The sequence below is a fragment of the Lactuca sativa genome, chromosome 5 (assembly GCF_002870075.4).
Source record: "Lactuca sativa cultivar Salinas chromosome 5, Lsat_Salinas_v11, whole genome shotgun sequence".
NCBI classification, from domain to species: Eukaryota; Viridiplantae; Streptophyta; class Magnoliopsida; order Asterales; family Asteraceae; genus Lactuca; species Lactuca sativa.
This window is the reverse complement of record NC_056627.2, coordinates 198,743,538-198,815,626: the sequence shown is the minus strand read 5'-3', so window position 1 is coordinate 198,815,626 and position 72,089 is coordinate 198,743,538. Positions and strand designations below refer to the sequence as shown.

General features: G+C 40.4%; 4 protein-coding genes across 7 annotated transcripts; 3 read left to right on the top strand and 1 right to left on the bottom strand.

The window, feature by feature from the left end:
- Nucleotides 1-25,068: 25,068 nt before the first annotated feature.
- Nucleotides 25,069-28,318, top strand: LOC111880552 (protein SUPPRESSOR OF GENE SILENCING 3). Of its 4 annotated transcripts, none has more exons than XM_023876974.2 (6): nt 25,069-25,267; nt 25,946-26,965; nt 27,049-27,343; nt 27,439-27,683; nt 27,757-27,902; nt 27,997-28,318. In XM_023876974.2, the coding sequence occupies exons 2-6, from the start codon at nt 25,946-25,948 to the stop codon at nt 28,178-28,180; spliced, it is 1,890 nt and encodes a 629-aa protein (XP_023732742.1). In that variant the 5' UTR covers nt 25,069-25,267; the 3' UTR covers nt 28,181-28,318. The 4 variants fall into 4 exon arrangements, with proteins under 4 accessions (XP_023732742.1, XP_042758620.1, XP_042758619.1 ...); XM_042902686.2 differs by lacking the exon at nt 25,069-25,267 and adding an exon at nt 25,295-25,708; XM_042902685.2 differs by lacking the exon at nt 25,069-25,267 and adding an exon at nt 25,295-25,723.
- Nucleotides 28,319-29,580: 1,262 nt separating this feature from the next.
- On the bottom strand, nt 29,581-33,823 carry LOC111880601 (eukaryotic translation initiation factor 3 subunit C). The gene is made up of 4 exons (XM_023877030.3): nt 33,667-33,823; nt 33,383-33,457; nt 31,405-33,201; nt 29,581-30,785 (listed from the first exon to the last, which is right to left on the bottom strand). The coding sequence occupies exons 2-4, from the start codon at nt 33,407-33,409 to the stop codon at nt 29,823-29,825; spliced, it is 2,787 nt and encodes a 928-aa protein (XP_023732798.1). The 5' UTR covers nt 33,410-33,457; nt 33,667-33,823; the 3' UTR covers nt 29,581-29,822.
- A 24,844-nt stretch (nt 33,824-58,667) lies between these two features.
- Nucleotides 58,668-60,990, top strand: LOC111880559 (PHD finger protein ALFIN-LIKE 4). Its single transcript, XM_023876987.3, has 5 exons — nt 58,668-59,029; nt 59,164-59,196; nt 59,941-60,169; nt 60,241-60,373; nt 60,485-60,990. Exons 1-5 carry the CDS (start codon nt 58,933-58,935, stop codon nt 60,755-60,757), a joined length of 765 nt encoding a protein of 254 aa, XP_023732755.1. The 5' UTR covers nt 58,668-58,932; the 3' UTR covers nt 60,758-60,990.
- Nucleotides 60,991-62,281: 1,291 nt separating this feature from the next.
- On the top strand, nt 62,282-64,015 carry LOC111880554 (uncharacterized). The gene is made up of 2 exons (XM_023876978.3): nt 62,282-62,475; nt 62,769-64,015. The coding sequence occupies exons 1-2, from the start codon at nt 62,400-62,402 to the stop codon at nt 63,797-63,799; spliced, it is 1,107 nt and encodes a 368-aa protein (XP_023732746.1). The 5' UTR covers nt 62,282-62,399; the 3' UTR covers nt 63,800-64,015.
- Nucleotides 64,016-72,089: the final 8,074 nt, after the last annotated feature.

The following is a 72,089-nucleotide window of genomic DNA, read 5'->3' as shown; positions in this document are numbered from 1 at the left end:
TATGATGGTGAGATCCTTTACCATCCAGGGAAGGCCAACATAGTGGCCGACGCCCTAAGCCGCAAGGTAACAGCAGCCTCTATCAGAGACTTATGTCTAAGGATGACAGTGATTACTCCGTTGTTGGAACGGATCAGGGAGGCTCAGGTTGAAGGCCTTAAGGAGGAGAGGCAGAAGTGTGAGAGGATAGAGGGCCGAGTAGCTTCGTTTGATTATGATAGTCGGGGATTGCTGATCCTTCATGGGAGAGTGTGGGTACCGTACTGGGGCGGAGTACGACAGGTGTTGATGGACGAGGCTCATAAGTCTCGATTTTCCATCCACCCAGGGGCGACGAATATGTATAGAGATCTTCGACCCAATTATTGGTGGCCCTGCATGAAGCGGGATGTCGCCTGGTATGTTGAGAGGTGCCTGACCTGCAGGAAGGTCAAGGCGGAGCACCAGAGGCCTCATGGCAAGATGCAGCCATTAGACATCCCCGTGTGGAAATGGGAGGACATCACCATGGATTTTATCACCAAGCTTCCCAGGACCGCACGTGGGGTAGATTCGATATGGGTAGTAGTGGATCGATTGATGAAGAGTGCTCATTTTATACCGATCCAGGAGAGCATATCAGCGGAAAAATTAGCCGATATCTATGTCCGTGAGGTAGTGGCACGTCATGGAGTGCCGGTATCGGTGGTGTCAGACCGAGACGTCCGTTTTACATCCAGATTCTGGAAGCGGTTTCACGACGAGATGGGTACTCGTCTCCATTTCAGCACCGCTTTCCACCCTCAGACGGACGGGCAGAGCGAGAGGACGATTCAGACTCTCGAGGACATGCTCAGGGCATGTGTCCTAGACTTTGGTGGCAGTTGGGATACGTACCTTCCGTTAGCGGAATTTTCGTATAACAACAGTTATCATGCGAGCATTGATCGACCTCCCTTTGAGATGCTTTATGGGAGGAAGTGTAGGACCCCGATCTGTTGGGGTGAGGTCGGTCAGCGGGTCATTGGGAGCACAGAGGTGGTGCTCAAGACGACCGAGTTGATTCAGCAGGTCCGTAGTAGACTGCAGACTACGCAGAGTCGGCAGAAGAGCTACAGGAGGCGCTCAGACTTGGAGTTCCGGGTGGGCAATATGGTCCTTCTGAAGGTCTCACCTTGGAAGGGTGTCATCGGAAGAGGGGCAAGCTGGGTCCCAGGTTCATTGGTCCTTTCAGGGTTTTGGCTTGAGTGGGTCGGGTTGCTTATCGGTTGGATCTTCCAGTAGAGCTTAGCCATATCCACAACACTTTCCATGTGTCGCGGTTGAGGAAGTGTTTGGTGGATGAGTCAACAGTTGTTCCCTTAGAGGATATTCAGGTTGATAGCAGCCTGAATTACATCGAGAGGTCGGTCGCGATTCTGGACCGGAAGACAAAGACCTTGAGGAACAAGGTAATTCAGTTAGTGAAGGTGCAGTGGCAGCACCGGAAGGGGTCTGAGTGGACGTGGGAGGCCGAGGAGGAAATGAGAGAGCACTACCCGGAGTTATTTGCAGATTCAGTCGTAGCAGACTTCGAGGACAAAGTCTGAGACAAGTGGGGGAGAATTGTAACGACCCGTCTCCGGTATGTTGCTTCCATGGCATTTATTTAGAAGTTTTCAAGAGGGACTCGGTGAGTCTATAGCCCGACTCGTCGAGTAGGGACGGGATTTCGAGCACGTGTTAGTCGGCGACTCGGCGAGTCCATATTCGGGACTCGGCGAGTCTGCCTGCCAGGAAGAAACCCTAAATCCCCGGGTTTTCTCCCAATTTAAGCAGTGTTATGTGCCCCAAACTCGCCTCCTTCACCCTCATAGAGCTGTGAGAAACCCTAATCCATCCCTTGATTGATTAAAGTGCTTTTGTGTGGAATCTTGAAGGTTTGAAGAAGAAAAAGAAGGAACCAAAGAGAAGAGGTGTAGAGCAAAGATCCAAGGGCAAAATCAGAGTTCATTGAGTCGGGGAGATACCGGAGCAGCAGCAGATAGTTTCCAGAGCCATACACTCAGCAGCCAGATCACGAGGTGAGTTTCCTTCCAGTAGGAACAGGTCTAAGGCCACAATGTCGGCCCGTTCAGTTAGCAGTAGTTTCCGGACTTCGGTCCGATGCAGTAGTTAGTATGTTTGATGCCTTCGTGGCTCAGACAGGATTATGTGTTATGCGTTATGTGCAACGGCCCGATGCAGTATGCAGTATATGTGTTTATGCTAGTTGATATGTTATGCTATGCTATGTTCAGTCAGTTTCCGGACATCGGTCTGATGCAAAGGGCAAGGCCCCAGTTAGTCCGGACTTCGGTCCGATGCAGGGGACGGGGTCCCAGTCAGTTTTCGGACTTTGGTCCGATGCAGGGGGCAAGGCCCCAGTTAGTCCGGACTTCGGTCCGATGCAGGGGATGGGGTCCCAGTCAGTTTCCGGACTTCGGTCCGATGCAGGGGGCAAGGCCCCAGTTAGTCCGGACCTCGGTCCGATGCAGTGGGCAAGGCCCAGTATGTGCTTTATATGTATTGTATGGTATGTGGTATTTTGGGGGAGCTCACTAAGCTTCGTGCTTACGGTTTCAGTTTTGGTTTCAGGTACTTCCGCAAGTAAAGGGAAGAGCTCGGGATGATGGCATCGCACACACCACAACTTCAGTTTTTGTCCTGGGAGTTGATACAGTTTTCTTAGATATGTTTTGATACAGTTGTGACTCAGTTTTCTCACAGTATTTTAGTATGGTTTGAGATACGTAGCGTATGGTTTTACTATATGATACTCAGTTTTATGATTTTTGGTTAAATTAAAAATGAAATTTTCGGGTCGTATTTTTGGGATGTTTCACTTGGGGTCCTGATCCACACTAACTATTGTGCGTAATCTATCACCGCCCCATTAGGGCTCAACCAATCCATGCCTATAATCACCTTGTTCCCCCGCAAAGGGATGGGAACCAAATCCACTAAATAGCGCTTCTCAAATAACCTTAGGACACAATCCCAGAATACTGCTGACGCTCGCACCGATCGATCATCGGCGATCTCTACCTCTAAAGGGCAATCCAACATGCCCGAAGACTCAGTAAACCTCTTGCTAAGCGCAACGGAAACAAATGATCGGGTGGCACCCGAGTCAAACAACACATGAACAGCAATGTCGTTCACATGGAACGATCCTAACGCATATACACAGTGCACATATCAATATCATAACATCATAAAAATAAGATAGAGGGAAAGAATCATACCCGTCACCACATCGGGTGCGGCGCGAGCCTCCTCGGTAGTCAGCTGAAATGTCCGGCTCCTCACCACTGGAGCCTCTGCCTTGACCTGCCGGCCATCTTTAATCCGAAGGGTAGGTGGAGCTGGCGCCTTAGCCGGCACTGATGCTGTCAACTGGGGGCAATTGGCCTTCTTGTCGCCCCTCCTGTTGCAGTGGAAACACAGCAACTCCGATGTATGAATCACAGGTGCATGGACGGTACAATCCCTGCTGAAGTGCCCCATCTTGCCACACTTATAGCAGCCCGACGATCCCAGCCTACATGCCCCCTCATGAGGCCTGTCGCATTTCTTGCAGCGGCTCGGTCCTGACTGGCCTTTCGGCCTACCATCTGGTCCCTTGGGCTTCTTCCCCGAAGCCCCTCCTGCCTAACCCTCCTCTGTCTTCCTCTTCCGGATGTGCTCCAAATCTATCTCCCTCTCCCTTGCCCTGGAAATCAAAGAGTCCAGGGTAGGGCAAGCTGAAAAACTGACATGCTCCCAAATCTCAGCTCGTAGCATGTCATTATAGCGGGTCCTCCTCATATCCTTATCACCCACGTACTGGAGCACCAGCAAGCCCTCTCCCAGAACTTGGCGGTGATCTCCGCCACAGTCTCTGTCGTCTGTCTCATATCTAAGAACTCCCTGGCTAGCTACTGAAGCTCGACAGCCGGCGCAAACTCTGCCCTGAACCTGGTCGCGAAGTCCGACCAAGTCATAGCCTCGACAGCCGAGGCTCCCAACGAGTCACCTATGGACTCCCACCAATCCCTAGCTCGATCTCGTAAACACACTGCTCCAAACCTCACCTTCAACCCCTCAGGGCACACTTACTACAAGTTCCCTGGTCTTGTCTTGGCCTTCCTTAGTTCAGATACGGATCCTCTGCTTTCAGTAGTACGGGCTCATACTACCTTTCACATCTATCTGTACCTTTTCCAAGGACTGCCTTGACTCCACCAGGTCCCTTTCACTACCGCTGATCACTGCTATACTCATCCTAGGCTTGCCGCAGGAAATCTCTAAGTCCACCCTACCCGGTCCTAAGCTGCTGAAGGCCTCTTTGTAATGTCAATTAGTCATTACCTGAATACCATCACATGTGGTGAGGCTCAGATAATCCTTCGAGTAACAGACTCGACTCTACACGGTTAGACTCAGACAAAAGCCGTGCAGTAAGGCCAAATCCAGCACTCTAAGATTATTCAACCCTGATCACATGTGACGTGACGTATTCATCTAATGTCTAACTCCCATCACTCAGTGTCCCCACGAAGCACAAAGCAAGTAGCATTCAGGCACAAGGAAACAATCTCAGTCAAATCTGTCCTCATAGAGGAAAGTTGTACTAGCATACAATGCTAAACTCATACTATCAGGCATAACCCTAACAGGCTATCCTACTGCTGTCTACTCAATTCTAGCATGCAATTTTCATACACTGAAGCACATAAGGCATCACTCCTAGATCCTTAGTCCTATTCTAGCATGTTGTTCTACTGAAACTGATAAACATAACATAAGCTGGTATGGGTACTTTGGGGAATACTTACTTGAGCTCGGCCGGTCGCGCACATCACACACTTCTTTCCCTCTTAAAACTCTTTACTTAGCTTTTCGGAAAAATATTTTCTTCTTTAAAATCTTTTAAATCCCTTGATTTGAGTTCAGACACCCCCGAAGGCGTGTCCGAATCCCTCAAACCAGGGCTCTGATACCAACTTGTAACATCCCAAAAATAGGAGCCAAAATTTTCATTTTTAAAACATAAAATTTATAAAACATTAGAAATAAAACATTCAGGGATCATATCATTTCATAAAAGATGTTGCTTTTCTAGAAACCATTTTATAAAACATAATACTGTCAGAGTACAAAACCCTAGGAGGATCCCATAGTGCGCAATACAAAGCGTGTGTGTGATGTACCGCTACCGTGTCGGCTCCTTCCCCTTCGAAGAAGAGGTACCTGAAACCAAAACTGAAAACTGTAAGCACGAAGCTTAGTGAGTTCCCCCATCTTACCACATACCATACAATCACATATCATACACACTGCCGGGCAATTCTGGGGTGCCCGACCTACCCGGTACGGCCATTCTGGGGTGCCGACCTACCCGTGTCAATCCGTTCTGGGGTGCTGACTACTCATGTCAAGCCATTCTGGGGTGCTGACTACCCATCGGTCCTAACAACCGATCCTCGAGGACTATTTCACCCCCTACTGCTACTATCACATATATCATAACATAACATATTATCAGACATATCTGGGGCGTCCGATATACCCTTCGGTCCTAACGACCGGGCTTGGGGACTATTCCCCTCCTACTACCACTATCACATATAACATATCATGCCAGCATATAAACATATCATCACATACTATCAGACATATCTGGGGTGTCTGACCTACCCTTCGGTCCTAACAGCCGAACTCTACTACTATCACACATACATATCATGCCAGCATAGGAACATATCAGGTAGTAGCAAACCTACATGATATCACAAAGACAATCATCTAACGTATAACTCCTACTGGTGGGCCGGCATTGTGGTCGTAGACCCACCGCTACTGGAAGGTAACTCACCTCAAAGTAGCTGCTGATCTGCGTGGGATTTGACTGTCTTCTGCTGCTGCTGTCCTGGAAGTCCTCCGGCTAAAATCCCCACAAAACACCCAGTCAAATACTGCTAATCGACCTCAAGGTAAAATGACCATTTACCCCTGACCGAGCCAAGAGTCAAAGTCAAAGTCAACTTCCAGTTGACCCGACTCGCCGAGTTGGCCTGCCAACTCGCCGAGTCCCTATCATTTTGTCTGACCATAACCCCGTCTCTACTCGTCGAGTTAGGCGTTGACTCGACGAGTTTTCCTTTTAATCCGAGGTCCAATAGTCCTTCATCCTACTCGCCGAGTTGTATGAACAACTCGCCGAGTTCATATTCATCCGAAGAACATGCTATGCTGAGACTCGCCGAGTTGTATGAACAACTCGCCGAGTCTGTTCTTAAGTCAAGAATATTACCTTGGACTCACCGAGTCAGGGCATTGACTCGTCGAGTTCCTTCATGGGTGAGTTTGGCTTCGGACTCACTAAGTCACACCCCATGACTCACTACTCCACTCCGCAAACACAAAAAAAGGGAAACTCGGGGACTCGCGACTCGACTCGCCGAGTCTAATGAACGACTCACCGAGTCTGTCGCATGCAAACACTAAATATTCGATTTTGCTTGGATCCAGCTCATGCCATATATAGATCTGGGTTCCTAGGGCCTGGTTAACACGTAAAGTTTCCAACTTTACGTGTAAATAAACACCAATGAAGGATTTAGGGCTCAAAATGCACTAAAAGAGTAGATCTAAGGCTTTCATGCAATATGGCTCCATAAAGGCCGTAGATCTGAGCTCCTGGAAGCTTAATCATGCCTAGATCTAAGAGTTAATCAACTTATTACAAACCCTAATTCATAATCAAGCTTGGAAATGGCTCAAGAAGGACTTTAATGGAGCTATAAAGGTCTACAAGCATGAAAACAGAGGAAAACTGAGTTATACCTTAAGGGAATCACTTGAAATAACACCAAGATGTCTGGCCTCCTTCTTTTCTTCTTGATCTACTCTTCTCTTCTCTCAAAATCTTCAAGAAACACACCAAAACACTTCAATCTCTCAAGGAATAAGGGTTTGGACGATGGTAGGAGCTCTGAGGGTGAAGGGAGCGAGGTTGGGGCGCATAAGGTTGGTTTAAATAGGGTGCAAACCCTTGAAATTTAGGGTTTCATCAGACAGCGGGGACTCGCCGAGTCCAGAATGTGGACTCGCCGAGTCGCCAACTTAAACGTGCTCCCAAACCCGTCTCTACTCGGCAAGTCGGGCCTACAACTCGCCGAGTCCAAGGCCAAAATGCAAAATACATAGATAAATTTTTACGTACCAGGAACCAGGTGCTACAGGTAAAGGGAATAAGAGGAAGAGCCCTTCAAAGGGTACCAAGGGTAAGAACCTTCATGGCTCTTCTTCATGTGGAACCAAGAAAGGTTTCGTCACTCCTTCTTCTGACCCAAAAGAGGCTGAATGCTTCTATTTCCATGAAAAGTTGCATTGGAAGCGGAACTGCCCAAAGTACCAGCAAGATGTGAAGGATGGGAAAGTTAAACCCAACTATGCAAGTATTTACACTATTCTATCTAATAACTCACCCTAGTCTAACTCTTGGGTCCTTGATACCGGTTATGGTATTCATATATGTTCTGATTTGTAGGGACTAAGAAGAAGTGAGAATGTGGAGCATGGAAAGATAAACTTGATCATGGGGAATAGGTTAGCTTCACATGTCACCAAGATTGGAGTTTATTCTTTGTTGCTAAGTAGTGGGTTTACTTTAGATTTGAATAAATGTTGTTATTTGCAAGAAATGGCAAGAAATATTATTTCCTTTCATGCTTTGTACAAACAAGGGTTTACCTTTTCTTTTGATAATGAAATCGGTGGAATAAATGCTTTCTTTAATAATGTTCTTTATTTTAAAGCATTGCCTTGTGATGGTGTGTATGAAGCTATATCGGTTGTAGAAAATCTAGGAAATAATGTGTTGTGTATTGATTCTTATGATAATAATAACTTGGATAAAGCATCATTATGGCATTGTCGTATTGGACATGTGAGTAAGAAACGCATAGGCCAACTCCAAAAGGATGGAGTCTTGGAGTCATTTGACCTAAAGTCAGATGACAGTTGTGAATCATGCTCACTTGGAAAAATGACAAAGTCACCCTTCACTGGTTCTTGTGCTAGGGGTGAAGGTTTGTTGGATCTGGTACACACAGATGTGTGTGGACCCTTCAAATCTACCACAAGGGATGCTAATCGTTATTATTTGACTTTCACTGATGATTATAGTAGATATGGATATATCTATTTAATCAAGCATAAGTCAGAGACTTTTGAAAGGTTTAAAGAGTTTAATCAGGAAGTCGAGAATCAATTGGGCAGGAACATTAAGATGCTTAGATCCGATCATGGAGGTGAGTATCTTAGTACAGAGTTCCTCAACTACCTTAAGGAATGTGGGATTATCTCACAATTGACACCTCCCAGGACACCACAGCTTAATGGTGTGGCTGAGAGGCGCAATCGAACCTGGTTGGATATGGTTCGTTCCATGATGAGTCGAGCTTCGCTACCAATCTCATTTTAGGGGTATGCCTTAGAGACTGCCGCCCATATCCTTAATCTGGTCCCTACAAAGAAAGTTGCCAAACTAGACCACATCAAAATTTGGGGTTGCGAGGCTTTCGTGAGATGCGAGACTCATGATAAGCTCGAACCTCGAAGTGAGAGGTGTATTTTCATCGGCTACCCACAGAAATCCTTTGGTTACCTCTTCTACAAACCTAGTGACAATGTGGTCTTTGTAGCAAGGAGGGGTGTCTTTCGAGAAAGAGAGTTCATAAGTCAAGGAAACAGTGGGAGGCAAATTGACCTTGAAGAAATTCAAGAGTCAAGTGATGAAGGAACTTCAAACCCTAGCACTAAACCTGAGGAGGAAACTCCTGTTGAGCCAATCAACAAGTCTGTACCTATGAGGCGTTCCACAAGGGTTAGGAATGCACCTGAGCATTATTATGGTTTCCATATTACTGTGGAAGGTGAGAGACTTGTCAGTGATGAGACATTGGTAAGTCTGGATGAACCTAACAGTTACGCGGAAGCCATGACAGGCCCTGTGTCTGCCAAATGGAAAGAGGCAATGGACAGTGAGATACAGTCCATGTATGACAATCAAGTTTGGAACTTGGTTGACAATGTACCAGTTTGTAAGACAGTTGGGTGCAAATGGATCTTCAAGAAGAAGACTAACATGGATGGTAATGTACACACATATAAGGCGCGATTGGTTGCAAAGGGCTTTTCTCAAACTCCGGGAGTTGATTATGATGAGACCTTTTCACCAGTAGCAAAGATTAAGTCCATTAGGGTTCTGTTAGCCATCGCTGCATTTCATGATTATGAAATATGGCAAATGGATGTCAAAACCTCCCTCCTTAATGGAAGTTTGGCTGAGGATGTTTACATGAATCAGCCAGAGGGTTTTGTCAGTACAGAACACCCTAATAGAGTGTGTAAGCTCGAGAAATCCATTTATGCATTGAAACAGGCACCTCAGAGATGGAATCTTTGCTTTGATGAGAAAGTTAAAGAATTTGGCTTTTCAAGGAGTGAAGATGAATCTTGTATCTATGTCAAGGCTAGTGAGAGTATAGCCAGCTTTTTGGTACTGTATGTGGATGACATACTACTCATAGGAAATGATATCCCAACCCTGTAGGAAGTGAAGTCCTGGCTTGGGAAGTATTTCTCTATGAAAGACCTAAGAGAAGTTGCCTATATTCTGGGGATAAGGATTCTGAGAGACCGGAGTAAAAAGACTAATTGGACTTAGTCAGAGTACCTACTTGGATAAGGTGCTGAAGAGGTTCAGCATGCAGGACTCCAAGAAAGGAGAATTACTCATCCAGAGTAATGTCAGACTGAGTAAAACTCAGAGCCCGAGTACTGAGGCCGAGATAGCAGAAATAAGTCGAGTACCTTATGCTTCTGTTGTAGGCTCGATCATGTATATTATGACTTGCACTCGTCCTGATGTGGCTTTTGCCTTGAGCATGGTCAGTAGATATCAGGGGAACCCTGGCAAGTCTCATTAGACTGCGGTAAAGAACATCCTCATGTACATGCGGAGGACTAAGGATTGGGTCCTTACCCTCGGTGGGAGTGATGACTTGAGAGTTGTAGGGTATAGTGATGCTAGCTTTCAGAATGATAGGGATAATTTCCGCTCTCAGTCAGACTGGGTCTTTACCTTAAACGGAGGAGCAATCACTTGGAAGAGTTTCAAGCAGGAGACAGTGGCTGGATCAACTTGCGAATCAGAGTATATAGCAACAAGCGAGGCAGCAAAGGAGGCGATATGGATGAAGAACTTCATTGGAAACCTTAGAGTTGTACCAGCTATAAAGGAGCCAATGGAAATTTTCTGTGATAGTGAAAGTGTTGTTGCCTTAGCCAAGGAACCAAGGGATCAGGGGAGATCCAAACTAATCGACAGAAAATACTATTTTATCAGACATCGAATAGAATAAGGACTCCTCGTGGAAAAGAGGGTATCATCGGATGAGAACCCAGCAGATCCCCTCACGAAGGGATTGAGTCGGGTTAAGCATCTCCAGCATGCTCGGAGCATAGGGCTGAAGGATGATATTAGTTTTAGTAGTTAGATAATTTTGAAATTTGTAAAGTGTAATTGACATTTGATGATGAATAAAAGGTGTGTTTATTTATGGACAAAATTGTAAGAATGGTCCATGTGGTATGTCCAAAATTGCTACTTTGGGCCAAACAGGTTTGGACTAGCACTAATAGTCCCAAACTTTTCATTTTGTTGCGGTTTTGGTCCAAATCAGTTTAAAAAATCTAAAAATGACAGATTTGCCCTTTTCCATTTGTTTTTTGCTTTTTCTTTTTGTTATTTAATTGTTCTCTAACTAAAAAAATAAAATAATAAAAAATAAAATAAAATAAAATCTCTCTCTCTCTCTCTCTCTCCCCACTTCTACACCTCTTCCCCTTCTACCACCTCCATTATATGAGTTCAAAGAACATGGGATTTTCCGGCAACCACTAACACCAGTCGTATTTTTTGGTAACCACCAATACTAGCCGGATTTTCCAGCAACCACCACCACCGTTCGCCACCACCACAGATGAACAAACATACATGAAATCGGATGAACACACAAACACATGAAATCTGAAGAAAAAATAAACAAATCAACACAAACATTCATCGATTTTTCAACAGATTCAACACACACACAAAACCCAAAAATCGATTCTCTCTCTCTCTCTCTCTCTCTCTCTCTCGCGCATGAATATGAAACGCCATTTTTATTCTTCTTATTCTTCTCTCTCCAGAACAGAACCGCCGCCTTCTGAGAATCGACGACATGAACAGAACACAAGCCCTAGCATCGCCAGAGTTCGTGGGTAACGAGGGTTTGCAAACAATGATTTCAGATCTACCGCTTCCTGAGAATCGACAAGCTTCATCTTTACAAAACTCAAGCCCTACCAACGTTTCAAACAGTCCCCACTATTTCTCGACCCTCTTGGCTCCATCAAACGACCCTCAGGTAAGATTCAATCGAGTTTGAAGAAGGAAAGAATGAGACCCTGAGGTTTTTAGAGGCTGCCACCATTCTCGTTTTTTGAAACCCTAGGGTTTACAGAGGTTGCCGCCGTTACAATCCTTAGCTTCAATCTGTGTGTCGCAGCCTGAAACTTTTAGGGTTAAGGTTTCCCTGCCAAAGCTTCGATCTTGTGGTGTTCATCTTTTATGCTGGTGGTGTTCAATCTTTCCGATGAGAGTGAAGCTTGGGGGAAAAAGTGAGGGTGTTGATGTTCTCTTAGCTGGAGAGAGAGAGAGAGAGAGAGGAGGGATGGAGAGAGTGAGAGAGAGAGAGAGAGATTCTCTTCTTTTATTTTATTTTTATTTTTTAGTTAGGATAACAATTGAATAAAAAAAAAGCAAAAATAAATAGAAAGGGGTAAAATCGTCATTTTATAAAAAATCAAACTAAAATGGACCAAACTCGCAACAAAATGAAACATTCTGGACCATTAGTACTAGTCCAAACCTGTTTGGCCCAAAGTGGCAATTTTCGATATACCACAGGGACCATTCTTGCAATTTTGTCTTATTTATGAGTAAAGTGTTGCTATCTTTTGTTAATCGTTTACTAAATTTCTTTTGCATGTTTTGACTTCTAGAATAATTATGTTTGGTATATCATATTATTCAAACTCTCCACAGTCGGTCATATGTTGGAAGTAGGTATGAATCAAGATTGTCATGAGATGGTTGCAGAGGTCTAAGTTGTTGGACATGGCTACAACACTCATAAGTGCTCATAAGTTCTGAGCATTAGAATCAACCCACGCTCACTGGTATCACTTCATGGAATTTATCTCGAGTGATCGTGAGACGGTAATATCATATAAGTCTTCAAACCTAGATATATGACTTGTTGCCTATGAGTTGGTTATGCATTGATCGTACGAAACCGCATTGGTAACTCAATGTTATAAAACGTACTTTTGTGTGTGATTCAACAAGTAGTATAATAAGCATATGAGTCGAAGTTTATCTGTTCCTTCTTGGATTAGAAGCGTATCTGGGCCCCACGATGATTTTGTTTTGACCTATGCTCCGGGCCCGATCAGAACCGAATTGATGTGTTCAATTTAGTTCTATGTCAAACAAATTGGAAATCGGGAAACAAACTGTTGGACAATAAGTAAAACACTGTTCCATGTATTTTTCTCATTGATATCTAGAACAAAGGATTATATGATCACTTATCTTAAATGGCGCATCATCATCTTCTCAATTCCGAGAGACCTTGAAAGAGCTACGATTGTTGATCGGTTCCTTAAGTCATACTTACATATATAGTTATTAGACTTATCCAAGTGGGAGACTGTTGGATAAGGTGTCTAAGTCCATAACTATATTTGGTATGTACTTGACCCGGCCCAACATGGTCCATTTGGGTTGCATGGCATCATGCATTTGGATAGACTAAATGAGAGAAATAACACTTGTGGTTTATTAATATATTATAAGTTCTAATATATTAATAGTATTATTTAATTAGTATTGATCAAGAATTAATTAAGTGATTAAAAGATGACTAATTAAATATATGGGTTAATTATGTAAATCATCCATAACTTGTATAGTGGGCTAAAAGGCTCCATGGATTAGCAAGTTGGGTTAAACCCATAGGATACTCCATGGGAGTTACAAACCCATGGGTCATGGATGTGAAGAGTCATGCCACATTAGGGTTTACATGGTGTAACCCTAGATGTGACACACTATATAAGGAACATGATACTCACCAAAATCGGTTACACTAAGATCAAGAGAGGGCAAGCCGATTTTTACAAGTGTTATACATACTCTAAAGTTATTCCAAAGCATTTGGTGTTGTGTGAAGCATTTGAGGCATCACACTTGGGGTGTTAGGCTCTCAAGGTTTTCAAGGAATCAAATCAACTACAAGGTATGTAATTCTAGCCATCTTTTAGATTAAAAGTTCCCCATGTATGCTAGATAGGATTATGAACCTTGGAAATCATATTTTGCATGTATTTTAGATAAACATAGATCCAAGGTTTTCTAGGGTTGCATGTACACTTAGGGGTGTTAGAATGCTCAAAACCCATCATGAAGATGTCAAAGAAGATCTGTTCCTTGCGTTTATCATAAGAAGCAGATGAATAGACCTGTGAGAGCAGTGACATCGGAACATATTCAACCTGCGTGAGAGCAATCACCAGCGGGGAATACTTGAGACATTCGACCACATGAAGCATGTACGAATCATAGAGGAAGGGATTCAGTTCGATGACAAGATTATGAGTGGGTTTGATGGTCAGAAGAGATGAGGTAGCAGTTTGTTCTTGAACGGATGATGATTATGCCATTGTTGTAGAAAGGAAGAAGATGAATAGTTGAAAATCGCCTGTTGTATTCGTGAGAGAGTTTGGAGGTGGTAAGGAGGTACAAGAGGTGTGAGAAACCCTTTTATACCATTTCCATGAGAGAGAAAGAATCTATTGTGATGATGATACGATCCCCTGAAACGGCGCCTGAAAAAACGCGATTTGACAGCTTGGTTTCCCCAGATATACATCACCAGGTGTGGGTTTAGGAATCGTTTCAAATTCACGCGCCTTTCCATCCTTATCTTCTTTTCAAATCTTGAATTGTTTCAAATTCATGCTATATTCCCCTTTTCCTTTTAAATGAATCAAAGGACTGAAGCTATATGTCTGAGAATAGCTTATTAGCAACCGAACAAGAGTTTGGAAAAATCATAAAGATTTTCGTGCAAGATAGTGTGAAAGATAAAGAAATAAAGCAAATTATATGTGGGATATACGTGATGTCAAATAAGACATGAAACAGTGGATCCCGGGCACAAATCTCTTCCTTCAAAGTCAAGAGAGACTTCAAAGTACTTGTGTGGTTCCCCGTTACAATACAATCAAATACTTGTTAAGAAGCATTGAAAGGCATCTTTTTATTATAAGGCTATTAAAGGTGGCTGAGCTTCAATCCATGCTTTGGTTCTTGACATAAGACCGAAAGTGGATGAAGTACTTGTGAGACCGATGTGGCCTATAAGACAAGTAGGTTGAATAATGTTCAGTAACTTGGTGATTTTTGAAGAAATCTCAAAAACAAAATAAATCGGATCTTTTGGGAAGAAAAGTCTTGGTATTTAGACAATTTAATAAAGATCTCTCAAAAATGAAAAACGAGATTTCTTGGTACATTCCACAAAAATGGTTTCGATAATTCATGGGTGAAAGCTATAACGTTTGATTGTTCACCGTCAATTCATATAGGGTAGTGAATTTTGGGTTTCACTTAGTTCGTGGTGAAACAAAACTAAGATCATTAACATAGACGTTGTGTAACAATAAACCTCAGTGATAAAGTCTAAGAGTCTCAAGGGTTACGATAATGAACCGAAATGAGATGGAGAATAGTGAAGAGAAGATTAAAGAACCGAAAGTACCTCTGCTATAATAGAGTGACCAAGCAGAAAACTCTTAACTCAATATGAGAAGAGTAAGGTAGCTCACAACTAGAGTAAATTTGGCAACCTAATTGGGAAGACATGATTTGTGTTTATCAAGTCATTAAGGCTTTACTCAGAGTCTTTGGAGGCTTTAGTCAACATGCAGCAGCATGCTTCTAGAGATACTTAGCTAATATAAAGATTGATAGTTATACCAGTCCTGGCTCCATCACAAGAAGTGGCCCATAAACCTGTATTAGAACAAGACTCGACAAACAAAATTATTTTTGAACTTTTTGATATAATGAAAGGCACAAAAACATAAAGGAAACTTTTTGATTTTTTTTCTGAAAAAGAAATAAAAACAGAAATAAAATTATTTTTGGATTTTATGAAGTTTTCTAAAAAGAGTTAAAAATAGAGATAAAAATATTTTTGTACTTTGTGAAAAGTAAAAGAAGAGCATAAAATAAATTATTGGAAAAGGTAGCGTACATAAGATACAACTGAAACTTCACCATGAGATATGAGGCGAAATGGATCGAGCGTTCGGTTCATTTCGGTTCCCTAAAAATCCGGACCTGAAATAGACCGAGCGTTCATTCTATTTCGCTTTCCAACTTTTAATGAGGCGAAAGTGATTTCGGTACTAACTCAGCTTCCATCATTCCTAAGCCTTGTAAAATTTTGTTAAAGCTTGCTTCAGGTAAGGCTTTTGTAAAGATGTCAGCTAGTTGATCAGTGGTTCGAACAAAATGGATTTCGACATTACCATCTTCCACGTGATCCTTGATGAAATGATACCTCAGTGCTATATGTTACATTTTTTTTAGTGTTTCACTGGATTGTGACATATCCTTATTGCGCTTTCAGAGTCACAATACAAAGGGATTTTCTTCATGTTCAGGCCATAGTCTCTAAGTTGACTTTGTATCCATATGACTTGTGAGGTACAAGACGCCGTGGCTATGTATTCGGCTTCGGCTGTGGAAAGAGACACCCATGTTTGCTTCTTCGATTGCCAGCTAACGAGTTTTCCATCAAGAAACTAAGACCTGCCAGTTGTGCTCTTTCGGTCCAGTCCACATCCACCTAGATCAGCATCAGAGAATGCTTGTACGAAGAATCCTGATTTCGCCGGGTACCGTAAACCGAGAGATGAGGTTCGCTTTAGATATTGAAAAATATTCTTCACAGCCATCATGTGAGGTTCACGTGGGTTAGCTTGAAACCTGGCACAATAACAGACATAAAACATTATGTCTGGTCGACTGGCTGTTAGATACATTAAAGACCCTATCATTTGGCGATAGAGTGTCATGTTAGCAGCCGGTTTTTCCAGAGAAGGTGTTAACTTCGTGCCAAACTCCATAGGAACCTTCACTTTTGACTCTCCCATCATTCCAAACATGGCTAGTAAGGTCTTCGTGTAAGCCTCTTGATTAATAAAAATGTCTTCGTGTCCCTGTCTAATATTCAAGCCAAGGAAAAAGTTAATTTGACCCATTGAACTCATCTCAAACTTAGTCTCCATCAACTTCCTAAATTCAGCTGTTAAGCCTAGATTCGTGGAACCGAAGATGATATCATCGACATAAATTTAGACGATCATAAGGTGGTCACCTTCTTTCTTACGAAAGAAGGTTGGGTCAACCGAACCTTGTTTAAACTTAGACATTTTTAGAAATCGAGTAAGTGTTTCATACCAGGCTCTAGGAGCTTGCTTCAGACCATAAACCGCCTTGTCCAGAATATAGCAGTGATCTGGATACTTTTCGTTCACGAAACCAGGTGGTTGCTCTACGTACATCGTCTCTTCTAATTCTCCATTTAAGAATGCACACTTGATGTCCATTTGGTATACTTCAAAGTTCTTATGAGCAGCATAGGCCAGAAAGATTTGTACCGATTCTAATCTTGCTACTAGAGCGAAGGTCTCTTCGTAGTCTATTCCTTCTTTCTGACAATATCCCTTCACAACCAGCCTTGCTTTGTTACGAATCACATTCCCTTCTTTTTCCATCTTGTTTCTGAAAACCCACTTCAATCCAACCACAGATGCATCATTTGGTGTGTGAATCAGTCTCCATAATTTGTTTCGCTCAAATTCATTGAGTTCATCTTGCATTGCATGTACCCAATCAGAGTGATCGAGTGCAATTTTAACAGTCTTTGGTTCAAATTTGGAGACAAACGAATTAAACATGCAAAATTCCACTTGAGAGAATAATGCAGTTTGCTTCGCTTTCAGTGGAGAACGTGTGAGAACTTTTTCCGATGATTCACCAATGATTTTGGTTTTTGGATGATCTTTTGTCCATTTGGTGATGGGAGGGTATTTTGGATCATAGGAGGGATCCTGTTCAGCATTTACTTCTTCTTCGAATTCTGACCGTGTATCATCATCATCATCATTTGTATTTACATTCTCCCCCTCGAATGATGAAACAGTTTTGGCTTCAGGCTCAGAATTTTCCCCCTCGACTGGACGCTCATTGGGTATGGTGGTTGATGGGTTCTCCCTCTGGATAGTAGAATGGGAAGATTCACCTAGCTTTTGAGATTTGGCAGATTCTTGAGATCCCCTTGAACATGAAGGTTCACTTTCCATTATTTTAGCAGCTTCGTCAATTACCTTCTTCAGGTTATCTACTTTGTTGTCAGCCGCTTTTGCTTCAGAGATAATAGCAATCTCCGATTCATCAAAGAGCTTCACATATTCTTCAAATAAGTTGGAGATGGGAACCGAGACTTGACCTGTTTGAGGAAAGATTTCATCCATTGGCTCTTTGCTTGATGTGAGTTTCTTCACGTAGTTATCATCAAACGACACGTAATAAGTTTCTTCAATTTTCTTTGAGCGTTTATTCAGAACCCTATACACTTTTGAAGTAATCAAATACCCAAGAAAGATTCCTTCATCTGCCTTCACATCAAACTTATTTCGGTTCTCTTTAGAATTGAATATGAAACATCTTGAACCGAATACATGGAAAAACTTGACGTTAGGCTTGCGATTGTTTAGAATTTCATAAGGAGTTATTGTGAAGCTCTTGTTGAGAAAAGACCGGTTCTGGGTGTAGCAAGCAGCGACAATAGCATCAGCCCAGAAATACAGGGGTAACAAAGCGAAGCTGAGCATGGTTCGGGCTGCTTCACACAACGAGCGGTTTCACCTTTCAACGACCCCATTTTGTTGTGAAGTATAGGGAGCATAGAAATTGTGAGACACTCCCTTTTCAGCAAGAAACTCTTCAAACACTTGGTTTTTGAATTCCAACCCATTGTCACTGCGAATGTTTCTAACTACCTTTCGCAGTTGAAGCTCTACTTGCTTTATAAAGACTTTGAGCTTAAGCGTTGCTTCTGATTTCTATTTAAGAAAGAAAACCCAGGTGAAACGAGAAAAATCATCAACTATGACAAGAATATACTTGTTACCACCGATGCTTTCAATAGCCGAAGGTCCACACAGATCAATATGTAGTAGCTCAAGCGGTTCGATGATCTTTGTGTTAACACGAGTTGGATGACTCTTCCTGCTTTGCTTTCCCATTTCACATGTGGCACACAAATGTTCCTTGTCAAACTTGAGAAATGGAAGTCCTCGCACATGATCACCAAGAACTAACTTGTTGATGTCTTTGAAGTTGAGGTGCGAGAGCCTTCGGTGCCATATCCAGCTTTCGTCGGAATATGCTTTCGTCAGTAGGCATACAGATGGCTTCCCTCGTATTGGATTAAGGTTTAGTGTATACATTTCGCCTTTTCTTTGAGATTTTAGCAGAACATTCTTGGTCTTCTTTTCTATTATTTCTGACCCTTCATCATCGAACGAAACCTTCAGTCCTGTTCCCACCACCAGTTGTGAAACACTTATGAGATTGCGTTGTAAGCCTTCTACATATGCCACCTTTCTAATCAAGAAATCTCCATTTGTGATCATTCCATGGCCTTTTATTGTGCCAAAAGAATTGTTTCCATGCTTGACACATCCACCGTCCTTCAGAGCCCAAAACTCCCGTAGCTCTTCCCTTCTCAATGTCATGTGACGTGAGCAGCCACTGTCGATATATCATTCATCATCGAAATGCTCGTCACGAATAACCTACAAAAATCAAGCAGATTTAGGAACCCAAAGTTTCTTGGGTCCTTGTGAGCCTTTTACAGAGCAGGGAATAATAAGAGAAGAATCAACCAAAAAAGTTCGTTTTATTAAGGTGGTTTCATCTTTCCTTTTAATTGTGAAAACTTTGATTTTGTTAGCTTTTGTTTCTTTAGCTTCAAACTTTTGGAATTGTGTTTTTGTGGTTCACAAAATTTTGATTTTGTTTCCTAGAGTTAGCAGTCGTTTTCTTTGTCTTCTTTTCATTTTCCGAGACTAGCTTCCCTTTTCCCTTTACATCCACTTTTGGACTTTGCTTTGAGTGAGAGGGATGAGTTTTAGGAGTGAAACATTGCTTTCGGTTCTTTTCGTTTGAAGTTGGAGAACCGAAGCCATCCCTTCGGTTCTTTTCACTGTTAGGTTGAGAACCAAAACCACTCCTTTGGTTTCGTTTGCTTCTGTTTTGGGAGCTGAAACTACTCTTTCGGTTCGCTTGACTGCAGGTATGACATTGAGTACAAGGAGTAGAGTTACGCTTCGATTTTGCTTCTTCTGTAAGGTGCGAAGACTTGTTTGATTGAACGTAATTAGGATTTTGGGACAGCCAAAACTGCTTCCTTTTAGAGATATTCTTCCTATATCCCCTATTACGTTGTTGTTTCTGCTCTGACATCTGCTTTGGAGTTTTACGGATGTTAACATTGGGTTTCGATCTTTCATCATGAGTTTCGCTCTTTAGCGAGGAGGTTCCACTTGTCGCCTTGACTGGTTCTCTTGGAATCTTTTTGGTACCACTTGTGCTTGGCACATCAAAACGTGTAGGTGTGTTGAGTGGTTCTGCCACATATTTGCCTTTGACCCTCCATGATGTTTTCTGAGACAGACCAACCATCTCATCAGCATTGTCGATTGGAGCTGGCCAGAAATGCTCCTCACAGCCTTCAGCATTGTCCTCGTTCACTATTGCTATCAATTCAGCTGTTTGCTGTTGTGTGACTCCTGTAACTGCATAAACCTGATTTGGTACGGTATGTACCTTTTGATATACCATAACCTTTTCTTTCAGAATTTTGGACTTATTTTGGGACAAGCGAGCGAACTCAACGGAATTTTCAGAAATGAGATTTTTGATAGGTTCGGGTTCGCTCTTGACAAATTCAGAAAAATCCACCTCATCCTCTACGGATATTTCACTCATATCATCATCCTCATCAAATTCAGAAGTATTTTCAGCATCAATTTTGTTTTCTGAACTTAATTTGGCATTCAACGAGTCAAACTTCTGCATGGTTTCGGTTTTAATTTTTAATTTGTCATTTTCTTCCAAAAAGTTCTTAAGCATGTCCTTATGGTCTTTGGACTCGATGAGTGACTCTATTTTGTCAAGACCATTTCTGTATGCTGGAGAAATTTCATCAGAAGATACAACAGCTTCACAGTTATATACATCAGCATCAATTTCATCCTCTTTAAATTCAAGGAAGGGCAGAATCATACTATGAATTTTCTTGCCTATTTCACAATCCAGATGCAATTGGGTAATATTGGAATATAAACGATTAACAAGTAAACAAAAAACATTTTACTGTTTTAAAAGCTTTAAATTATCCCTTTGCAAATAAATTGTCTCATCCTTAATCCAAACTAACTTGTTCTCCTTTTTCTTTATCCAAATTCGTCTCTCCTCACTCTTCGAAGACACCCTGCTGAGTTGATCAGTTAGGTTAGAGTTTGTGAGGCGATTTTGTGTTAAACTACCACTTAAACTAGAAAATTTAAAATTTAATTCGTTCAGTTCTTTTTCATAGTTTTTGACAGGGATTTTTAATGATTCGAGAATTGATTGTACCTTCTTGATCAACTGGTCGCATTCGTTGATCTGCTCGCCAACTAGTTTGGTAGCGAAGCACCTGTCTTCTCGCTCCCTTGCTTCATCACAACCCCCATCAGTTGTGTAGCCTCTCATCTGTGACACTCCAGCAGTCACCATCAAGTATTTCCCCTACACCTTCAGTTTCAGCTTCTTTTGCCACAAAAGCCCTACCATGTGTGGGCTTACGAACCTCTTTGTCCTCAGAGTCTGTAGACCAGACTTCCACACCACCAAACTCATCATCCATGAGATTTTCCTGCACAATTAAAGCATTCATAGTGTTGTTAGCAGCAACTTTCTTCTTCTTTATTTCTTCTAGCTTTCGCAGGTAGTAGACTTCATCATCTTCATTCTAGTTCTTTTCTGATATCTTTCTCAAGACACAATCTTTGGCAAAGTGAATTTTGCCTTTGAAGAAGTGACAATCAAATCCAGAGTCACCAACAAGCTTACTATCCTTCTTCAGTTCTTCATGCTAAGGAGAGTTCTTCGGTTCCTCCTTTGCTTTATCTGAACTGTAGCTTCCTTGCTAGTTCCGGTTCTTGGAGTTAGGAAACTTTCTACGCACGAACTTCTTTGGATTAGAGACCATTAAAGCATAATATTCATTAGTTAGATCAAATTCTAATAGATCTAACTCTTCTTCTTCTTCAGCCACGTTATTTCCTTTTGATATGAGAGCTAAAGATCCCATGCTTGAAACCACATTCGTTTCTTTGGTCACTGCACTTTTGTGTGATTTTAGAATTCCCCACTAGCTTCCCCAAGGAGTAAGCTTTGAATTGTTCATGAGCTTTTACTGTGGACACCACCGCCATCCATTCGGTTCTTAGGCCATTCATGAATGTAACCTTTTGCTCAATTACCTCCCTTTCTATGCCATGCTTTATCATTTTGCTGAGAAGATTATTGAAACGATCAAAGGCTTGAATGAGCTTCTTTTCTGGTTTTTGCTTGAAATCTCCCAACTCTGAAAGCAGTAAGGTTTGGATAGAATGCTCAAGATCCTCATCGGTAGAATATAACTCCTTCAATTTGTCCCATATTTCTTTAGCCATCGTACATGAACTGACCAACCGGAATGTGTCAGATTGTATGGCGAATATGATCATTCGTAGTGCTTTAATGTTGCTCACAAGCTTTTCCTTTTCGTCTTGAGGAACATCCTTTACATCAACCATGAGTTGGTTGTACTCCTTTTGTGTCTTGATTGTTCTGTTTGTGCCAGAGTGAACAAATTGACCTATAGTGATCGCTTCCCAGATTAAGTATCCATTATCTTCTGAACCAATCACATAGTCTTCAAAATTGAGTATACAGGATAGGAATCCTGGTGGTTGATTCGATACTATTGGAGATGTTGATTGGGTTCGTTTGTGAATCTTCAAGAGACATGATGATTTTATTTTGAAACCTGTTCAAGATCAGACTAGTAAACAAAGTTAGGGTAAGATCGAAGTCTAAGAACCGCGTCAATGAAGGATGACGGTTCTAGCAGAAAACGATAATAGCGGAAAACCCTAAAACCTTCTTCAACAGAAGAGATGCATATAGATTACATAGTCTCTTGCTCTGATGCCAATTGATGAGTTGAAAACTCTTTAGATCGATTAGATCTTTGACAGGTAAATCAATAAGACAAAAAAACTCTTGAACACACAATGAATCAAATGTATGTCGAATGATTAAAATATAGTCACACCTCAGAAGAGCTCGATTAAGAACTTCTACTGTAGAGGTGTGCTAGGGTTTACAATACAATCAATATGATAATAATAAAAACATTAATGACAAGGATGCATGCATGCACCTTATATACTAAACCCTAGAAAGATTAACATGGTTGGACAGACCCAAACCCGTGACAAAACTGCACTATACAACAGAGCCCAATGACGCAACACATTATACTCAACAATAGGCATCTTCCTTGCATCTACAGATAAAGCATTCATGGACTCTACACTGTTGGAGGTTATGTAATCGTACCGTTTCGACCGGAATATACTCTAGATCCATTTAACACGTGGAATTTCACTTAGGTATGCCACTACTTGCGGCCCAGTAGAACTAAATCTATACCACAAATTTTTAAATTCATTTGTTTTGTAAGCTCTCACAAGCCTCCAAAACAAGACTTTAGTTTTATCATTTTTTCCGAACTGGTGTACTATGTTTCCTAGTAGATGAAAAACACACACGCCATGATGAGCGTTTTGGAAAACATTTTCAATACTAACCCGAATTGCATCGGCCCTATCAGTTACAAATGTCAAATCTTGACAATCACCAATGCATTCATAAAACTTTTCAAGAAACCATGTCCAAGTAAGACCACTATCATTTTTGCATATTTCGTGCTCAAGGGGCACTATCTGGTTGTTCTCATCCATAGTTACTGCATGAAATATGGTTCCCTTAAAACCCCTTTCAAATGGGCACCATCCATAATTATGACTTTACGACAAAACGTTTAAATGTTCATATCTACAATATATTTGTATGGAACACATAAACACTCTACATTTTTTTTTACAAATTAGTATACATTAAATAAGAACAAGTTCTTTGTATTTACCGTGCTGCCAATGGCATAAAAATGACACTCGAAGAAATCTTCAAAATTTGTTTGTATATAGGTCACTGTACCAAGATTATGCTTCTTCAAGTTGTGAAAATAAATAGGAAGTTTAGAAAAACATTTTTCAAAGGATTCCAACAACACTTCCATAGCATATTGTTTTGCACGCCAAACTTGTTTGTAACTTACATTGATTTCTAGCAAAACATTCAAATCCCTTGATATTTCATTAGGCCTCCAAACCTTCGAAAGAGTTTTTCCCATAATCTCATGCAATATAGTACCCATGACTTTTTAATTTGCGTGCTTATGATTTGGGTGTATTTGTAATGACGAACATGTGTGTGGACGTTGTTGAAAGTCCTGATTTCAAATGTGTTAGTCGGATCAAGGCCTTTTGCATATAAACGACAACTACAGTTCTCAATTTCACAATATACCTCGTAACGGTTTTTGTTAGAATGTTTTATCTTAAACTGAAACTTTTCTCTGTTTGCTTTAAGACTAAAAGCAAATATTAGTTGTTTGTTATCATACTTTGACGAACAAACATATCATCATTTGGACCTAAACTATGAAATGGTCCAGGTTTAAGAATGGGATAAGGACAATCAGGTATGATAAGCATACCGTAAAAGATGTCCAAAGCTTTTTTTTTCCGTGTGTGAACTCATCTTCTGACCAACCTTTATTTGATTCTTCATCGTCTGACAAAGTTTTGTCACCCAGTCTTCCAAACTCATATAAATTTTCTTCTTCCACCGTATTCACTATCACAATTCTTCTTGTGGACACTCTTCAACATTATCCGATACAATGTTGTCAACATTGTATGATACAATCTTGTCAACCGTTTCTGTTTGTTCGACCCATCCCTCAAACACCTCCAAATACGTTTCTGAGTTGATAAATATCTGCTTCGTCTACAATATTCATAACATACCCATGAATCAGGTGTCGAAATGACAATGATATATTACTATTAAACGTATTAGTCTTAGTTTTAACCAAATCAAACAATATTCAACTGTTAAAATTAGGCGGAAGTAGTAAACCTAAGTTGTTAAACTTTGTTCTAACGTAGCTGTTAATTTCATAAATCAAATGTCCCCCCCCCCCCCCCCCCCCCCGGTACATAAAACATCAAAACTCATATTTTATTTGAAATAAATTTCATCCCTACAAGTGATGAATTTTTGAAAATAGATAAAAAAAAATCTTTATACCACAAAAAACCATCGCTAATACCCGTCTAACCACCTATTCCGCGGAGAGGTTAACGCCTCTGCGGAGCCTTCGTCACAACCTCTACGGGAGCTTTAATGAACGTCAAAACCATCACTCTGCGGAGAGTTCAATGTCTCCGTAGAGGTAGCTCTGCGTAGCATTTTTTGTCTGAACGCTATCGTACCAAATTCATTGATCCGCGGAGATTTCGTCAATCCTTGAAGTTTTTGTCGGTCCGCGGAACCCATAGAGAAATGCTCCACTTATTGCATGTCTATAACCGAAATTTTGGATTTTGATGCATAATTTTAAAATCTACCTCCGAAAAATATCTATAGCGTCTTTTTTCCTTTTAACCATTTATTAAACGGCACTCACTCGTGGGCATAGACAATAAATATAGGTCACTCACTCCGTCATTCTTGAGCAATTCATTGCGCTACTCTCTCTTAACCCTCTTTTCACGGCGGCGCGTATCCATCAAACGTTTTGTTACTCCTTCGATTTTACTTCGTTTCACCGCCATTTCCTACCGGGATACACTGTATCTCCATCAGGTAGTGTTATGTGCTTAAATCGTCGTTTGCTTGTTTTTTTCAAATAATTTGCTGATGCCTCAGTGTCGTATCTCTGTGTTTTTTTTGGATTATCTTCGTCTCTAAGTTTCTACTTCATTTATAGTATACGAACACTATATTCGTTTGATCTTTATATTTTTTACTTCAAGCCTTGTCTCTGACGGAAATATCGATCTTGGTGTTTGAAAAATGCTCGCATTGAAAACCCTGATTACGGTTTTTTAGTTCGACGACAAGTAACCACAAATCAAAAGTTGTATAAACCGAATCAAACATTAGGGTTTGAGGAGTACATCGGTAAATCCTGCGCTTTCAGTGATAATTGCCGTGTTATTCGGTTTTCGTGATTTTATCCAACATTAGGGTTTGAGAAGTACATCAACAGAAGTTAGAAGTTCTATCTTAATCCGTTCATTCGCGGTATAATCTTGGTTTGTAAGTAAGATTAATGACACCTATAACACATTAACATTGTCATTTCTCATCCGATCATTGATTCACAGTCAAATGAGACTTCTACTGATATTTCTGTTGTTTTTTCATTTCTGTTATATTTCTTTCCAAAATCACTCATCAACTGATGATCAATAAATCAGTGGACCAATGATTTTGAGTTAACTCACAGATTATATAAGAGTGATATCTTTTGTGTTGCAGATGAGTTCCAAAAGAGGTGGTGGTCAGTCTAACAGAGGCGATGGCAACAAGCCTTCACCCAAGGGTAAAAACATAGCCAGTGGTTCTAGCTATGATGTTGATCAGTTGAATCAAGCAGTCCAAGATGTGAACCTGGATCCAAACCAGGATGGAAGTTGGGAGGTCATCTCCAAAAAGAACAAGAACAAAACTGGAAATGGTGCTTCTTCCAAACAGTGGGCTGCTCAGACTCCCAAACCCAATGCATGGGGTCAAGGTCAACCTGATACCCAAAGAACTGGTGGCCGGGGAAACGGTCAGGCCAGGGCTCCAAACAACACATGGGCAGCAGCTCAAACAGGCGGCAGAGGTGGTGGCGGTGGTGGTGGTGGTGGTGGTGGTGGTGGTAGCAACTACAACTACAATGGTGCTTCAAATGCAATTCCTCCGCCTCTTCAGAGTGGATGGAATTGGAATGCTAGGCCAGCCAATGCATGGCAATTGGGAAATGACACTGGGAGGAGAGAGAATGCTCCAGAAGTTGTTATCCAGGAAGATGTTGAAGACCACAATGACATTGGTGAGATTGATGGATCCGACGATGATGATGATGTTCTTTTGACTGATGAGTATGATTCAGATGAAACCCCAAGAACCCATGAGGTCCGAAAGAAGAACAAATGGTATTCCGATTTTTTCGAAACTCTGGACAGTTTGACTGTGGAGCAAATCAACGAGCCAACCAGACAATGGCATTGCCCCGCATGTCAAAATGGTCCAGGTGCTATTGACTGGTATCGCAGCCTTCCTTCTCTTGTGACACATGCAAAAACAAAAGGGTCAAAAAGAGTCAAGATTCATCGCGATCTAGCTGAAATTTTGGAGGAAGAGTTGCGTAGAAGGGGAGCTGCAGTGGTAGCAGCTGGTGAGTCATATGGACAGTGGAAAGGTCTCAATGAAGTTGTGAAAGATAAGGAAATAGTGTGGCCTCCAATGGTTGTCATCATGAATACACAACTTGAACAAGATGAGAATGAAAAGGTATGTTATATGATATACATTATCTTCACTTTCTTTAAAGTTTAATCAGTTTATGTAAACTGACACAAACCATTGTGACTCAGTGGCTTGGGATGGGGAATCAGGAGCTTCTTGATTACTTTGGGTCATATGAAGCTGTGAGGGCGCGACATTCTTATGGGCCAAAAGGGCATAGAGGAATGAGTGTTCTGATATTTGAATCCTCTGCAGTGGGGTACACAGAAGCTGAAAGGCTGAGCAAGCATTTTGAACATCAGGGTACTGACCGAGATGCGTGGGATCATCGCCGGATTCTGTTTTATCCAGGTGGCAAGCGACAGCTGTATGGCTACCTGGCAACAAAAAGAGATTTGGATTTCTTCAATCAGCATTGCCAAGGTCTGTTGAATTCACTTTTCCAATTCCATTCTTTTGTCAATTCCATTCCATGGTTGTGAACATGCTTACATGCATGCTGTTTGTGATTTGTTTAGGGAAATCGAAGCTGAAGTTTGAGTTGGTTTCTTACCAAGAAAGAGTTGTGAACCAGTTGAAGCAAATGAATGAAGACAATCAACAACTGAATTATTATAAGAACAAAATTGCTAAAGAACAAAAGCATTCGAAAGCACTTGAAGAGTCGTTTGATTTTGTGACTCAGAGGCTGAGGAAGACTGAAGAAGAGAACCGGATTGTGAGGGAGAGAACACAACGCTACCATGAACAAAACAAGGAAGAGGTAACTTGTGTTTATTAAAATATTAATGTTATCTGGATAAAATGATATAAATTTTTTCATCTTTTTTGTTCAGATGGATTATCAAGAGCAGTTCTTTAAAGATCAGCTGAAGATAATCCATGATGCTAGGAATGCAAAAGAAGGGAAGTTTGATAAGCTACAGAAGGAAGAGCGGATGAAAGTTGAGCAATCTTATTCTGTGGTGGATCCTCAGAAGAGGTATCAACATACTTACTTGTGGTTTTTTGTTTCTTTCATTGGGTAGAGAAAAAGAAAGAGTAATGTTATAATATGAATGAACACAAACACACAGGGATGAGAAGCTTGAGGCAATGAAGGAATTTGAGGAAGAGAGGGAGAAGCTGATGAAAGCTCTTGAAGAGCAGAGGACTGAAATGAAGAGCAGGCATTGGAAAGAGGAGATTGAGCTGGAGAAAGGGTTTGATGCTGTGCTGACTCAATTGATGGATAAGTACACCAATAAACTTGAAGGATGAATGAATGTCTGATTAGTACTACTCTAAAAGACCTATCATATTAAATATCCTAAGAGTAAGGTTCGATATTTGGTATTGAACGTATGAGGCATATATATTTGTGGTTTACTTGCTAATTCAAGTTTAGACATTAAAGTATTTGAATGGTTGCAACTAATATATAGATATATATATATATATATTAGTTATTACTTAATACTCGGTTGGGTGGGTGGTGAAATGTTGTTTATCCACTTCTTAATCTCGTGAAATAAGTAGTTTCCGTAATGGTTTCCATTTTTTTTTACTCTTAAAGTGTAAATAATACAAATTCACTAGGTTTGTGAAAATAGATATGACTTATGATTTACATAAAAATGTAAGTTACCTAATTCAAGTTGATTCTAGTTGATTCTATTTTGCCTCTTCCTCAGAGAAAGACGATCAAACAATTCCCAATCATGGTCCTTGCGGATCGGATCATCCCTATAATATACAAAGAAAAACTCCAGATATTTGAGATCTTTCTCTTTGAATAAGATCTCAATTCCAGCGATGGTTTCATTAGATATCTTACAACTAGAATCCCTCTTTTTTCCGATCCAGTCAATAGGTTGATATAACTTGCAACTACAATCCCTCTTTTTTAATGGATATGTAAAAGCCTAAAGGAAGAGATTGAACTGAACACGATGAATTCTAGTAGTTGGTGACGATTCACTCTCTCCATCAGCTTCACTCAATTGATCCATTAAAACAATATTTAAAGATTGACAGACATGACACAAAACTGATCGTTGTAAACTTGAAGAACCCAAGTTGTCTTTTTAGAGTTGTGATCTCAATAGAGTTGTTCTTTAGAGAATGATGTGCAAGAAACATAGCCCAACATCCACCTCCAAAAAAAACGAAAACTTGATTCTCTGTATGTAGTAATAGTCTGAAAACCCTCAGCAAAGAACTTCAGTCCACGAAGGCAGCTCAAATAATTACATAGTTAAAACAACCTTCTAAAGTAAGTATGCCATAAAAACACATAAGCGAGAAAAAATAATATATAAACTCTTATCACTTTGACAAGTAAAAATTTGCTTAAAGAAGGGTAATTCTAACACAAAATAGTTCATCAATTAGGTTTTAGTTTTACAAATTTTATGATCACAAAAAAGTCAACTACAAATTACCACCGTCTGTAGGTCTCCACGAGCATTGCAGAGTAGATAACCTTTGGTTATGTTTCTTGATTTAGGAAAAAACGTGGTTATCCCCCCAATCAGTGTCTCCGTACACCATCACACACCATAACATTTTATGCAAGTTATATCAAACATGAAGCTATAATTACAGTTCTTGTGTTGCAATTTTTGCATAACACTCAATAGAAACTGAACCAAAAAGGCTACCACAAAACTTGCACCAAGTAGCTTAATACTAAATAAATATAAGCAACTATAATGACATGATAAAAGTTGTTGAATGAGTAATAATTTAACAAGTTATGGTAGACAAAATTATTAACTCATGTGCATTGTCCTCACTCAAATGAAGCAATAGAAACAACAACCATGTCCAAACACCAACACCAAGAAAAACAAAATTAAGACAAAAAGAGAGGAAAAGACATGCATGCCCCCCACCCAACATAAATAAAGATTTCACTTCACTAAGCCCGAGCCCCCCTGTTTAGACTCACCATACGGTTAGACCCGTCCATCTGACCTCCCCTAGCGGAAGAACCACCATAGCCCCGCCCAGCACCGCCATACGCCGTATCCTGATACCTCATGCTCTGATATCCGCCTCTCGACTGACCCGCCCGATCCCTCTGATACTGACCTTGACCTTGACCTTGACCTTGACCCTGACCATATCGCCGCCCTTGCGAGTAACCCATGTTATTATCCTGCCACTTTGCACCGCCAGCAGCCGCCGCATAGTCCTGACCGCCTTCCCGCCGCCTGGACGGCAGACCGTCTAACCCACCACCACCAAGCCTGGCCTCCACTGCCCGCTCATTGCTCTCAGCAAGAACCGATAGCTTCTCAGTCAACTGGAAAGCAAGACCTTGTAATCGACTGTGCTCAACCTCATGGAACACAATGCACCGTGTCGGCTGGTCCCAGCTGGCATGAAGCTCCTCCCCAATCATCATTTTACTAACAATACAATGAGTTTGACTTTCTGAAAGGTCAAACATCTTTGCCAGCTGTTCTAACTTTATTGTCTCGTAGGATGCTGAGTAGGTGAAAAGGTAAGTCCTGAGAGCTTCTTCTTTGATTTTGTTTTTTAGCATTTCAAGGACGCTTTCGCGGTTTCTAAGAAGCTTCCAGACATCCAGGGAGTTAATGACTTCGAAAGATTTCTGGAAATCACCCTTGCTGAGGGCTCTTGTGGCGGCCATGACGTGGTCCCGCACGTTCTCTGGCGGTCCGGTGAAAGTCTGGCGGTCAGACACCTCCAGCAACCGCCGGAGAGTCTTGCTGATGACTTTCCGCCTTGCGTCATGGCTGTTTGCCGCCATGTTCGGGACCTCCAAGAGCATGGCACAGATTAAATGGACCGCTTCCAGGAGTTCCAGATTGATGTGCATGTGGTATGGCATCTGCCTTCTTCTTTCCAACCGTTCCTGCACAAATCATTACCTTCAAATACTAAATATCTATCTTGTGTTTTCTAGGGCTTTTTTTTCAATGACAAGGGCATTTACGTCCTTTTCACACAAACGAGAAATTGAGAGCAAATCACTGTCCCACCTTTGCTTCGTCTTTTTGGGTTGGAGAAAAAAAAGTTGCAACTTTTGTTTCATTGACAGTCTGTCTCAATCCCAGTCCAATACAAATCAAACAAATTACAACATGTTCTGTCTGTCCTATATGATAAACGGGGCCAAAGGCCCCGTTTATTATTCAGAACAAGTTGTATTGTGTTTGACTTGCATTGGACTGGGATTGAGACAGACTATCAATGAAACAAAAATTGCAACTTTTTTTTTCTCCAACCCAAAAAGACAAAGCAAAGGTGGGACAGTGATTTGCTCTCAATCTCTCGTTTGTGTGAAAAGGACGTAAATGCCCTTGTCATCAAAAAACAGCCCTACAAAGGTTTGTCTAACAAAGGCAACACGAATACAGCAAGCTATATATAATATGGGTGTTTCTTTCTTACTTAATAAAGAAAGGACTTAATAGTAACTTGACATAGTTAACTAAATGAAGGTGATGCAGTTTATTTCAAGTCAAAGTTACCTGTTCAGGAGTCTTCTCATGATAGCGACTTTGAGAGACACCTTGTGCAAGAAGCTCCTTAACCCTACCACCAGAATACAACTCAGAAAGACATCCATGTCCTTCAGCAATAAGTCCAGCCCTAAAAGCACACAGACCAAGCTGAGCCATAGACCTGTTAAAAAGTATCTGAGTTGAAATATCCATATGCTGAACATTATCCTGTAAATGACTCATTAGCAACAGGTCACGCGATGTAGAAAACTCATCCAGAATTGCATGGTGATAAATATCACAAAGCATTGCACGAGCCTTGGTTCTTTCATCACCATGTTTGTATATAAGAGACACCAAAATATCCATCAACGCCCTGCTACTATCTGGAAAACTAGGTTTCCTAGGGACAATCTCGGGAGTGTTCACAAAAGCAGGTGGGCCCCGGCTTTCCTCCTTTGTTTCAGCCCCTGATTCTTCTCCTTTATCCTCTGACTGCTCAGCCAAATTCCTCATTGCACCATATACTTCTTGGGGTTTGTAATACACAAGCTCAACAAGCTTTAGAGCTACTTTAGCTGCAGCTTTGTAATCCCCAACACGTTCAAGATACGCCTGAACATTTTGGGCAAGGACAAAAAACAAGGGTTCATCTTGAAGCCTTTCTACATACTCACGTGTGTGAGGATCAATGCATTGTAGACTTTTGAAGAATTCAACATCGACTTTTTCAAGAAAAGCTGCTAGGTTTCCCCATATGCGGATAGTATCCTTAAAGTCTGCTCCTTTTTGGGTTTCGTTCTCATCAGGCTCCACAGAATCATCAACAAGAATGTTTGGATATTGCTCAAGGATATCAAGTATCACAAGCATGTTTTGAACACATTTCTTCCAGACATTTATAGGCATGTGTCCACTGAGACCTGGGTTGACATCAAACTGTGCAGACACAACACTGAACAAGATCTCTAGCTTTTGAGCAGGAGTTTTAGCCACTTTGGTCAAGAAAGTCAACTGTTCAACAAGCTCGAGCCTTCCTGTCCCCTTTCTACCACGAGCTGCAACAACTTCTTTGAACTTCTTGTTGACTATATCCCAAGTCACTTGGCTTGGATCTTTAAACTGTTTCTCCATTAGCTTATCTTTCTTGTTCATCATTCTCTCCCAACCAGGTTGGTTTTCATCCATGTCTTCATCATGTTCATTGTCATCTGACTCGCCTTCTGACTCTGTCCCTGACTTTGTTGGGTCATCAATCTCTGAACCAGTATCATCTTCATCTTCATCTTCTGAAGGCTCTTCAGCTTCCTCTTGATCCTCAAAGCTTTCTGGATTTTCTCTACATTTATTGATCAAATCCTCATACTGCTTATTGTTCTTCTTCAACTTCTGTCTCATTGCATTCAATGCCTTTGCATTGCTGCTACTCATCTTCTTCTTTGCTTCCTTATTTGCCATGGCTTGATTCAAGAAGTCTTCAAGCATCACTAACGCCTTGACATAATTGTTGGGGACCCTATCGGATTCTGTCACCCTCATGACCTTCTCAAGCTGCCTGTTAATCTTGTCAAAATTCTCCTGCAAGTTGACCCAATCATTGATCTTCATTGCGTTCTTCATCTGATCAATGGTGGTAGACAACTCCTCAAAGCGTTTGTCTTTTGCAGACTTGATAACACGCTTGTGCATGTCTGAATCATCACTGTCGCTGTCCCCAGTGTCAAGGTATTTGTTCCTATCAGGTGCATTGGTAGCATCTTCCTGTCCTTCATTAACATCGTCTTGTTCATAATCACTCACTTCAGACTCAGTCTCGCTGTCAGCCTATTGATGTAGACAAAAATTAGAACACGAATCCTCTTTAGCATATCTAAACAATTGCTCTTAATAAATAGAAAGTTAGAACTCCGTTAAATTCTCTTGATTTGTGCATAATCTGGTTCGCGAATGTAACGAATAAAGTTTCAATTGATCTGTATTTATCATTGAAGGCTAAAAAACAAACCTGATTACTCCAAAATTTTGACGCCATCTTCTTATCTCACTGACAAACGTATAGAAAATCCCAGTAAACCTAAATCTGCACGATGATATGTAAATTCTTACAGAAAATCGAGAGAAACAAACGACAGTTATAAGAATTAAAATTTACAAGATTCAAATCTTATGAGAAAGAGTTAAAACCAATCGTTCGGTAAACGAATAGGATAAACGAGATGTTTCATAGGTTTCGATCTGTAACTAATTAAATACAGGAAGAAGAGGAGAGATTGATGGAGGTACCAATACCTGCAAATCGGCAACTAGCGTCACGGGAACGGATGGAGTCGGCGGTTTAGGGTTTTGAGTGTGTGAGAAATTATGCGTGCCAATTGATTTGGGTCAGGATTCGGCGAGAGGTATCTGGACGGGAAACTAAAATAAATCGTAACAAGCAAATTTTTAACGCGCAGCATAAAACTTTAAACTTTATTATTGAAAACTGCAGTAAAGTTTCATTAGGGTCGTAGATTTATTCTTTATATTTTTTTTTAACTCGATTAAGTTTTAAAAACTAGTAATCAAATTCAATTTAGCTTTGTCTGACTTTCAAAAAAATTATTTTTCACCCAGATTTTAAAATTTATTATAAATTTAATCCAAAATTTATATTTTTAACCCAGATTTAAAAATTTTATTATAAATTTGGTCTAAAATTGACCATTTTGGCCTAAATTTCAGAATTATATAATGAATTCATCATAACTCTAGATTTTTTACAATTTTTTCTCAAAAAAAAAATTCGAATATGTTTTTTCTTTATAAAATCATATTTATACAACACAAAAAAACATATTTTCTTATAAAAAATCTTAGATTTTCTATATTAAGTACATAAATAGGTGTATTTAACAATTTCGTTTGACATAATAAATTATATTTTACATTTCCATTTATAAATCTTTTTGATAGCTATATAAACAATTATTTGTTGTAATTCACGTGGAACTAATAAAATATGTAATTAAAACCGGTTTAATAAAAATAACATAATATATAATCAAAAGAGATCCTATTTTCAGGCGATGATCCAAACTAAAAGGGAGTATAATATTAAACTTAAATAGATCCTATTTTAATTCTTTTATATATATATATATATATATATATATATATATATATATATATATATATATATATATATATATATATATATATTAGTTTTATCTCTTTTTTGTAATTGATTTTTCGTTATGCTATGATTTAATTTGATTTTGTTATAATAAATTCTAAAATAATTATAAAAAGAAATAATCAAGGCTAATATAATATGGATGAAAAAGTTTCAAAGGAGACAAAAACACAACAATCATTTAACATGGATTCAATGGTTTTGATTATTTTTCTGTCTGTTGAATCTGAAGACATACTTATTTTATGATATGGAAGTGCTTAAAGCAATTCTTTCATTTTAAGTGTTTTTTTTTTTTTTTTGCGTTTTAAAAGATAAAAGGTTTGCATGCAAAATTACATTTTTTTGGGCCAAAAATGTAATTTTTGAAAGTTTGAGTTCATACACACCCGGGAGTGTGCCTGAATTCCTCAAACCAAAACTCTAATACCAACTTGAAACATCCCAAAAAATACAATCCAAAAATTTCATTTTAATTATTCATAAAAACCATAAATATCATTCATGTAACGACCCAATTTTCACGCCAAAAAATTTCGTTTAAAGTAAGTGGTTTGTAAAACATTTGTAGTAAAACATCATCCGATCATATCATTTCATAAAACATATCTCGAGTCTGAAATCTCAAAACATGAAAATAATAATAATGTCAGAGTACAATCCCAGAACATCTCATAATGCGGAAAACCAATATGTGTGTGTATGATGTGCCGCTACCGTGCCAGCTCCTTCCCCTTCGCTGAAGAGGTACCTGAAACCAAAACTGAAAACTGTAAGCACGAAGCTTAGTGAGTTCCCTCATCGTACCACATACCATACAATCATATCACATACATACTGCCAGACATTTTTGGGGTGCCCGACCTACCCGGTACGGCCATTCTGGGGTGCCGACCTACCCGTACGGCCATTTTGGGGTGCCGACCTACCCATGTCGAGCCATTCCGGGGTGCTGAGTACCCTTCGGTCCTAACAACCGAACCTCTAGGACTATTTCACCCCCTACTACTACTATCACATATATAATAGTATAATCTATTGTCAGACATATCTGGGATGTCCGACCTACCCTTCGGTCCTAACAACCGAATCTCGGGGACTCTTCCCACTCCTACTACCTCTATCTCATGTAACAAATCATGCTAGCAGCTAAACATGTCATAACATATTGTTAGGCATATCTGGGGTGCCTAACCTACCCTTCGGTCCTAACAACCGAACTCTATCACTATCATATACCATATCACGCTAGCATATAACATATCAAGTAGTAATAACACAAATGAATATCACAAAGACAAACATCTAGCATACGATCCCTACTGGTGGGCCGGCATTATGGTCGTAGACCCACCGCTACTGGAAGGTAACTCACCTCGTAGTAGCTGCTGAACTGTGCGGGAATCCTCTGACTGTTGTTGCTGCTGCTCCAGAAATCCTCCGGCTAAAATTCCCACAAAACACTTAGTCAGAAACTGACATCTACTCGTATGGTAAAATGACCATTTTACCCCCCCCTAACCAAGTCAAAGTCAAAGTCAACTTCTAGTTGACCTGACTCGCCGAGTTGGCTCGCCAACTCGCCGAGTCCTTATCCTTCCATTAGACCTCAAACCCGTCTCTACTCGTCGAGTTAGGCGATGACTCGACGAGTTTTCCTTCTAAATGAACATCGACTGAATCCTCACCCGACTCGCCGAGTTGTATGAACAACTCGTCGAGTTCATCATCAATTGATACTCATGTCCTGCCCTTTACTCGCCGAGTTGTATGAACAACTCTTCGAGTTCATCTTCATCCTTAAGAAGACTGTCTTGGACTCGCCGAGTATGTTCATGCACTCGCCAAGTCCCATGAATTTCCAGAACAATGGCTTAGTCCAGAACGTTGGGTCACTCCTTGGGACCCCCTTAAAACCTTTCCACACTCAACTGGGTCCTTATGACCCTCAACTGATATGGGACAGAACCTTGGACTCGCCGAGTTGGTCACAACTACTCACTGAATCTTCGCTTTCTGATGTACAAGACTTGATCAAAATGTAGATCTATGCTTCTACAATCGATCTAGCACGTAAAGTTACAACCTTTACGTGCTTGCATGGGACTTTAAGCTCAAAAGGTCCTAAAACAAGCTCTCACAATGCATGGGGCCTTCCTTGAGTGCAAAAGCCACTCCTTTCTGCCTTGTAACCCCTTAAAGGACCTAGATCCGAAACATCAACCTCAAACCATGCTTGCAATCATGGTTGGTGACCAAAATGGCTTAGAAAAGCCCTAAAACTCCACAAAATGGGATTTATCATATCAAAAGAGCAAGCAAGGTATAGACTTTATACCTTCTGAAGTCAGCAAATGATGCTCAAAACTGAATCCTTCTAGCCTCCTCTTGATCCTTCAAGCTTTTCCTTCCTTCCTTGGATCACAAAAGCACCAAAATCACTCCAAAAGCCTTCGATTGCTTCAAAAACGGCTAGGGTTTGCTATGGGGGTCTTCTGGGAGCAAATGGGACTAAGGAGGCCGAGTTAAGGTGTTTAAATAGGGTGCAAACCCTCATATTAGGTTTTATGCCCAAACAGGGTCTACTCGCCGAGTCCGGGACTCGACTCGCCGAGTCCACAACTTAACTATGCGCCTCATCCCGCTTCTACTCGGTGAGTTGGTCCTTCAACTCGGCGAGTCCAAGGACAAAGGCAAAATATTAAAAGATTTAATAAAAAGAACACGTACCAAGAACCAGGTGCTACAAATCTCCCCCACTTATTTTAGACTTCGTCCTCGAAGTCTGTTGCTCGATCCTGAAACAACTCGAGGTAGTGCTCCATCATCTCATCCACCGACTCCCAAGTCCACTCCGACCCCTTCCGGTGCTGCCATTGCACCTTCACAAGTTCTACTCTTTTGTTCCTCAGATCCTTCGACTTTCGGTCAAGGATCGCTACAGGCCGCTTGATGTAATTCAGGCTGCCATCAACCTGAATGTCCTCCAAGGGTACCTCTACTGAGTCGTCCACCAGGCACTTTCACAGCTGAGAAACATGGAAAGTGTATCTGACTGAGTTCAGCTGGCAAATCCAGCCTATATGCCACCTTTCCCACCCGGGCTATAACCCTAAACGGTCCAATATACCTTGGGCCCAACTTGCCCCGCTTCCTGAATCGAATGACGCCTTTCCAAGGTAACACTTTCAGGAGAACCATATCTCCGACCTGGAACTCCAGTTCGGATTGACGCTTATCGGCATAACTTTTCTGCCGACTCTGAGCAGTCTGAAGCCTGCTCCGGACCTGCTGAATCTTCTCTGTCGTCTTGAGCACTACTTCGATGCTCCCCATGACCCTCTAGCCAACCTCGCCCCAACATATCGGGGTCCTGCACCTCCTCCCATACAACATCTCGAAAGGAGGTCGGTCGATGCTTGCATGATAGCTATTATTATACAAGAACTCCACCAACGAAAGGTAGGTATCCCAGCTACCTCCGAAGTCTAAAACACAAGCCCTGCAGCATGTCCTCCAGAGTCTGGATGGTCCACTCGCTCTGGCCATCCGTCTGCGGGTGAAAGGCGGTGCTGAAATGCAAACGAGTACCCAACTCGTCGTGGAATTTCTTCCAAAACCTGGATGTGAACCGCACATCCCTATCCGAAATCACCGAAACTGGCACTCCGTGTTGGGCGACCACCTCTCTAATATAGATATCGGCCAATTTCTCGGCCGAGATGCTCTCCTGAATCGGGATAAAGTGGACGCTCTTGGTCAATCGATCCACGATGACCCATATCGAATCCACTCCCCGCGCGGTCCTGGGAAGCTTGGTGATAAAATCCATCGTAATATCCTCCCATTTCCACAGCGGGATATCCAATGGCTGCATTTTGTCGTGAGGTCTCTGATGCTCGACCTTGACCTTCCTGCAGGTCAAGCACCACTCCACGTACCATGCCACATCCCGCTTCATGTAGGGCCACCAATAGTCCAGACAAATATCCCTATACATCTTCATCAGAATCGGGATTTGTGCGCCTCCTCCATCAAGATCTAGCGCACGCCTCCGAGGTATGGCACCCACACCCTGCGGTGTAATGTCAATAATCCACTGTTGTTATAGTCGAAGGAAGAAACCTGACCCATTATGCGCTCACTCTTCCGATGTTCCTCCTTCATGGCCTCCTGTTGGGCCTCCCGAATCCGCTCCAATAGCGGAGTCACCACTGTCATCCACATGCAGATACCCCTGATCGGCGCCGCCTTGCGGCTAAGCGCATCGGCCACTACATTAGCCTTACCTGGGTGATAAAGGATCTCGCAATCGTAATCATTTACCACATCCATCCACCGACGCTGCCTCATGTTTAGATTCGGCTGATCCATGAGGTACCTCAAACTCTTATGGTCCGTGTAAATTGTACAGCGAACCCCATAGAGGTAATGACACCAAATCTTGAGGGCGAACACAACAACCCCCAGCTCCAAGTCATGCGTCGGGTAATTCGCCTCGTGAGGCTTCAGCTGCCTCGACGCGTAGGCGATGACATGCCCTTTCTGCATCAACACAGCGCCCAAACCTGAGATGGACGCATCACAGTACACAACAAAATCCTCCATGCCCTCTGGCAGGGCTAAGATTGGCGCTTCACACAATCTCTGTCTCAGTGTCTCGAATGCTACCTGCTGCTCAGGGCCCCAACGAAAGACCACGACCTTCCTTGTTAGAATAAACCAAGATATCATCAATAAACACTATCACTGACCGGTCTAACATCGGTCTACACACGCGGTTCATGAGGTCCATGAACGTGGCAGGAGCATTGGTGAACCCGAAGGGCATCACCACAAACTTGTAGTGGCCACAGCGCGTCCGAAACACAATCTTCTGCACATCCTCCTCCTTGACCCTCATATGATGATATCCTGAACGCAGATCAATCTTGGAGAGCCAAGATGCTCCCTGTAGCTGGTCAAAGAGGTCATCAATCCTCGGGAGTGGGTAACGGTTCTTCACCGTTACCTTATTCAGCTCCCTATAATCTATAGACATACGATGCAACATGTCCTTCTTCTTCACAAACAGAGTTGAGGCTCCCCAAGGCGAACTACTTGGTCTGATAAATCCCTTGTCTAGCAGCTCCTGCAGCTGCATAGACAACTCCTGCATCTCGGGATGAGCCAACCGATAGGGTGTCTTGGCTATCGGAGCCGCACTAGGGGACTAGGTCGATCCTGAACTCCACCTGGCGCTCCGGAGGTATCCCAGGCAGCTCCTCGGGGAATACGTCCGCGAACTCTCGTACTACGGGCACCTCGCCCACCGTCGCTCTACCCGCCTCCCGGGTATCCATAACATACACGACATAACCTGCGCAACCCTGCTGGAGGTAATGCCTAGCTCTCGATGCTGAACATAGGGCTGGTCCTCGCTGTGGCTTCTCGCCCTGAACCACCAGCTCTCCCCCACTTGGGGTCCTGATCCGCACCAACTGCTGCGCGCAGTCGATCACTGCCCCATTGGGGCTTAACCAATCCATACCGATAACAACCTTGTTCCCCTGCAAAGGTATGGGAACCAGATCCACCAGATAACGCTCCTCAAATAACCTCAGCACACAATCTCGGAACACCGTCGATGCTCGCACCGAACGGTCATCTGCAATCTCTACGTCTAGAGGGCAATCCAACATGCCTGAAGACTCGGAAAATCTCTTGCTGAGCGCAAGAGAAACAAACGATCGGGTAGCACCCGAATCAAACAATACCTGAACTGGGATACCATTCACATGGAACGATCCTAAACAGAACACATACATAACATATCAAAATCACAACAGCATATCATAAAAACATAAATAAAAAGTCATACCGGTCACCACATCGGGTGCAGCGCGTGCCTCCTCGGTAGTCAACTGGAATGCCCGACTCCTCGCCACTGGAGCCTTTGCCTTGTCCTGCCGGCCATCAGTGATCCGTAGGGTCGCTGGAGTTGGCGCCTTCACTGGCGCTGATGCTGCTATCAACTGGGGGCAATTAGCCTTCTTGTGGCCCCTCTGGTTGCAGTGGAAACACAACTTAGACGTCTGAATAACCGGTGTAGGGCAGTACAATCCCTGCTGAAATGCCCCGTCTTGTCGCACTTGTAGCAGCCCGACGATCCCAATCTACACGCCCCCTCATGTGCCCTGCCGCATTTCCAGCAGCGACCCGGTCCTGACTGGCCTTTCGGCCTACCATCTGATCCCTTGGGCTTCTTCCCCGAAGCTCCAATCGACTGCCCTTCCTCTACTTTCCTCTTCCGGACATGCTCCAGATCGATCTCCCTCTCCCTCGCCCTGGCGATCATGGACTCCAGGGTAGGGCAAGCTGAAAAGCTAACATGCTCTCAGATGTCAGCCCGTAGCATGTCATGGTAGCGGGTCCTCCTCATATCCTCATCCCCCGCATACCGGGGCACTAACAACGCCCTCTCCCGGAACTTGGCGGTGATCTCCGCTACAGTCTCCGTCGTCTGCCTCATATCTAAAACCTCCCTGGCCAGCTGCTGAAGCTCGACAGCCGGCGCAAACTCTGCCCTGAACCTGGTCACAAAGTCCGACCACGTCATAGCCTCAACAGCTGAGGCTCCTAATGAGTCACCTACGGACTCCCACCAATCTCTAGCTCGGTCTCGTAGACATCCTGCTGCATATCTCACCTTCGACCCCTCGGGGCAGAAGCTGGTCAGCTGTGCGGACTCAATGTCCACAATCCATCGTCTGGCAGCAATGGGGTCCTTCGCCCCATGGAAATCTAGCGCACCACTGCCCCTGAAGTCCTTAAAGGACAATGTGCGAGATCCTGACTGGCCAGATGCCATATCACTCCTGAACGCCCTGAGGCGGTCCTCCATCAGCTCAACTATCCCTTCCTTGATCGACCCGAAAATGATGGGGGTCGACTCAAGGATGCCTCTGGTGATCTCTGACGCAATGAAATCGTGTAGCCTCTCATCTGTTGGCTCGGAACCTGATCCCGAACCCAATCCCTCTCCAGAACTGCCAATTGCTGGCAATTCGCGTATACGTCACCTCTCCGATCCATTTCGATTTCGGTCTCCACAACCTAACTCAGAATATACTGATTCCCGACCATGATGGAGACCTCCGCCTCGCCCCTGTTTCGACCACCAGGCTCCCACAAGCTCAAATATTAGGGCTACCCAAGCGTATAACTCTTCTGCGTCATGCTCTGATCAGAGAGTACTCCGTCACAACATTTTCTCGCTGACTAGTGGGTACTACGACTCCCCGCAGTATCACAACGACCTCTCACTGAATAGTGAGTACTACGGCTCCCCGTATCATCATCACAACCTTTCACTAAATAGTGAGTACTAGGGCTCCCTGTAGCATCACCACACCCCTCACTGAATAGTGAGTACTACGGCTCCCTGTAGCATCACCACACCTGATGTGTGCAAACTCACTTAGTTTTAAATCTACTTTTAATTATAAAATAAACACACAAAGGCAGTGAACCTATCAATTGTAGTATAGTTAAATAAGTAGGTTATCGAACATAGGGAACGACAAATTAAAACTAAAAACTAATTCTATCTAAACTAATTAATAAGTAGGGGGTTTTCTCTAGTTTTACAAGACTAGAAAACTTACTAACTATTACTTAATCTAAAACTTAGAAAAACAAAGAATTAACTAGATTCAATAATGGGAAGGAACTTCTGTTTAGTTCAACTCAATTGATCCTATGGTTGATTTCAAGGTAATGGTGCAATGGATTAATTCTTTTGTTGGTTACCGATTCAAGTGATTAGATTCGCATTCACTACACTAATCCTTAGCAAATAAACTAACTTAAACAGTGGCCAATTGTCTAATTTAATTCAATTCACTAGGTTATTTATTCGGGTTAATTTAGACTTGCAATAGTTAACTAATTTAGTCTTTTAGTTAACTTCTTGTTGATGGTCATCACACAAGCTCACACATGAATTTACTTAATTTTCTCAATAACTCTAGTTTCATGTTCATTAATCCTAGACATATGACAAAGTGATCACATAGCATATGAGGTTGATAATCAAAGGATGTTCATGCTATTTAATTACCTTCCTATTAACAGAAAATTAATTATCATTCACACATAAGGTTCTTTAGCAAGCTAAAATAACAAAAATCACCAACTTAGAATTAATCCTACCAATAATCAAACCATAGTATCAATTTTGTATCCCCAAACAAAAGTCTAAAAGTTTTAGCTCATGATTGAAGTAAATAACAGCAAACAAACAGATTCTAATTGTTTAACCATAATGACAAAACAAAAGATTAAGTAGAATGATGAAATTTGCCTCAAATCTCCTTCGAAATTGAATTCTAGCTTGTATCTTCGTCCTCTGGGGTTTTTCTGACTTCTTAATCGCAACTAAACTCCTTAGAATCGTTCCAGAATTTTCCTCCATCGTTCTGAGGAGTTATCTTTATATATACGAATCGACTCGTCGAGTCGGGTTCCGACTCGTCGAGTCCATCTCTCAGTCCCCGTATGCGATAAGTCTCTGGGTCCCCGAGTGTTTATCTTCTCGAATATTCGTGTGGACTCGCTGAGTAGTCGACCCTACTCGCCGAGTAGGTGTTATTTTTAGTGTTTTTCTTCTTTATTCCATTCTCGAGCTTTCAACCGCTTCTCCTGCTTCCTTTTGCTTCCGAGCTTCACTTTTGGACTGAAAACATAATTCAAACACTTTTAAGTACCTTTTGTCCATGAAATGCAATAATTTAGCTAATAAATGAATAAAAATCTACACTTAATATGAACTAAATATGCACATATCAAAATACCCCACACTTGACTTTTGCTTGCCCCCAAGCAAAACTAAATTTTAAAACATTAGAATCACATATGACAACTCCAATCTAACCCAACCATTATGCCAAGACCGCAACGCATGCATTTGTGTCTAAAATTTTCCTAATAACCCCCCATACTCCAAATACTCACAATCCTCATAAACATTCACCCACTCACCCCGAACTATGCTCATTTTATGCATCCCTCCGAATCCATCCGCAGAAAACCTTTTACCCTCAAGGTATTTTTAATTGAGCAACCCAAGCATACATAATCTAGAATTACAATTTATGATACCACTATGGAGCTCTTTCGAATTCTTCACTTCCTTGATAATTTGATCTTTGATTTCTTTGAATTCACCACCTTTATTGTTTGTCTTTTGGTATCTTCAACTTTTTGAACTTCTTGGAATTTTGATCTTTTGATCTTCACTTTATTTGCTCCAAAATTCTTCAAACTTTTCTTGCAATTCTATCTCTCTTTTTTTTACATGTACCTCTATTTTTTCACTCAAAACCTACATGCTTAAGCAGGGGCGCTCAACCTCAACCTTTATTGGCTAACGATAATAATTTTCCTGGTTACATTTCAGGTACACGATGCTAAACATATTGCATCCCTCAGGCTGAGCGAGGTCGTGTTTTTGTCTCACGATTTCACTGGAATAAGGAAGTCACAAATGCACTAGAACGTGTATAGACTCAACTAAACATTTGGGTTTTCATGCAATTATCAACACAATTCTAACATGGAATCCTAATTTGCTTTTACCAAAATTTTCTAAATTAAGTCCTAAGTAATATTTTTGGTATGCAACAATTCTAAAAAAAATAGCCTAAATTAAGATTCTAAATTTTCTAATATGTGACCAACCCCCTACCCCACACTTATTTTATGCAATGCCCTCATTGCATATTATGTAAAAAATAAAAATGCAAATATAGAGAGAATTGGAACAAACTCCCCTGGGTAGCAGTCGATAGGTTGATACTCTTTTCTTCAGCTCCATCTTCACTTGACTTTAGCCATGGGAATAGCTCATCCATGTCTTGGGTGTCAAAATCTCGTGTGGCAGCTCCAAATAGGCAGGGAAAACAGTGTAAGACCTTCAAGAATCGTCATGGAAGAATAAATGGTCAAGTGGCACACGCAGCAACATCAAATCAGCAGTCCTTTTGGTATAAAAATGAATGACTCGTCGAGTCATATATGTAACTCGTCGAGTAAAAGCGCAGACTGGTTCAAATATGTGAGAATTCAAGGCGACTCGTCGAGTCAGTTTAGTGCACTCGACGAGTAGACCGCTGGACGAAAAAATTTGGTATTCTGCCTTAGTTCCAGCTTCTAATAAATCTTCAAAATATCTCATGACTTCTAGACTCAATTGCTCATGTCCCTTAGGACCGGACTCGATACTTTGACTCTAACGCCGCCCTTTCTTGACTCTCTTTTTCACTCTTTAAAACTCTCTTGACTCTACAACTCTAAACCCTTCTATACAAGCACTCCTAATCCAATTATGAAAATTATCAAGGCAATCAAACATCAAGCATAACAGTAAAAGTCTTAACAAAATCCAAAACACACCAAATAATAAAAAAAACAAAATAAAAATTGTTCAATAAAAACATAAAGAAACTAATCCTCCTCCTCATCGTCATGATCATGCGCCGCTCCTTCTCGCATTGATCACCTCATCCCAAGACGGAATATATGGGAAGTTACCACCATCAATATGCGGAATATTGAAGTGGTCAAAAAGTTGAATGTGGGATTGATTGCTAAAGTTGATACCCCGCGCCATTTGATCTTGTAACCGCCTCATTTCAACATTGTACCAATCCATTGGTACTTCATCGTTGTCCACCGGAATCACCGGCGGTTCCTCCTCTACATCGCGTTCACGCCTCGATCGGACCCTCCTTCCCGGTGCCTCGGGACCAACTACAGGATCATCATGCGGGATAGCATAATGACCTCCACCATAGTCCTCAATGATCCTAGCCCTACTAAAAAGAATTGGATTGAATGGAGGGGTAGGAATTATCGTCATCAAATTCCACGCGTCGCGGGTCATTAACCCAAACGAGTTGGCGAGCCGTGTGACAAACATACCACCATTAATCTTTGAAGTCTTGCGATCTTTGACCGCACCCTCCGCCAAATATGAAGCCAAACACCAAGGAATATTGCAAAAAGTGTCCGGTGTGATAATGCTCCATAAGTAAAAGACATCAAGGTTAGAAACCTTGTCATCATCCTTTCGTTGGTTAATGGTGGTAGAGATAAGGCGATGAATAAGACGGTGTGTAGGCGACCAAATGCTTCCCTCCTAGGCTGACTTCGGAATGTACACTTTGTTCGCAATCATATTCCACCATCCCGTGCTCGTCACTCCATCGGGGAACACTTTGTGAGAGCGTTCCATAAAGGCGCGGAAAATAGCAGTCGAGACCACCGTCCGATCATAAATACCCATCCGACAAGCAAGATCCACAACGGAGCACTGATGAAACTCGCCCCCAAGGCAGAAACTGACACTCGACGGATGATAGTAGTCATCTCCTCCACGAAAAGATACCGTGGAGAAAAATTCTAGGCAAAGCTCCCGGTACACCGGCTCTTGAATACGAAAGATCCGGCTCCACCCATTGCAAACCATCGTCTCTCCCTCGTAAGTAAACTCCTTTAAAAGATAGGGAGCCAACTCCTCTTCATAACGCACACTTTGCAACCAACCCCAATCAATTCTGTTGGGCACGTAAATTTCTTTCTTTCTAACTTCAGCTAATTTCTTCTTCCACCTCGTCATGGTTGAAGCGGATTCGATTTGAGGGAAATTTAACCAAGGAAAATCTCCTTGGCGTCCACTGGAACCTTGAGTTATGTGAAACATTTTCTTGCAACACAAAGAACACAAAACCCACAGAAAATCATTAAAATAAGTCACTCCTGGGTACCCGACTGGACTCGTCGAGTCCATGAACGACTCGGCGAGTCGCAAGAACTGCGCGAGTCATTCGGTGAGTCTGTCAAAATCTGACCATTAAATCTCAAAATTAACTCAAGAGTTTTGTCCAGGGATGTGTCTAACATGTATTAGGGCAAGAATGATCATGCAAAACAACATAATTCATGAAAAAACAAAACCCTAAAAATTCATTATAACTCAAAATCGAGTATTATATGAAATTGTTACCCTAGATCATCTAAAAACCATGCTTTTAACAGAAATTAGGAAGAAGTTCAGTACTTTTTGTGATGGAAATTGAAAAACTTGAAGAACAATTGAAGAAGATGATGAATGCTTGAGAGAAAAAGTTGGGAGGGAGGCGCACGGCGAGTGTAGTGTGAAAAAAACTGATTTCATTAGGGCTAAAACCCTAGTTACCGGTTGTAAAAGCAATTTCAAAATTATTTTTTTCTGTAAATAAAACTGACTCGTCGAGTCAGGGTCAGACTCGACGAGTCTGGTCGCGATTTTATCATTCTTCTGAAATCTGAATGGACTCGTCGAGTCATAGTCAGACCCGGCGAGTCTCTTGCAAACAATTTAAAATTTATAAAATTTTGCCGTTTATTTAGAAAAGAAAATTTACTCCACCCCACACTTAGTCCATACGCACTCTCAAGCATACATGTCCGATGAATTGGAAAATTAAAAAAAAAACGTAAAAAGATAAAAGAAAGCAAACTCTAAATAACGGGTTGTCTCCCGCCAAGCGCTTCTTTTTAAGGAGTCGTTAGCTGGACTCCTTCCCATCTACGTCTCGTCATCTTCCAGCATCGGGAATGCACGCCTAATCTTTTGTGGTTTGTACTTTGTCTTGTAAATGTGAATCTTCTTTTTGTAAGCCCGTTTTAACTCCTCTCTCTTCTTTTTTATAGCATCATCCTCATCTTTTTGGGCTTCCCTTCTCCTCTTTTTCTTCTTTACCCCATTCTTTTTCACCTTCTCTTGCACCTCCTTTTCCTCAAACTTAATCACTTCATATTTCGTGAAAATTCGTGCTCTAGGTTTGGTAATGAAAGGTTGATCAGCATCAACTCTCATATCATTTGCCTTCTCCTCTTTTTTTGTGCTTACTTCATCTTCAAGCGGAATTGCATCAAGACATGCTATATGGACGTGTTGAACTTCCGTGTCCATTTCTCCTTCTGTTGTTTGCTCTTCTAAAGAATGAGAGAAAATATCCAAGTCCAGCATATGAAGAGAACTAGAAACAAGCAGATCTAAGTCGTCCAAGTTGTTGGCAATTTCGACTGGACTCGCCGAGTCCAGAAAAGTGACTCCGCGAGTCAGATCGTATTTCATCATTTACATGGTGTTTTCCGAGTCAGCTCCTTCCAGTAGCTTTTCTATCTCCTCTAAGTCCTTGTTAACATCTCCATCCTCTCCAAAAGGTAGCAAAAACTTGCTTGGATCTTCTTCTTGCAAAAGTGCAAGTTCTTTTTGTAGTATCTCATCATCTAAATCGATAAATAAGATCTCTTCTTCTCCTTTCTCTTCTTGCTTGACTTCTGGTAAGGCTCTAAATATTGCGGGCTCGTCACCTACCCTCAACGTTAGTGTAGACTCACATACATCAATTAAAGCACATGCGGTGTTTAAAAATGACCTCCCCAAAATAACCGGAATTTCGGGGTCTTCTTCCATATCAAGCACCACAAAAGTCTACTGGAAATATGAACTTGTCGACTTTAATAAGAAGATCCTCCCAAACGCCTCGTGGATGAATTGTCGTCTTGTCTGCCAAATGAATCTTCATGTTTACCGGCCTTGGCTCCGGTAAATTCAACTTCTTAAAGAAAGAGAAAGGCATCAGATTGATGCTTGCACCCGAGTCGGTCAACACTTGAGTGACAAATGCATTTCCAAATTGGCACGAAATTATGATACTCCCCGGATCACCCTTCTTTTCGGGTAGCTCACTCAATATTATCTCCGCGACTTCAGCTAAATCCTTCCTAGCAGCAAAGAGACCTTTGAGTATGTTGAAGTACTTGCGTGTTTTGAGCATTGTTTCTACAAATGGCACATTGACTTGTAGGGCTTTAACATGCTCCATAAAAGCTCTATAAGCTTCAACTTTTTCCACAGGCATGGCTTTGATTGGGTATAGCAAAGGGGGATTATATGGCTTTAAGGGAATGACAGTTTTGTCATTTATGCATGGACTCGTCAAGTCCATTAGAGGGACTCGGCGAGTCTGGTCGGGTTTAGCTGGAGCCGACTCTTCTGCCTTTTCTGTCTTCCTATTGGAGATCCTCTGTGCATGTGTGAAAATTTCTTCATTGCTGGAAGTCACTGCACTCACATTCTCCATTCTCGGATTGGTTTCGGTGTTACTTGGAAGTTGCCCCGGTCTTCTTTCGTTCACTTGGTGTGCAAGTTGTCCCAGCTGTTTCTCAATGTTGAGAATGGATGCCTGCTGATTCCTTAGCATATTTCTGGTCTCGTGTATTGCAACATCGTGATCATTGTGTCTCTTTTCGGACGCGGCTATGAATCTAGTGAACAATTCTTCTAAATCTGCTTTCTTTTCCATTACCGGTTCTTCCTTTTGATAAAATCCCCTCTCCTTCTGCTTGTATTTCTCCTCCTTAGCCTTCTTGTATTTTTCGTAGGGGAGTCATTCCTTCTTCATTTTCCGCCAATTCTCGTCGTATCTATCGCCACTTCAGTAGAACACTTGAGCCTTCTTATTTCCATTTTCATCCAAATCACAATCCTTTGTGAAATGGGGCCCTCTACAATTCTCACATCCAACCCGAATAGCATGGATTGTTTGATCCATTTTTGTCATCCTTCTATCTAGACTATCGAGCTTGGCTATCACCGCCGCCATGCTATCATTTGTCGAGTTCACTACCCCCCGACTTACTTCATTTCTTGGATTGTGGTATTCTCTAGAATGCTTAGAGAATTCTTCAATTAGCTCCTTGATTACCGGGGGCGCCTTCTTCGTGAGCGGGCCTTGTGAGTCGAGCAATTGCCTTGTGGTGACATTGACTCCATCATAGAAAATGGAGACCTCTTGTTGGCTATTGAGGTCATGGTGTGGGTAATTTCTAAGCAAGCTCTTGTATCTTTCCCAAGCTTCATAAAGGGATTCTTCGGGTTGTTGCTCGAAGTTGGCAATGGCTTTCTTTAGTTTGGCTATTTTGGAGGGCGGGCAAAAGTGGTCTATGAACTCTTCTTTCATCTTGGCCCATGTGGTGACCGATCCGGGAGGAAGTGACTTTAGCCAATCCTTTGCAGCACCCTTGAACATGACTGGGAGCATGCGAAGACACTGGGTCTCGCGTGGAACATTCGGTACGTTGAAGTAGTCAGCCACATCATTCACTTCGTCTAAGTGCTTGTAGGCGTCTTCGTGATCCTTCCCATAAAAAGGAATCTCCTTGAGTTGAGCGAGAATATGGCCTTTTAGTTCGAATGTAGCGGTTGCGGGAATTGCGGGCTGCATAAGTCCCGGGCCGGTGTCATCGCGCATCCTCTTCTTCCATTCCCCCATGGGGACTTCATCGATATTAGCCATGGTGATAGCTAAATCGTCTTTAAACTCGGATCCGTGCTCGTATGTGGGTTCTTCTTCTTCCTCGGTCTCGTACTCGGTGTCTTCTTGAATTGGATCTCCGATCGTCAAAGAGGCACTGGATGCTCCTGATTTGCTGCTCCTCTTCTTGCTGAAAACGGATTTGAGGTTTTTCAGTGGCGAGTTCTTTGAAGAAGCGGATTCTCCAATGGTTTTGCCTTTGCTCCTCCTTAGTGCGGATTCCGGGTCTTCAAGAGGAGGGACCAGAGGTGTATCAGATTCTCGGGTCATGAAACAACTGTAAACAAAACAAAAAACGCGTAAAAAGAACAAAAATAAAATAAAAAATTAAAATTGTAACAGCGATATACTCGCCGAGTCGGCACGAGTGCACTCGGCGAGTTCAAGGCAAAAATAGAAAAAATTTTCTAGTAACTTTAAAAACGGATTTTTATTAAAACTTATACTACTTAATGAATTACCTTTTAATTAACTTTGTGTAAGATAAATCCCACACAAAGGATCGATTAAATTAGAATTTAACGTTAATTTTAGAACCGTTCCCCGGCAACGGCGCCAAAAACTTGATGTGTGCAAACTCACTTAGTTTTAAATCTACTTTTAATTATAAAATAAACACACAAAGGCAGTGAACCTATCAATTGTATTATAGTTAAATAAGTTGGTTATCGAACATAGGGAACGACAAATTAAAACTAAAAACTAATTCTATCTAAACTAATTAATAAGTAGGGGGTTTTCTCTAGTTTTACAAGACTAGAAAACTTACTAACTATTACTTAATCTAAAACTTAGAAAAACAAAGAATTAACTAGATTCAATAATGGGAAGGAACTTCTGTTTAGTTCAACTCAATTGATCCTATGGTTGATTTCAAGGTAATGGTGCAATGGATTAATTCTTTTGTTGGTTACCGATTCAAGTGATTAGATTCGCATTCACTACACTAATCCTTAGCAAATAAACTAACTTAAACAGTGGCCAGTTGTCTAATTTAATTCAATTCACTAGGTTATTTATTCGGGTTAATTTAGACTTGCAATAGTTAACTAATTTAGACTTTTAGTTAACTTCTTGTTGATGGTCATCACACAAGCTCACACATGAATTTACTTAATTTTCTCATTAACTCTAGTTTCATGTTCATTAATCCTAGACATATGACAAAGTGATCACATAGCATATGAGGTTGATAATCAAAGGATGTTCATGCTATTTAATTACCTTCCTATTAACAGAAAAATAATTATCATTCACACATAAGGTTCTTTAGCAAGCTAAAATAACAAAAATCACCAACTTAGAATTAATCCTACCAATAATCAAACCATAGTATCAATTTTGTATCCCCAAACAAAAGTCTAAAAGTTTTAGCTCATGATTGAAGTAAATAACAGCAAACAAACAGATTCTAATTGTTTAACCATAATGACAAAACAAAAGATTAAGTAGAATGATGAAATTTGCCTCAAATCTCCTTCGAAATTGAATTCTAGCTTGTATCTTCGTCCTCTGGGGTTTTTCTGACTTCTTAATCACAGCTAAACTCCTTAGAATCGTTCCAGAATTTTCCTCCATTATTCTGAGGAGTTATCTTTATATATACAAATCGACTCGTTGAGTCAGGTTCCGACTCGTCGAGTCCATCTCTCAGTCCCCGTATGCGATAAGTCTCTGGGTCCCCGAGTGTTTATCTTCTCGAATATTTGTGTGGACTTGCCGAGCAGTCGACCCTACTTGCCGAGTAGGTGTTATTTTTAGTGTTTTTCTTCTTTATTCCATTCTCGAGCTTTCAACCGCTTCTCCTGCTTCCTTTTGCTTCCGAGCTTCACTTTTGGACTGAAAACATAATTCAAACACTTTTAAGTACCTTTTGTCCATGAAATGCAATAATTTAGCTAATAAATGAATAAAAATCTACACTTAATATGAACTAAATATGCACATATCAACACCCCTCACTGAATAGTGAGTACTACGGCTCCCCGTAGCATCACCACACCCCTCACTGAATAGTGAGCACTACGGCTCCCCGTAGCATCACCACACCCCTTTTTTCTAACTCATTGAGACTGCAGCTTCCCGCAATCTTACCGCAGTTGCTCTTACCACTTCACAATTTCATCCTCAGGTCGACGCCACACTGTGATCATTAACTCATGCCCTGTGGACTAACCATAAAGAGGTGTACACACTTACCCAATTTATGCATTGCTATTTCTGACGACATCCTCCATAACAAAACACCTTTCCCTACTGTAATCCTCATTCTCGAATAATCTCGCTTGATGCCAATTGGATGAAGGGCTACCACTGGAACCGTAGATACTCGATACACCACTTGCCATCTCAAAACTAAAAATAATCCAAGATTTTGGCCATTAGACTCAGATACCCCCGTACACCATCACAGTGCCTCGCAATGTCTTTATTCTACCACTGATCTCATACTCAAGGCATCATACTCAGATACTGCATTGCTTCCTCGGAATCTCGCAACCGATCTTTCTCTCGTGCCACTTGTAATCCCTGGAATACTCCATCTTCCAATTTGAAACACGGAGAAATCGCCAACGACTCAGAACACGAAGATGACCCTCTGAAACTCTTTCCTCTATTGCTCAAAATCAAGCGAGATTACGTATGCCGACTTGGAAACTGGCTGCCCGATCATCTCTTACCCTTTCCAAAGAGCATAGAACAATCCATCTATCGAACCAAAATTCCCAACTGCCGAAGTATCCCTACGAACCAATCACCTAGAAAAATTCTTATCTACTACAAGGCCTCTGACCAACCGCCACCTGCCGTGTAGAAACTCATCCTTTCTTGAACGCGTACCACATGCATTAACTCTCTCTGTAACTCACCTCGACCACCAATAACCCTGGTCTCATGAATCCATAGTGCATGTCTCTATCCAGCTCCCTAACCACTCTTGAATGAATCTCTGATCCTCTCAATAAAATACCCAGTTCTCCCCCAATTGGGGTTCAAACCATCACCAATTGGCGCACCAATAATCTGTTCCATAGACTATTTCCACCAGGAACATCACACTTACTCTTGGAAGGTACTCCGCAATGCTCGGTGGTCTCCCCGATAGAGACCCCGTAACTCCAAATATCCCGAATCCCAACAAAAAAATCCCCAGAAACTTCTCATCATGATTGCCTCTAATCATACAGAATCTCATACCATCCCATTAACGGACATCTCAACTGTCCAGTAGTAGCTCTGACTCTCAACCTAAAAATAATGAACTATCATACTCCTCATCCTCGACTCCTCAACCAACGTTCCATCACGTGGATTGTAATTAGAGTGGGTACCTCATTACCACACTCGATACTTATCATAGACAATAAGAGCCACCACCCCAATAACCTCTTCTTGATCGTCCGCCTCTGCAGCTAATATATGCCCTACTATGCTCAAATAGGGTGTATCCTTGTCCTTAACCATCTCAGTCCCCACTGACAACCTGCTCATGCTCTATCATTAGCTCTCGGCAGACATACTACCCAAATATTCTGATGGAAGGTTGCCATCAATGCTAACCCGCAGGGTTTTACCCCCAAACTTAGAAACCGAAATCTCGACACCTCTTATGTTTCCCACAGGAAACGGAAACAACACCACTCAAGTCACAGAAGGTGACATCTCCATTATTGGCTGATTGCTCAACTCATGTCGCAATCCTCCATAAAAACCATCTCTATTCATCCTTGAGTCTTGCAACTTCATCTGACATCTCACCAAAAATACCTTGGAGTCATCTCGACTTCCCTCACAAGGGATGCTTCGCTGGAACTTGTTCCACATGGCCCTCTGACCTCATACTATATCACATCCGATCTCGGTCTAACTAATCACAATAGAATAACTGGTAGAACCAGTAACACTAACCGCCACGGGTCATGGTACTCGAACCATGTGGCCACCTCTCGATCTGCTATAAACCATGGTACTCGGACCATGTTATCTCCTCTTAATCTGCTACCAATCATAGTACTCGAACCATGACATCACCTCTCAATCTGCTACCAATCATGGTACTCGAACCATGACATCACCTCTCAATCTGCTACCAATCATGGTACTCGAACCATGACATCTCCTCTCAATCTACTACCTAGAATCTCTAGAATATTCCCTGCATCAAGTATGGGTCCTCTGCTTTCAGTAGTACGAGCCCATACTACCTGCCACATTTACCCATACCTTTTACACGGACCATCCCAGATTTCCTAAGTAGTTGCTCAACCTTCTCGCTCATCCATCCTGTTACTCGTGTTCGCTCCCTAGCGAAATAATCTACCCTTTCAGCACACTCATCTGACCACGGTCACCCCCTAGGCTCTTCCTAGGTGCTCACACTTCTCTGCCATCAGCTGCTGAAGAACCCCTAATGACGCCAACCATCTACCTCCTGGATATCATCATATTCACTTAATAGTTGACTCCCATCATTGAGAGTTCCACAAACCACGAAGCAAGCAACATTCGGGCATCGAATAATCTCCACTAGCATGTAAAACCCTTATAGGCTATTATCGTACTTGCTCTCCTCATACTCGTAGGATACCACCAAACTCAAACGACTTCACCCCCATACAAGCATTTGACTACCCTCTTAGTAGACACCATAAATGCTCATTTAGGTATCTCTCCTAGATTACTCCTCTACTTAAATCCCTCTCTAAAAGGATTCGTGTTGGATACTCTTACTCAGCACATACTCGAAAACACATCACAGATAACAACAAGTCCTAGGCTAAGGCATCACAAATCAGGCCATTCTAGTCCTAAAATATGAAATACCTAGCCTATCTCTAGCATGCATAATACCTCATAAATATCTCATAATACAAAAGTAAGGGTATTTTGGGAAATCACCGTTCGGGCTCTGGCTGATTGTACACACTGCTCTTTCTCGTTTTCCCTTAGAAACTCTCGTTCGCTTTAGAAAAATCATTTCTTTGAAAACTTTTCTCCAATCCCTAGTTTGAGTCCAGATTTACCCGTAGGTGCATCCGAATCCCTCAAACCAAGGCTCTGATACCAACTTGTAACACCGTAAATTTTCAAACAAAATTTTCATTTAAAATCGTATACTTTTCATAACATATTGTATAAAAATCTCGTTTATTCAATTTACAAAACACAACTCCATTAATAATCTAGGATCCTCATAACTCTTTCTCTAGTGTTTACAATCAAGCCGGTGCCGTCCCGCGATCCTGAGAAACCTGAAACACATAACACATACACGGTAAGCACAAAGCTTAGCGAGTTCCCTAAAATACGACATACAACACATAAGCCACTTGAGGCTATAACTTGGTGTGACCCTCCGATCAATGTGTCTCAGCGGGACCCTCCGGTCCCGTAGCTCGTTGGACCCTCCGGTCCGGTCTAGCTCGTTGGACCCTTCGGTCCGGCCTAAATCGTTGGACCCTCCGGTCCAGTCTGATCGAGGACCCTCTGGCCTCATGATTCGTTGGACCCTCTGGTCCGGTTTATATACCACATAGCATACATATAACAGAATGCACATAAATCTCAAACGTACACATACACACAAGACCCTCCGGTCTGCACATAAATACCACTTTAGGTAATGTATAATGATAAGACTCACCTGACAAGCAGCAAGTAAAGACCTCGCTCCCAAATCTCAAACTAGTCTCCACCTAATCACAAAGGATGAATATTTCAAAGTGATACTCTAATGACCGAAGGCTATTCTTCCTCTCTTTAACTCTTTGAAGTGGATAAAAGAACATTTTACCCTTCCATGGTCTCTACTACTCATGTTGACCAAAGCCCCAAAGTCAACAAAAGTTAAACTCGAAGTCAACAGTCCATGTTTGACCCGACTCGCCGAGTGCACCCTTGCAACTCGTCGAGTCCATTTATTTTCCTCAGAAATCTTGTGACAGTCCAACTTAGCTCGTCGAGTTGACCCCCAACTCGTCGAGCTATCACATGATTCAGTTCTTCGGGACAAACCCTAACCAACTCGTCGATTCGGCTCATCGACTCGGCGAGTTCATTCAGACCAAATGTTCATTCAGACGATTTCAATCAAATCTATCACTCCAAACACTAGATCTATCATCCCAAGGCTCAATAATCACGTAAAGCTTCGATTTTTACGTTCATACACGAGGTTATTGCTCCAAAATGCTAATATATGCCTTTCATGAATGATTTAGCTCATCAACCCTCATTTGAACGACTAAAGCTGGGACACCCAGACTATAGGGACCTTAGGAGGTCCAGATATGAGGTTTCCAACCTCAAACCATGTCCCATTACTCATAGATTTAAAAGGATGGAAGCAAAGCCCTAAAACTCCCAAAATGAGATCTAGTACAAGGAATGAGCAAGATGAGGACTTTGTACCTTCTTTTAGCAGTTGAAACACTCAATACCACAGATCCACTGCCTTCCTTTGTTCCCCATCATGAAGCTCTTCATCCTTCTTCATAGAAATGCACCAAGATTGCCCAAAATGATCACACACTCACTTTACCAAGGTTAGAACGGTTTAAGGGTTTCTCTCAGGCTCTCAAGGGAAAGTGTGGCCGCAAATGAAGGCTATAAGGGCCTTTAAATAGGTCACAAACCCGGACAATTAGGGTTTCTCTGCCCAGTACCTACTCGGCAAGTCCCTCTTCTGACTCGTCGAGTCCACTCATTAAATCTACGCGATCAACTCGACTCGACTCGGTGAGTTGGTCCCTTAACTCGTCGAGTCCCTCCTTCCATCTCAAGATTAACATACACAATAATGTCTCTAAAAATCCGGATGTTACACTGAGCAATTCTCTCATAATTAAGACTTGAAAGTTATTGAACATAAATAAGTATCTTACCCTATTTAATGCGTCAATCAACTCAAGTTAACAAGTCAAACCAAAATGCTATAATGCATGTATGCATACCATGCAAAATTATACATTGGCCTCACTCAAGTCATGTAGGATCTACTTCGAGCTTCATTACTGAACGACCCGACTATCTCATCCAGGCCATGTGGGATTTTTCTCTCAGGGTACCGGGCTACACATACTCTTCAAATATTGCATTTTGGGTTACTTTAATACATTTTGACCCCATGATTTCATTATAGTATTTATTTTTAATGATCGCAACATCCTAGCTCCTAGTTGCTCAAAAAATTGCCTTTGACAAGTTTGGGCTATGAGAAATGAAAGAAACTCACAACAAGATCGTTTTAACATTGCGACCCTCGAATATGACTTTCAAGGTGACTTGAAAGTCAATTATAGTGTCGCCATGATATGGTAACTAGCTTGATATGTAATATACCGTATAACCATACACCTTCGTAATGTTTTATATTGGCCCCACCGTCATACCATGCGACATGCAAGTCACACTTTTTCTTTAATGGCAATTCATAACTCATTTATATTGCCCCTGGCTCAAGACTAAACCTTTTGATTTATCAATCACAAAATTTGAATTATTTAGGTCTCACATATATCAACATTTAATTATAATGGATACATCCTTCGCAACATCACCAACACATCACCATGATATTTGGTAATAGTAACCTCTTTAAATAACTTGTTAACAAATTAAGTTTGTCAACTCTGCTCTTTCAACCATTACGATTAATCAAATGCCATAAACGAAAGAAAAAAATGACTATATATTACTCCTAAAAAAGGAAAATATACAATGTGAATTAATATAAATTTTAAAACAATCCTCATCGGTAGTTATTTCATCCAAATCACCATTATTATGCCAGACTAGCTTTCGTCTATTGATATATAATAATACACAACTCATTTCATCAACATTGCCCATTATCAACCAACCTACACTTGTAAAACACCAATCTCAAATAAACTGCACATAGTGATATATTAAACATAATATTAAAATTACATATTAAACATAATATTAAAATTATATGTACAAGTCCTTGATTTGTAACATTACATCGACAACCTTTACAATAACAATGATCATTACATGCTATTTATCGTTTGAAGCATTTTCTATATTGAACATCCATCCAATCGATGTATATATTAATATCAACTCCGTCGATCATTAACTTTGTCCATTACAACATACACAATGCTTATATGTTGATATCAAATGAAGATACAAGTCTAGTACGCCAAAAGGTTACATGATACAATAGTACATAGATACATCTATTACCATAGACACCTAGATGATGATACCCGTTGCACTTAGATTACTATATTTAGAATATATGTACCTAAAGATTACAATTGGATTAATTTACTTGCAAAGCATGACATAGAAAACACAAGCTTATTATAACATTAATGTACATTATAATATTAAGGAATGCACTAAAAGCAAACATTTATTTCATCAATTCGAAGATCGAGATAAAACACACATACAACATTGTTAACAAATGAACAAACTCGATTTTAAATATACGGACATGTTTGGGATTGTTTCTCAGTCTTTTTGAAAAGCCATAAATATTTGATTTTTTGAAAAACCATTTTTTTATTTAAAAATTAATATTTTCAAACACCTTTTTTAATTATTATTATTAGTTTTTAGAAAAGCCAATATCAATAAATCATTTTAAAAACACTCCCAAACACCCATTATAAACATAAACACGTAGAAAACAAAAGGAAATTGTTTTTTGGTTTGTACAGAAATCTAGGGTTTTTGTTTTGACAAGCCTTAATGGGCCAAATCCGACATCCATGGACATCAGCGAGTCAAGTTTTTTCCTCTTTCTTATCAAATCCTCCTCGTTAAATCATTCGATTTCAATCCAATTTCATCTCTCTCTTCTTGCAGCCCAGGTCAAATAATTTCTCCCCAATTCCCCCTCACCTTCTTCCTACACTTCATCCCCCCAAATTTTGCTGCTTCTCCGATCTAACAACTCACGTGTTTACACGCAAGCACATACGATTGCGTTGAACGAAGATGGACGGAAGTCAACCCTACAACCCTCGAACTGTCGAAGAAGTTTTTAGAGATTTTAAGAGTCGAAGAGCTGGCATCATCAAAGCCCTTACTACTGGTCGATACTAGAAACCCTTTGCTTCTTTTGAATTTTTCAACCAAAATTACTTTTCACTATTCGTTTTTTGAAGCTTACCTGTTGAATTTGCTAAAGTTTGTCATCTAATTTTGATTTTGTTCGAGTTTTCACAGATGTAGAAGAGTTTTATCAGCAGTGCGACCCTGGTTAGTGTTCTTTTCGTTTAATTCCGTTCAAATAGGGTTTAACAATTCATGAAAATCCTGCTAACGGACATTTACAGAAAAAATTGCACTTACAGAAGTAAACACAGTATCCAGTAAGCGGGATTTTAGGAAGAATTTTGGGAGGATATATCAATAATCTTAACTATATCTGCTACTCTCTTCTTTCCACGAAAATTCAACTATGGAAGTCTTCGATTGTAACGAAAATATCATAGACACCATTAAATACCAACAAAATAATCGAATCTTTTTAAGAGAAATCAACATCACGTATCTCAAAAGTTTTCATACATCCAAAAATGGGCATTAGACGGAAGGAAGGAAGTATAATTTTGTTCTTCTGTGTACATCGGGACGATTTACTCTATTTTAGTGTTGAAAAATATGTCCTTCAATTTTCATGTACTTTAGTGTTGCTTTTGCTTTATGTCATAATAATAATGGTACACATAATACAGTTGCTACTGTCATTACAGGGCTTCAACTGCAGGAATTCTAGTGCTTTCCATTGATTACATTAATTAAATGACACATGTTACATGTATTAATGGTTGTTACTTGTTTTATTATCTTTCTTGGATTGGGTGCTTCACAAAAGAGTGATAATTCATAAAATCGTTATGTTTTGAGGCTTTTTAGATTACACTAAACATGATTACACGAAACAACTCATAAGTTTTGAATATTACATTTTGTTTTTGTTGTTGTTGGAAAACATAACAGAAAAGGAAAACCTTTGTCTGTATGGATTCCCTAATGAGCAATGGGAAGTGAATTTGCCTGCTGAAGAGGTCCCACCAGAGCTTCCGGAACCTGCACTTGGAATTAACTTTGCTAGAGATGGCATGCCAGAAAAGGACTGGCTAGCTTTAGTTGCTGTTCATGGTGATGCATGGCTTCTTTCTGTTGCCTTCTATTTTGGGGCTAGATTTGGATTTGATAAAGCTGATAGGTATTATGGTAACTTTTCATGATTCAAGATCCCATTAAAGTTGTTATTATTAACCAAATTGGAATATACAGGAAGCGCCTTTTCAACATGATAAATGATCTCCCAACAATCTTTGAGGTTGTGTCAGGGGCAGCTAAGAAGCAAGTGAAGGAGAAGTCAACTGTGTCAAACCACAGCAGCAGCAAGTCAAAGTCAAACTCTAAGGTTCTCTTCTGTATTTCAATTCCTTTCTGTTTTCTATCACAAAGCAAATGAAATAAAGTCCATTTTTATATTTTTACATGATATGTATATTTGTTTTGGTTGTTAAAAAAGGCGAAAGGGTCTGAACCACCTGCTAAGTTTCCAAAAGTGTCAACACCAAAAGATGATGATGATGAAGGTTTGGATGATGAAGATGAAGAGGAACATGGGGACACGTTATGTGGTTCATGTGGTGAGAATTATGCATCTGATGAGTTTTGGATTTGCTGTGATATTTGTGAGAAGTGGTTCCATGGATCCTGTGTGAAGATAACTCCAGCAAGAGCTGAACATATCAAGCAGTATAAATGCCCTGCTTGCACCAACAAAAGAGCTCGCCCATGATCATGATCATGATCATGATCATGATCATGATCATGTATGTATCCATCAATCAATCAGTGTAAGTCTGTTTTTATGGAGAAAGTGAAAGTGGAAGTGGAACATGGTGTTTGTAGGGTTTAAATGTGCATTTCATTGAAATTAGTGACAGGGTCTTTATTTTAGTTTTTAACTAGAATTCTCTCAGCAAACTTTTTCTTTCTTATAATGAAAGATTGGATTTTATGTGTTTGTCATATTCTATTTTGCTATGCTCAGAAGGTGGAACAAGGTAGGAAGCGATTTGTTGTCAATATCATCATGTGGGAACATTTTTTTTTAATCATTTACGTTGTCAAGCAAAGTAATGTCTCACTTTTTACCAAAACGAGGTTATAGGTTCAATTGGATTTAACAAAATAAAGATAAAACTTGATAAGTATTTGATGGAGACGTGATGGAAAAAACGGTAAAAAACAAATGGTGCCCATAAAAAAGTTTCATGATAAAGCCCAAGGGGCCTCATGACAAAGACTGTTTGGGGAATTTATATTTTCAGTCCTTCAGTTCCTCCCAGTCACATTGCTTTCTTCTTCACATCATGTTTTAACTTTGAAGGTTCTCTGGGAACTTGCGGTTGATAATGATTTACCCCTTCTTCTATTGTTCTTCATAGTGATGACTAAATATAATGAAATCAGAAGTTCATGATATAATCAATTTAATGTGTAATCACTAATCTTGATGCCAATTACAAGAACATGTATTTTGACTTCTTCACAATAGGTTTTGTGTGGTAGGTTTCATCACTTCATTTGATATGTTTTAATATTAATTGCCTTTGATTCAATTAATCATGAAATCTATATAATTTTATTTGATTGTTATTGTTTCTTAAATCAATGGATAGTATAGTGCAATATATTGAAAAAAAATGTTTTATATAATATTAGTACTATGCGATCGTGGACATATAATAAGATATTAGACCTTTTCGTATATAATTGTAATAACTTTTTTTTTTTTTTTACTTATATGACCAGATTCACTATTAATATTAGACCTCAATATTATTATTTTGTGACATCCATCTCCCTCTCATGTTCTTTCTTAATTGGCCAATATTCAAATTTACATGTATTATATGATCTCTTTCTCATGTTCTTTCTTAATTGGTCAATATTCATATTTATGTATTATATGACGCTCGGTTGCGTATAATATATATGATATTATTGATTAACTCACTAGTGATTGAAAGGTAACAGAATTTGGGTTAAATCATTCAAAAGTTTCGCAACATCAAAACAAAATTAGATGTTTGATTAAGTTCAAATAAAATTTTAGCCGTTAAAAAAAATATTAACATAAAAAAAAATCAATTATTAGTCTAGGAAAAGTAGATATATTTCATTATATTACAAAAGATTTACTGTTTCCGTTACCGAAGCAGCCGTTAACTGGTGAGAATTAACCTTGACCTTTGGTAACTTCCTCGAAGTGTTAACCGACACGTGTCCCCTATTACCTGATCAGCAAAACCCTCGTCCTGAAAATCCATTTCCACCCTTCCTCTCTTGGCGCCGCCTCTGTGCCCTTTCGATTTATCTTATAAATCAGTTCACTCCCGTTCTCTCTTGCCATCACTGATCGGATCTAACTTTTCATGTTAATCAGATGGTCGCCGTCAACTCTCCGGTCACCACCCTCAACCACCACCAGATATGTTCGATCCGTTTTTGGTAACTCACGTTCGCTCTCAAATTTGTTTACGTAAACGGAAAAAAAAGAGTCATTCTTAGTAATACTCTTATTAGCTTCGATCAGCTCTCTCTCACACACACACAGACACAAATCGATAACTTATCGTCTACCACGAATTTCAGGATTAGGGTTTTTGTTTTTGTTAATTTGGGGGTTTTAGTAATTTAGTATCCTAAGTTTGTAGGTAAGGTGTTTGTGGAAATTACTCAATCCGAGTAGAAGTGTTTTTCAGTGTTGTTTTGATTTGTTTGTAATATAGTTTAGCATTCAGATAAAGTGGCGAAGATGAGTTTGGGAACGGCGGAGGATGACTCGGGAACGGAAATCCATCTCCCAGCTGACATTGATTGGGAGATGCTCGATAAATCAAAGTTCTTCTTCCTAGGCGCTGCCTTGTTCTCTGGTGTCTCCGGGATGCTGTATCCCATCGTGGTGTTGAAAACGAGAAAACAAGTCCTTGTAAAAGACATGCCATGCTTGAAGCTAGCTGTCTCCATCTTACGACATGAAGGTTGTAGAGGTTTTTACAGGGGTTTTGGGACATCGTTAATGGGTACTATTCCAGCCAGAGCTCTTTACATGGGGGCATTGGAGATGACCAAGAGTAATGTCGGTTGTGTTACAGTGAAAATGGGGTTTTCAGAGGCAAAAGCAGCTGCCATTGCTAACGCTGCAGCTGGGTTAAGTGCAGCCATGGCTGCCCAAATGGTTTGGACACCAATCGATGTTGTGAGCCAGCGACTGATGGTTCAAGGTGGACATGGTGCACAGATTAGATACAATGGTGGAATTGATGCATTTAGGAAGATCATTCAAACTGATGGTGTTCGAGGGTTATACAGAGGATTTGGGATTTCAATCCTGACATATGCCCCATCAAATGCAGTCTGGTGGGTGGCTTACTCCATGGCTCATCGAGCTGTGTGGGGTGGGGTTGGTTGTTACTATCTGAAGAAAGAAGGGAATGGGAATGGTAATGGTGGTGGGTTTACGCCGGATTCTAAGGCGGTGGTGGCAGTGCAGGCGGCAAGTGCCGCCATGGCTAGTGGGTTTTCGGCGGTGGTGACAATGCCATTGGATACAATCAAGACAAGGCTGCAAGTTTTAGATGGTGAAGGGAGTAATGGGAAGCCGAGTGTTGTGCAGACAATAAGGAATTTGGTGAAGGAAGGTGGATTGAGTGCTTGTTACAGAGGATTGGGGCCAAGATGGGCTTCAATGTCTATGTCTGCAACTACAATGATCACCACCTATGAGTTCCTCAAGAGGCTATCTACAAAGAATCAAGATTGCCATGTTTAGAAAAAAGATACAGGAAAAACAGGAATAAGGGAAAAGAAGGGTTGTGTTAGTGTTTGGTTAATTGCTTAAAAGTTATAACCCTTTTTTTTTTGATGATGAGTGTTGACCAGGTTGGTGATATACAGATGTAGAAACTGTAAATATGTAGGTGCAAGTTGTTATAGTATGTAATGGATGTTCTTGTTAATCATCAATAATCTAATTCTCTTTGATGCATGGAACACTCAAATGATCATAGACTTGTGTATACACTACACACACACGCACACTTACTCAAATGATCAAGAAATGAAGAATTGGAAAAACTTGAATCTCCCCAACATTTGATTTCACCATATGATTCTAAAACCTAAAACCCCACAAAGTGAGTTTTTCTAGGGTTAATTTTTTTTTTGAAATTCCAAAAAATTAAAAATAAATTGCTATCAAGGTGGATTACAAGACGTGGCTACCAAACAATAAAGACAAATTACATATTAATACCACATACGCCATGTTACCGGGGAACCACTTAAATTCGAGAGAACAACTTAATTGACAGATTATAAATAAATTTAATGATCTATTGCACAATAAAAGGTTTAGTGAACAAATCGGAGTGACATTTTCCTTAGGAAAAAAAGTTTGAATCAAAATAAATACTAGAACAAAAAAGAAAAGAAAAGAAAAAAGAATAGCCTATGCAATAAGAAGTCAATAAGTTAAAACCATTATGAAAAGGGAATATGACTTCTGAAGGTAACTAACTTTTCGGTATGTTCACATCTGGGTAACTATCTTTTTTTTGTACAAATCTAGGTAACAAACTTGTTGGAAGTGTTCACATATGACCATTATGACCTGCTATAGCAGGTTAAATCCTAAATGTGAACGGTTTCAACAAGTTCGTTACCTAGATGTGTACAAAAAAAAATAGTTACCCAAATATGAACAAAACGAAAAGTAAAAATTAAATTACACGAATGGTCCCTGTGGTTTGGGGGAATTTGTATTTTTGGTCTCTAACTTATTTTTTTAACTTGGATGGTCCCTACTGTTTATTTTTGTTGCGCGTTTGGTCCCTATCTTACCTAAAAAGACTATTGTGCCCTTATTAATTTATTTTTTAATTAATTTTTTATTTACGTATTTATTTTTTACATATTTAAAAAAATTAATAGACCACACATATTTGTATCTCCTCGGATGATCCCTAATATTTATTTTTTAATTAATTTATTTTTTTTAACTCGGATGATCCCTACTGTTTAATTTTGTTATGAGCTTGGTCTCTGTCTTACCTAAAAAGACTATTGTGCCCTTATTAATTTATTTTTTTAAATAATTTTCTTGTTTATGTACTTATGCTTTATGTATTTAAGAAAAATTAGTAGACCCCGCATATATGTATCTCCTCACCATCCCGTCTCTCATCCTTCTCAACTTCTATTTATTTTCCATTTTTAGTGATATCGACGTCTTCATCATCACTTCTTTTTTCGGTCTTTCAAATCTGTCGAATCAATACCGCAACCCACTAAAGATGAAGAGACTGTAGGTTATGGTGTTGGTTCGCTAGAGTTGAAGTACCAAAAAAAGAAGGATGGTGAAGACAACGATGTTACTAAAGATGGAAAAGAAATAGAAGTTTGGGAGGATGAGAGATGAGATGGTGACCGGTAAGACTCAAATTAAATTTCTCAAATGTGGTTTCAGGATTACGGTGAGGAGATACAGATATGTGGGGTATATTAATTTTTGTAAATATATAAAAAATAAATATATAAATAAGAAAATTAATTAAAAACAATTAATAAGGGTAAAATAGTCTTTTTAGGTAAGACATGAACCAAACGCGTTACAAAAATAAACAGTAGGGACCATTCGAGTTAAAAAAATAAATTAATTAAAAAATAAACAGTAGGGTGGTCTATTAATTTTTTTAAATATACAAAAAATAAATACATAAATAAGAAAATTAATTAAAAAATAAATTAATAAGGCACAATAGTCTCATTAGGTAAGACAGGAACCAAACGCGCAACAAAAATAAACAATAGGGACCATCCAAGTTAAAAAAAATAAGTTAGGGACCAAAAACATAAATTCCCCTAAACCACAGGGACCATTCGTGTAATTTAATTTTTACTTTTCGTTTTGTTCATATTTGGGTAACTATTTTTTTTTGTACACATCTAGGTAACGAACTTATTGAAACCGTTCACATTTAGGATTTAACCTGCTATAGCAGGTCATAATGGTCATATGTGAACACTTCCAATAAGTTTGTTACCTAGATTTGTACAAAAAAAAGATAGTTACCCATATATGAACATATCGAAAAGTTAATTACCTTCCTAAGTCATATTCCCTTATGAAAATGGATTATTTACACATAAATAATTTACATCAAAAGTTCTCACATTCAACAAGGATTTAGATAATAGATACCTAGAAATATTCAAACTAGAAATAATCAAACTAGGATGAAAACTTAGACCATCCACAACGGTATCTTTCAAGAAATTTGCAATGCCATATTTTCACTATTATCAAGCCACCTATGATGAGTTCTTTCCAAATTTGAAAGCCTTGCAATCCTTACACCTCTATATTTTAATGATATATTTATATCAAGAATAATATACTATATATTTTAATATTATGATTATATTTATATCTATAATAATGTATTACCACGTGTATATCTTTACTATCTTATAAAACAAATCCCATTATTTCTAAAAATAGATTGAATAAAATAATAATATTTTTTTAAGACGTTCAAATCATTAAGCTAATTGTACAACTAATCACTAATAAAATAATACTAAAATTTAAACAAACTCCTATAAATCTTATCTTCCAAAGTTTTGACCATATTTTTTTTCATCCAAATAAATACTCAACACCCTATAATTTGGTCATTTCATGAATTTTCTTTATTTTTAATATGACATGTTTCCTAAAATAAACTAATGATTGAATTGAAAATAATCATTCTCCATCGAAAAGAAATTAATTGTCGAAACAAACTATTTGTCGCCCGCCGCTTTGCGCGGGTAAACGGCTAGTATGTATATATATATATATATATATATATATATATATATATATATATATATATATATATATATATATATATATATATATATATTAAATCACATAGGAAGTTTCAACAGAAAACTTTCCATGTTTCTAATTTTAACACTATAGTTTTATTTTTTCTTAGTTTTACCACTAAGGTTTCAACAAACTTTTCATTTTTATAATTTTGCCCATTTATTTTTACTTTTTCATATTTTTGCCACTAAACATTCACCTTTACTTCTTTAAAACCTTTTTTCTTTATTCTTTTATAATTTTACCACTTTATTTTTATTTTTTTTATAATTTTGCCACTAAAGTTTCAATAAATTTTTCCTTTTTATAGTTTTTATACTTTATTTTTATTAATTTTGCTACTAAAGTTTCAACAAACTTTTCATCTTTATAATTTTGGCACTTTATTTTTACTTATTTATATTTTTGCCACTAAACTTTCACTCGTGCAAGACACAGACCTTTTCCTAGTTTATATTAACTCTAATGAAAACTATTTTATAACCTTACGTTATTATAACACAAAACAATTAATATATGTAACACTTTTTTTAATAAAATAGCAAACTAAATAAATTAATATTTAAATGCTATGTCATTTTTTTAGACTGGATCGAACTGAATGACTTCTTAAAAACTTGTTTGATATAATTTATTAGACTTGTATAGTTGGATTTTATTTAGTCCGTTAAAAACATAACACATTTCTAAAGAAAATTGAACATTTTCAAAGTGCATATAACTCAAAGGCCGACACATACCACATCAGACATAGAGAATTTTCTTGATTGAATCAGTGGCTGAACTAGTTGAACCGACAATCGAACCGAGAACAGCAGTTCAACTAAAAATCAAAATTTTAAAATATTCATTATATATATATATATATATATATATATATATATATATATATATATATATATATATATATATATATATATATAAAGTAATAGTTGATGTGACAGTGGGGACCACTTTTGAAGGTGAGTGTTATTGCACTGATGTGAGTAGTCATTGCAAAATTAATGTGTCACAATTGAAATATTAATGACATTGCACTGATGTGGATGATCTTAGGTCTTGTTTCGCACTCGCACAGTAGTTGAAAAATTAGGTGGTAGCTAATAAGTTACTTGAAGTTAGCTTATATACTAATAGTATTTAGTAAAAATTAGTTTATAAGCTAGATTGCAAACTTCGACTTTTTTTTGGCTTTATGGTCCTTTTAGCCATGTTTCTATATGGTTTTAGTCCCGCTGAAAACTGAAATTACTGTACTACACTTATGTATTTATTTTTTTTATTTTCTTTCATTCTTTATCTATTTAAATAATTAAAAAAAATAATAAAACCCTCTTTCCCCCTTCCCCCCCCTCTCTCTCTCTCTCACACACACACACAACAGTCCTTCAACCTAGATTTATTTCATGGAACCAGTCTTCCACCCCACGATCATCTCCCCATCCTCATATTTTTTTGGCATTTGATAGTTTGGAATAAGCTGTTATCACGTACTGTATTTCTTGTTTATTGCTTTCTCTCACATTTGATAGGAAAATACGATCCAACTGGTGAAGAAGAGCCACTTATCCAGTCAATTGAATGACGTATCTGCCCGGGAGGAGAGTCAATTTACTTGAAAAGACATCCTATAGTTTTCAAGCATATGTAAAGATTCCACCAGCTTAGGTTCGATTACAGGTCCAAAATCACCAATTGGCTTCAATTTATATTCACATATTTTCCCCTAAAATCCCCCAAATTTACCAAATTAAGATTACAATTTCACAGTTCATAAACCAATCAGAGACTTGGAAAACGTAATTGACGTAAACATTAAATAAATGAACGATTGAAGGATGATTAAAGATACACTCCCTATTGACAAAATAAAAGTCATAATAAAGTAATCTGGGTCTAATTCCTCGCCGCCGGTAACCTGCATCTATGTCAAAAGTCGTTACAGGAGTTTTGAGAATATTGGAGTTATTGAGACCAAGATTAGTAATTGTAACGACCCAATTTTCACGTCCAAAAATTTCGTTTGTAAAACATTACCTTGAAAGCATTAATGATTAAAACATTGTTTAATTAAACCATTTCACATCGAAAACCTAATTTGAAATCCACAACATGTAAACAATCAAAACATCAGAGTATCAATCCCAGAATAAGCTCATAACTACGGAAACAAGAGTGTGTGTGTGTGTGTGTGATATGCTGCTACTGCGCCGACTCTTTTCCCCTAGCTGAGGAGGTACCTGAAATCAAAACTGAAAAACGTAAGCACAAAGCTTAGTGAGTTCCCCCATCGTACCACATACCATACAAACACATAACATACATACCGCCAGGCTATTCTGGGGTGCTTGTCTACCCGGTACGGCCATTCTGGGGTGCCGACTACCCGTGCGGCCATTCTGGGGTGCCGTCCTACCCGTGTCAAGCCATTCTGGGGCGCTGACCTACCCATGTCGAGCCATTCTGGGGTGCTGACTACCCTTCGGTCCTAACAACCGAACCTCGGGACTATTTCACCCCTACTACTACTATCACATTTACACATAACATAAACATATTATCAGACATATCTGGGGTGCCTGAACTACCCTTCGGTCCTAAAACCCGGGGACTGGTCCCCTCCTACTACCTCTATCGCATAAACATAACAAGCCAGCATGCAACACATCATCACATACTGTCAGACGTATCTGGGGTGTCTGACTACCCTTCGGTCCTAACAACCGAACTCTACTACTTTCACATACAACATATCATGTTAGCACATAACATATCAGGTAGTAGCAATCCTAGATGATATCACAAAGACAATCATCTATCATACGAACCCTACTGGTGGGCCGGCATTGTGGCCGTAGACCCACCGCTACTGGAAGGTAACTCACCTCGAAGTAGCTGCTGATCTGATCGGGAACTGACTGTCTACTGCTGCTGCTGCTGCCCCGGAAATCCTCCGGCTGCAACTCCCACAACATACTCAATCAATCACTGCTAACTGACCTTTGGGTAAAATGACCATTTTACCCCTGATCATGTCATAAGTCAAAGTCAGAGTCAACTTTCAGTTGACCCGACTCGCCGAGTTGGCTCTCCAACTCGCCGAGTCCCTGTCCAATCGATTGTCCTGGATCCCGTCCCTACTCGTCGAGTGAGGCGTTGACTCGACGAGTTCTTCTTCTAAACTAAGGTTCAAGTCCTTCATCCTACTCGCCGAGTTGTATGAACAACTCACTGAGTTCATCTTCATCTGAAGAACACTTTATGCTGTGACTCGCCGAGTTGTATGAACAACTCGCCGAGTCTGTTCTTGATCTAAGGAAATTGCCTTGAACTCGCCGAGTCAGGGCATGGACTCGCCGCGTTCCTCCATGGATGAGTTTGGCTTCAAACTCACTGAGTCACACCCCGTGACTCACTACTCGCACTCGACACAACGAAAAGGGGACAACTCGGAGACTCGCGAGCAGACTCGCCGAGTCATCGCCATGCAATCACTATATACACGATTTTGCTCGATTCCAGTCTATGCCACTCACAGATTTGGGTTCCTAGAACATGAATGACACGTAAAGTTTCCAAATTTACGTGTAGATACTCACCAATGAGGGATTTAGGGCTCAAAATGCCTCAAAAGGGTAGATCTAGGGTGAACAAGCAACATGGGTCCATAAAGGTAACGGATCTGAGCTCTTGGAGCTCAATCTTGCCTAGATCTAAAGGCCAATCAACTTATTACGACTTATATTGCACATACAAGTTTGGGGAAGGGCTCAATAAGGACTTAATGGAGCAATAAGCATAAAAACAGCTCAAAAGGTGGAGCACCAATGCGGGAATGAAAGTTGTTGTTGTAGGAGAACTATGCAAGAGGTAGGTAGGAGTCCTAGCTCCTACTAAAGTCAATAACGCAGGCCCGCAACATATCCTCGAGGGTCTATATAGTTCGCTCGCTCAGGTTTTCGGTCTGCGGATGATAAGTTGTGCTGAAATGTACTCTAGTGTCCAGTTCCTCGTGGAACTTCTGCCAGAAACGGGAGGTGAACCGAACATCACGATCTGAAACAATAGAGACCGGAACCCCATGGCAAGCAACGATCTCACGGATGTACACATCCGCCAACTTCTCGGCCGACAAACTCTCCCGAATCGCCAGAAAATAGGAGCTCTTGGTCAATCGATCCACGATGACCCATATAGTGTCAAAACACTTTGCCACTATTTTCAGTTTGGTGATAAAATACATTGTGAACTGTTCCCATTTCCACTTAGGAACCTCCAGAGGATTCAACTTGTCATGCGGCCTCTGATGCTCAGCCTTGACCATCCTACAGGTCAAGCACCTCTCGACATACGAGGCGATCTCTCTCTCTCTCTCTCTTCATGAACGACTACCAGTAACTCAAACTCTAATCCCGGTACATCTTGGTGGCCCTTGGGTGAATAGAGAAACAAGACTTATGGCCCTCCTCCAGTACAATCTGTCTGACCCCACCAGACATCCGAAACTACATCCGACCGCAACTGGTCAACAATCCACGACTATCCTGCACAAATCTAGTGACCTCTCCCCTGATCCTGTCAATTTTCCAATTCTCTCTAATCAGTCCTACCAATGGAGAATCCATAGAGATCCTCATACAGGCCACTGCAATAGACAACCCAACCAACTTGCGGCCTAAAGCATCCACCACCACATTCTATTTACCTGGATGATAAAGGATCTCACAGTCATAATCCTTGACTACGTCCAGCCATCTGCGCTACCTCATATTCATGTTCGGCTGATCCATAATGTGTCTCAACACTTGTGGTCCGTGTTGATCATACAACGAACCCCATATAGGTAATGTCTCCAGATCTTGAGGGAAAATACCACTACTCCCAACTCAAGATCATGTGTGTGATATCTTGTCTCATGTGGCTTCAGCTGCCGCGAAGAATATGCTATAACCCGTCTTCTTTGCATGTGGACCGCCCCTAACCAGTGATGGAAGCATCATAGAAAACCACAAAATCCTCCACTCCCTTAGGGAGGGTCAACAGCGGGGCATCGCAAAGTCTCTGTCGCATAGTCTCGAATGTTCTCTGTTGCTCAGGACCCCATCGTAAATCTACTCCCTTCGTCGTCAGACGAGTGAGGGGTACCGCAATTTTAGAGATGTCCTGGATGAATCTTCGGTAGTACCTG

Coding starts and splice junctions, on each gene's coding strand:
- LOC111880552 (XM_023876974.2), top strand. CDS start 25,946: ATGAGTTCCAAAAGAGGTGGTGGTCAGTCTAACAGAGGCGATGGCAAC. Junction 26,966..27,048: donor AACAAGATGAGAATGAAAAG/GTATGTTATATG, acceptor ATTGTGACTCAG/TGGCTTGGGATGGGGAATCA. Junction 27,344..27,438: donor CTTCAATCAGCATTGCCAAG/GTCTGTTGAATT, acceptor TGATTTGTTTAG/GGAAATCGAAGCTGAAGTTT.
- LOC111880601 (XM_023877030.3), bottom strand. CDS start 33,409: ATGGCGTCAAAATTTTGGAGTAATCAG. Junction 33,202..33,382: donor CAAAATTTTGGAGTAATCAG/GTTTGTTTTTTA, acceptor CTACATCAATAG/GCTGACAGCGAGACTGAGTC. Junction 30,786..31,404: donor ATGAGAAGACTCCTGAACAG/GTAACTTTGACT, acceptor TGATTTGTGCAG/GAACGGTTGGAAAGAAGAAG.
- LOC111880559 (XM_023876987.3), top strand. CDS start 58,933: ATGGACGGAAGTCAACCCTACAACCCTCGAACTGTCGAAGAAGTTTTT. Junction 59,030..59,163: donor CATCAAAGCCCTTACTACTG/GTCGATACTAGA, acceptor GAGTTTTCACAG/ATGTAGAAGAGTTTTATCAG. Junction 60,170..60,240: donor GGATTTGATAAAGCTGATAG/GTATTATGGTAA, acceptor TGGAATATACAG/GAAGCGCCTTTTCAACATGA.
- LOC111880554 (XM_023876978.3), top strand. CDS start 62,400: ATGTTAATCAGATGGTCGCCGTCAACTCTCCGGTCACCACCCTCAACC. Junction 62,476..62,768: donor ATATGTTCGATCCGTTTTTG/GTAACTCACGTT, acceptor TTTAGCATTCAG/ATAAAGTGGCGAAGATGAGT.